General features: G+C 32.6%; 1 protein-coding gene across 2 annotated transcripts; it reads right to left on the bottom strand.

The window, feature by feature from the left end:
- Window positions 1-23404: 23404 nt before the first annotated feature.
- LOC126733807 (sideroflexin-2) lies at window positions 23405-57589 on the bottom strand. Of its 2 annotated transcripts, none has more exons than XM_050437214.1 (8): window positions 57422-57589; window positions 56996-57134; window positions 56718-56934; window positions 46246-46444; window positions 46032-46184; window positions 24364-24503; window positions 24260-24307; window positions 23405-24210 (listed from the first exon to the last, which is right to left on the bottom strand). In XM_050437214.1, exons 2-8 carry the CDS (start codon window positions 57099-57101, stop codon window positions 24099-24101), a joined length of 975 nt encoding a protein of 324 aa, XP_050293171.1. In that variant the 5' UTR covers window positions 57102-57134; window positions 57422-57589; the 3' UTR covers window positions 23405-24098. The 2 variants fall into 2 exon arrangements, with proteins under 2 accessions (XP_050293171.1, XP_050293172.1); XM_050437215.1 differs by lacking the exon at window positions 57422-57589 and adding an exon at window positions 57269-57415.
- Window positions 57590-60724: the final 3135 nt, after the last annotated feature.

The raw sequence follows: 60724 nt of genomic DNA, 5'->3' as shown, positions 1-60724 counted from the left end.
TGACTTGAAATACTTTTACTCTTATTTTTTTTTAATTCTGATAGTTTGCTTTCGATTTAATTTAGTTAACGTTTACAAGGTAGTTCTTTCTATTTCATACAATGGCTAACTTTTAATGCTGATTAAGAATCTTTAAAAAAAAACAATTGAATGTCGCGATTTTAAAATATAGTATATAATTTAAATACCTTATTACCTAATATTTTAAAAAAACAAAATCAATGGGACACCCTTTATAATGTTTTTCCAATCAAAAGATAAATTCTTCCTGATTTCAAATATTTAGTGTTTATATACCAAAATTTTAAAAATAGGTTTAAAATTAAAAAGAAAAAAAACTATCGCGATGTTTAATTGTTTTTTTTTGGTTGCCACTTTATTAATCAACATAAAAAAAAATTAAAATTTAAACCTTATATTTTTAAACGAAAAAAATGGCATTGTATGAAATCATAGGCTAACGAGAGAATAGACGCGTAATCTTACCAAGGGACGTGGCGCACGCCGTACTTGGCGCTGTCGTCGGCCGGCCTTATTAAATTGGAAATTTTTAAAATCGGCCGGTTAGTTTCGACGGAGCGATGAAGCGGGTTGCCGGATTGTGCTAAATTTAACAAAATTAAACTACTGCTCCCAGTAAGATATTTTTATCTGTATTAGCGCGTATTTTTTTGTAGAGTAGATAATTTGATTAGTTTTATTTTTTATTGACGTTTATAGTGGAAATCATATAGTTTAGGTATTAAGGTTTTTAAGATATTTAGATACTAAATTTTATTAAATAAAATCTAAATTGTTGAGGCGAATTCATGTTTTACAAAAAATTATTTTATTGCGTAGTATTACGCCTTCTAAAAAATGGTTAATAAAAAATTATCAAATTCCTACAAATATCTCACAGTTTCAAAAAATGTTTAGAAAGAAGAAAGATGGAATGAGGAAGTTGCATCAATTTTTTTTATTTTCGATTTTGATAGAGAATGAAAAATAAATAAACACGTGTTTTTTCTTTTTTTCATAGTTCCAAATTTGATAGAGTTACAGCGGTTTGAAACGTGCCTGTGACGACATAAGACGATAGTTTAATGTCGTCACTCCATGCTTTGTATATCTATATATACAAAACTAAAAACTTGAATATCTTTTGAAATAATCGGATTTAAGCAAAATAAAAAAATACGTATTGATTATTTTACTTTGTTCTTCGGTTTTTAATACTAAAAAACCGATTTTGTTTTTCATGCAACTTCCTCATTGCACACTTATTCAAATATATGTACATATGTTTAGCAAACTTAAAACCTAAGTGATTTAAACCCTTGATTTTAGTAATTTTGCTATTATTATTGATACTTTTCATTGGCCATTAGGTAATTCTTGACTTTATGGGTAAAACGTATAAATAAAAAAAAGATAGAGTAAATTTTGAGCGGTTTTATATTGCAAAAAAAAACTATTAGAATATAAGAATATAAGAATAACATAATAGAACAGTTTAACCAATCGAATAATGTTTTATTAGGCATAGGTATGTGTCTACTAATAAACAAATAGACGCCAGTGGATAAACAATAATATTAAAGTCTAATAAACCATTCTGGGGGATTTAATCTTTAATAATGAAACCAAGGTTATGAAATTGTTTGGTGCCCTCATTATGACGTGTTGTAATCCTTCAGGGTGGTTGATCAGAGTCATGAAATTCTACCTCTGTTTTTACAATTTTGGTATACTCTTTTCCACACCACCCCTGAGGTAGAGTTCCCGGCGCGTTTTTTTTATTTAACCAGCAAGAAAAACCACCTGTTGATGCCGTGATTTATCAAAGATCTTTTAAAAATTATAATTCTAATCATCTACAGGAAAAGCTGCTTGCTATTGACTGTAACAAGGATAGCTCTGATGTAAATTTACTGGCAGATTCTATGATTGGGGATATTGAGACGATCTTACACCAAATAAAATCTTAAAGGGGTTAAAACCACCCTTTAAGATTTTTAACATCTTTTTTATCCTGAAATTGATTGCTTTTCGGAAAAAAAACTGTAAAACAGTTCAATTTAATTTCATTATAATGAACAACAGATTTTCGAAAATTCCGCCATCCTGGAGGGGTGAAAACTTCTTCGAAAATTCTTTCTTTTTAAACTTTTTTAGCGTCGAAAATTGATATTTTTACATATTACAAGAAGTCAAAACAAAAAATTTTGTTTACAAAGAAGTCCTTCAGTAGAACTTTTCTATTATTTTCAAATTCCACGCGAACAACGCCGCAGGCATTCAGCCAGTCTCTATATATAAAAAGACTTGTCCTGACTGATAATCAACGTACAGCCCAAACGGTAAAACCTACAAATATGAAATTTGGGGACAACATTCCTATGGTTATGTAGGCGTCCGCTAAGAAGGGATTTTTTGAAATTCCATCGGGAAGGGGTTGAAACCACCCCTTATGAATCATAGCTTCAAAACTATGTACTTTTTTAAAAAACGGTGAAACACGTCATTTTTATTTTTTTACCCAATTTCCATTTTTTTGTTTTTTTTTATAAAGGGGTTAAAACCACCCTTTAAGATTTTCTTTTTTTTTTATCCATAAATTGATTGCTTTTCGAAAAAAACCTGCAAAACACTTCAATTGTGAAAATTTCTTTTTAAACTTATAGCGTTGAAAATTGACATTTTTACATATTATTATGTATAGCTAAGTAGTGCATTTAAAATAAAAATTTTGATTTAAATTTTGTTAATGCCAGGGGTGTATTAAGGTAAACGAGGTTAAAAATAAGAAAAAACAACACTGGTATTTCATAATATTATTTTTATGTTACATACATATGACTTACCATATTTTTTATGTTGGCCAGAAAGAGGTAAGGTGAAAAAAAGGGGTGGAAATTATAAGGAAACTTTCTATATTTATTTTTAACTTTAAAAAGCGGTATTAAAATATCCATTTTGCATAAAAAAAGTACTAAAAAGTTTGAAAAAAGAAAATAACATAATGACGTAGTGCTTTGTCCAAGCGGTCACCACCCATCCAAGTAACTAATCACGTCCAACGCTGCTTAACTTCGGTGATCGGACGAGATCCCGTTGCATGGAAACAACAAATTTATTTTGCTGCAACACGTTTTTTTTCCAAAATTTATTTTTTTTAATTTACGTTGTAAACACGTTATGATATTGATGATCAATAAAAAAAAATATTTGGATTGTAGTATTTTTTATGATGGCAAGGTACACATTTTATCCTGACGCTGCGTTCACGAAATAAAAGGCGACACACGGGAAGCTTCTCATCTCTTTCTTTGAAGCATTTTTTGGTTTATTTATTACAAGTCGCAGGGCCAGACTCAAAGATAGCAGGAATTGATTTGAGACAGGATTGCTTTACGCATGGACAATTCTATGTAGCCTGTTCTAGAACAAGTTCACCAAAAAACTTAATAATTCTGGCATAAGAAGGCAAAACAAAAAATGTTGTTTACAAAGAAGTTTCTTCAGTACAACTTTTCTTTTATTTTCTTTTATATTTCAAAAAATTTCAATAAGCGAATCTTGAATTATTCAATTAAATATAATTGCAAAATTAGCAAATTTTCGGTTCAGGTAAAACCAAACGGGCACCAGTAAAATGAATATTGTCACTGACGTGAGGAAAAGTGTCAATAAATCAGTGACAGTCGATATTTGAAAACAAGTATGAATTACTCAATCGACGAAAAAATAGCCATAATTAAGTGGCATTATGCGGGAAACAGTTTTAGAGCAGTATCTCAAATGTTTTCAGTTTATTTCCCCACCGAGCCCATTCAGTCCATTTCCACTATTAAACGTATTGTCAATAAGTTCGAGTCCAAAGGTACCTTAATAAATAATTGTAAATGTTTAACTCAGGATATCGAAAATAGAGCCGAAGAAAGAGAGAACAGAGATCTTAATATTCTACTGAGTGTGGAGGAAAACAACATGGTTAGTACGGGGGTTTTTGGGCAAAAGGTAAATAAACATCATACAACGATAATGCGCACTTTAAAAAAACACAAATATTATTCGTATAAATTCGAAAAACATCAAGAGCTGCAGGAAGGAGATGAAGAGCGAAGAATGGCATTTTGTTTTGAAATGATGGAAAGAGCAAATAATGACGGGAATTTTTTAAGAAATATTTGTTTTACCGATGAATGTACTTTTACCCTCAACAATGAACCAAATGTTCAGAATTGTCGGTATTGGAGCCAAGAAAATGATCATCGCTTTGTTTATACTCGGACACAATATCCCCAAAAAACAAATGTATTCGTGGGAATTATCGGACACCATATCATTGGACCCTTTTTTATGGACTATAACCTATCAGCTAAAACCTATTTGGACTTATTTTAAAATCAAATTGGACCCGCCGTGGAAGAAGTTGTTCAGGAATGGTTGCCCGGCCCATAATGCCGGTATGGTTAGAGAGTGCTTGGAAAATACTTTTAACAGCAATATTATTGGTCCACGGTACCGGATACTTTGGCCAGCCAAGTCACCTGATTTTCACCGAATGACTTCTTTTTGTGAGGTCATTTAAAAAGTGTCATTTATAAAAGTGTAAAATTTGAGAATCTAAACTAGCTACAAAACGCTTTTTCATTAGAATGTAATAAAATTTCCCAATATTAACTTAGTAACGTTAGAAATTAATTTTATGATTCCTTAGGATATTGTTTATCTGTTAATAGGGGGTTGTTTGAACATTTGATTAATTGATGTTTTTATGTTATTCTCTATTATTTTTAAAAAAGTTATTGTATTTTATTTTATTTTTTCACACCTAGTAAAATATTAAGGGTTCTGTTCTCTCTTTTTTCGGATCTATTTTCGATCTTCTGAGTTAAACATTTACAATTATTTATTGCAATGTCTTTGGACTCGAATTTACTAACAATAGGTTTAATGGTTGAAATGGACCAGATAGGCTTGATGGGAAAATAATTTTCAGATACTGCTATTGGCTTAATTAAATTCTAAGTATGATAAAGTAATTTTTTTAATAACCGATAATAATAATTGTTATTGGTTTAACTTCATCATATTAAATAAAAGTTTAGATAAAAAAGTAATGTTAACGTGTCTTACTTTGAATGTATGGTTGTGAGATTGATGAAACGGAAAAAAAAACACTTCTTGTATTCGGCTGTACGTCAGATTTGACAAAGCCGAGATAAGTTGTGTTATACGAAACTTGCTTGGAATTTTGCCTATATTTCATAAATGCAATAATAAATATAGCATTCCATTAAAAAAAAATGACCGATGACGTCATATCTTTTTTTTGTTCCACCCTGTATACAAAAATTTATGTGAAATAATGCGCAACTTAAAATAAAAATCGACGGGTCCGAGTGTTTTCTCAAAAAATCATGTCTCTAATTTTTATCTATATAATATATATGTCGCAGCCTTCTACTGTAATCGGTCATTACATGAAAAGTCTAGCATTTTCATAAAACGCTGCCAAACACTGAAACAGATAACTGTTACGCCGAAAGACTATAAATTTTAGACGTTACGTGTAATGTCAGCGTGCTTCGGCCGCTTGATGAAAACGAGCAAAATTACTATAGGTGTCCGACTGTATTGGACGTTTCATGTAACGCTTCGAATCTACTTTGCACTTGCTGAATCAACATCAACGAAATAACACACATACTAACCTCAAAATAAATTTTATTACAAAAATAAATCAATAGAGGCTAGCTACAGTTCGAGAGCAAAAATATAAAAGAAAGTAAAACACGCATATATTAATTAAAGTAAACAAATGATGATACAAATGAAGTTACTTATTAAAACACGGCAAGCTATTATAGCACCGACTGTTACAAAGTACGCTATTTTTTTTACAGATACACTTATTTTTAGTACACTGTTGTTTGCTGGGCTTACATGAACATTTGAGAAAGCCTTGACCACCTGATCCTAATGACACAGCCTCTCTTAAGCTCAGTGATTTTTCCAAGGGGATTTCCTCTTTATTAAGAAATGCTGAACCCGCAACAGTGAGACTTTCAGCACCAAACTAATAACTATCCCTTTATAATACCGTATTTACCTGCAACCTGATTTACACCATTTCCTAATCTATTATTAAACAAATCATATTCCTGGAATCTCCTGGACCTCTGTCGACTTTAGGAATATTTAACAACACACAATCACCTACATTGAAAGTCGACAATTTTTTTGCCGAATTACTCAACATTTTTTTGGCTGCTTCTTCAGTTTTCTTTCTAGCTTCGTCGCGTTCCTCAGAGATGTTTTTGCTAGCGGAACATAAATTGCACAGTACTGAAGATCCTTGTTGACAAACTTCAGTAATATTAACAATACGTAAACAATTTTCGCAAATTGCTTCTTCAGATCTTTTTTCCAGCAATATTGGTAATGTCGGTATCTTTATCAGCGAGACTTTCATGTGCATCCGATATTTCGACAACTGAATCTTCTTCGTTATTTATAATATTCATAAGCTCTTCTTCGGAAGTTAATGTTTTTGCAAGCGCTGAGGGGATGTTACTAGAAGATATACCAACTTTAGGTCTACTTTAGGTCTGCACTTTTAGCTCACAGCCTAAAAGTGCTTTATACGAAGACCGACCTATTTATTGTTCTGTGAAATGAGATATTCTTTTGCCATTGCACAAACTGAAGCCCTACCGACCATCTTTTGCTATTCGTGTCAGACATCCAAGCTCGTATCATGTTTTCAACGTCTTGGTTTGAGCGTTCAATGCTGCCTTGACTCTGGGGGTGTCTAGGACGACAGTGTACTATAATGCATTCAGGCCATAACTCTTTCAAGTATAACCTTATTTACAAACTCGCGATCGTTGTCGCTCTGGAGAATTTTCGGGGCTCCTATTAACAGAAAAATACTTAATAAGTTGGAAGCAACTTCCTCGGCACGTTTGGTTTCCATTGGTCGTAAGAATACGAATTTTGTGGCATGATCTTGATAATTCATTATCCATTTGAATTGCTTGTCGGGAAGCAATTGGAAATCTATCACGTCCACCTGCCCTCTTTCGTTAAAATCTTTGCTTACAATGGGGACGTACTACAATTTTTTGTCTGCCATGTTTTTTTTCATTGCAGCATTGAACAAAACATTCTAAGGCCGGACGTGGGATACTCAATTTATTTTTGAGAGCTACTTCCATTTTAACGCGACCACCGTGCCCTGTTTTGTTGATATGATAATCGATAAACTCGATTTCATCCTCGCTTTTATGTTTGTTTCGTCATCACATGCTTGTAGTAATTATAATTATTAACTTTAATTTTCTCTTAATCAATACTTAGTGATACTTTAACTTTAATTTAATTCTTTACTTGTATTTAATATTTATGCATTCAAAAATACGCTTTTTGCCAATAACTTATTTAACTTTACATAATTTGCCTTACATCTTTTCCTTTTCCCACCTTTTGTATATTCCTGAACTATACATATCTTTCCTTATATTGAATACGAATGCGAAAAGAGTGGGAGAAAAGGAGAAGGTTGTGCTAAGCTGTGAATTGAGTAGCGGCAATTCTGGCTTTGACCGAAAACGGATTTGATCGATAAGTGTCGACACTGTTTTACGCGCGTATTTTTCGGTACGTGACCTACCACACCCATCCCCAAAATATCCAGGGTAAGTTACTTTATTTACTAAGTTACTCTCTCTTTACGTTTACGAATCTGCAGGTGAGAGGTTTAGATTACCGGTTAAATTCGAATACTGAGTCAGTGAAACCTATGACTTAAGGGTTTTACTTAATTCCCTCGGAATATACATATTTCGAAGGAGTTAGCCCAATGTTTCTTTATTAAATGTGATTGGTCAGAAATGGTCATAACATCATATGTCTGCAGCAAAAAGTATTCGCGCCTTTCTTTTCTTCCTCTAAAACAGAAACCTATTTTAGAAAAAGTAAAGAAACAAATTTCAAATAATTAAAATTTTCTTGTGCCTCGCTATTATAGAACCCCTTGTGTAGCTAAGAATAATTTCCTGCGAAAGTACAATGCTTCCCATAAAACTTTTCTAGGAAACATTTTTTCTAAAAAGCTAACTTTGCCATACTATTGGGCCATCCTGTATACCTAACATTATACAGGTTGCCCCAATAATCCGTGGACATTTGACTAATCAACAAAAAACGATTTTTTTATAAAAATTTTAACACCCTGTATCTCGAAAACTAAGCTCTAACAGACAAATGAAACACTTTTGTATAGAGGTAAATTGTCTCCAATCGACTTATTTTAATTTCAAAAATACGTGTTAGTTCGATGTCTACGGAATATTAGGACACCCTGTATATCGAAATATTGCTATCCAAACTACATAAGTGTATAAAATTTCAAAATTATAGGTTAGCAGGTAGTACCTACTAACAGTGGGGATATGTTTTTGTAATAGCATGAATTAATTCACAGTGTACACTGTACAAATCACGAGTCCACGAGAAACCCGGGAAATCCCGGATATAAACCTAATCTAAACAATCTATAAGAATAAGATAAGTACTTACGGTTTCTGCTTAGCTGCTACAAATTCCTGTATAACTGTTTTAATTTTGTGCTTCGTGTAAGGCTTTCGTAGAGGTTTCTGGGAATAAAACTCTTCTAATTTCTTGTAGAATTGCGTTTGTTGTGTCACAATAACACTCTCGGCCGTCGTCATTTTGAGGTTAGTATGTGTGTTATTTCGTTGATGTTGATTCAGCAAGTGCAAAGTAGATTCGAAGCGGTACATGAAACGTCCAATACAGTCGGACACCTAACGTAATTTTGCTCGTTTTCATCAAGCGGCTGAAGCACGCTGACGTTACACGTAACGTCTAAAATTTATAGTCTTTCGGCGTAACAGTTATTTGTTTTAGTGTTTGGCAGCGTTTCATGAAAAGGCCAGACTTTTCATGTAATGACCGATTACAGTAGAAGGCTGCGCACATATGTACATATGGCAACATATGACATATAGCAAGGGGTATCCATAGCTTGTTTAAAAGGTCTTTCGAAGTCTTTTATTTTAACGTTTGATTTTTTTAAATAGGTCGATTCGTTTTCGAGAAAATTAGAAAAATTTTTGTTTATCTTAATTTGTTCAGATAGAAAACAAATACATGAAAATATCAGTTTTTACTTCAATAAGTGTTTAAAATGTCGCCTGTTAGGGTTTGCCAAATCTTCAAATCGTTTATAATTTAAAACGGAAACTACAACATAAACAGAAATTCCGAAGATTAGACGTGGAAAAAACTAAATAACAACCTGAATTTTTTTTCCGCATTTTTTTCATCAACACAGATATCCTGGGAAATACGAACGTTGAACGACACGGAGACTTTTTAAAAAACAATTTTATTTATAAAGTACAAATTGACAACAAACAGCCAACCCCGCAAGTGGGTAGATTTACACTGGAGAGTCAGCTCTTCTTAGGCATATAACTCCTCCCTCCTTAAGAGGCAAACATAATGGAGTGTGTTTGCCCTTCTAGGTAGGAAGTCGCAGGTCCAGGTTTTGGCTTCTGGCATCTTGGAAGCAGCTTCTTCTGGGCAACCACTAGTAAAGTTCTGATTATAATAACAATAATCAGGGTACTGTTGATTATTGTTGAAGTCTGGATCGGTGAAACGTCGTCAATGGGATGTAGCTGGTTCGCTAGGCTCCTGAGTTCATATAAGTCTTGTATGTTGACGTGACTTATATTGGGCAACTTGTATGGTCTGGATACTTGAGGTTTGTATTTCTGGATTTCTAGTAGTACCAAAGGTTTCCCTTTTACTAGTTTGACGTCGTTGGAATATGTTTTTTCATCAAGCTTTATTCCGCAGTTTGCAGGAACTTTCGAAAGGGGTAAATTTGGTTACGCTATGAATGGAATTATTGTAACGTTTCATAAGTTGCTCAGTTGTGAGGCGATTTTGTTCCTCTTTAAGACAACGATAAGCTTCGATTATGGAAGAATGGAATCGTTCCACAGGAGTGTTAGAGTTGCTATTTTTAGCAGTAGTATAATGCAATTCTATTTTATATAATTGACAAGTCTTCGAAATCCTTGTTTTTGAATTCAGTTCCACGATCACATGTGATTTTAAGAGGTAAACCATGATGGGAGATGAAGTTTAGGAAACACTCTATGATGCTTAGGCCTGTTAGGCTTTTAAGATGATAAGCTTGTCCATATCTAGAAAAAGCGTCGATTACTGTCAAGAATGATTCGTTATCGATTTTGAACGAGTCGATGTGAATTTGTTGGAACGGTTTCGAGGTAGAAGGGGTCAGATTGAATTTTATGGCGGGTGGATTCCTGTCATATTTATTCTTTTAACATATCTCGCAAAGATTAATATATTGTTCGATATCTTCAACCATTTTGGGTCAATAAAATCTAGCAGTTAGAGCACACTTCATTCCTAAAATTCCTCTATGGCAAGTCTTAGTAGTGTGAGAGAGTCTAAATTTTTCTTGCTGATCGTCCTGAGTTTCGATGTATTCTAGGAATATCGTACTTTGAACAAACTTAGAAAAGGACTTTACAAAAAGTTTTTTTATGGTTCTTGTAAAGGTTTGAGCTAGAGTTTCCGTTCAAAAATAGAAACCGTATAAACGTTTTGGCTCAATAAATTCTTTGAGGAATCGAATTATATTGGGAATTAGGTTATTCCTAGGGATGACTACTAGAATCCTGGTAATTTGAATACCTGTGAGATTTGGCATTTGGGTGATTCTATATCACCTTCGGTAAGGAGAACTTGGTTTTTATACCCGTTGAGTATTCTTTCAGTAAGTGGAAAATTAAAAATTGGGTTTTCAAGAGATGTATGTACAGTCTCTAAGTCTGAATTGTCCAATTCAAAATTGGGGAGAATTGTCGTGATTGGGTCAAATCTTCGATAGTTCCTCTTGGTGAAACTCTTATAATATTTTTGAATGAATATATTTGAATGTCTTGTAATATTTTTATTTTACTCGTCTTTTTAGTGCCAAGGATGGATGCTAGTTCATCGTCGTCAAGTATAGGTAGGTCGTTTGATGCTCGTAAAAATCGGTTTATTGTTTCGTCTATATCGCCATGTTCGTTTGCAACAGAGGAGGTCTCTAGGGCATTCAAATCTATGGGTTTTTTAGTTTCTGGATTCCTTGAAAGAGCGTCGGAAGCTTGGTTTTGTTTGCCTTTTTGGTATTTAATGAAATAATCAAACTCTTCGAGTTTGAGTCGCCATCGAACTAATCGACTATTTGGTTCTTTAAGGGAGTAAACCCACACTAGGGGTTTATGATCACATAGTATGGTGAATTTATGACCGAATAAATATGGTAAGTATTTACAATATAAATATAGAAAGTATTTACAACTAAAGACTATGGCTAAAAGCTCTTTCTCGATGGTGGAATAATTTACTTCCGCTGGGTTTAAAATGCGGGAAGCATAACTAATTGGGTGTCCATTTTGAGATAATATGGCACCAGTGGCGTAATTAGAAGCATCTGTCGTAAGTTCGAATGGCTTTGTAAAGGCAGGGTAGGCTAATACCGGCTCTGAAATTAAAAGGGATTTGGAAAGTTTGAAACAATCGATAAATTCTTTATTGTGGATTACTTTTTCATTTTTCTTCAAGCATTGGGTAAGGGGTTTTGTAATTTTTGCAAAGTTTTCAATAAACTTGTGGTAATACCCAAGTAGGCCTAGAAATTGTTTAATTTCTTTTGGAGTTCGAGGGATTGGAAAGTTTTGGATTGCTGAAATCTTTCTGGTGTTAGGTTTAATTCCTTGAGGTGTCACCACATGACCTAGGAATTCAACTTCTTTTCTGAGGAACTCACATTTATCGATTTGGATTTTCAACCTGGCTTCTCTTAATCTAGAAAACACAAGTTTGAGGTTTTGAAGATGCTCTTGGAGGCTTGTACTGAAAAGGATGTCATCCATGTATACCATGCATACTTTATTTTGAAGATCCTTTAGAACTTCGTCCATTACACGTTGGAAAGTGCTAGGGGCATTCTTAAGTTATTAACTGTTCTCTTTTGTCTGCGTCACCCGGTATATACAGTCTGACCCATTTGTTTTCGGGTCACCCTGATAAAAAGTTTATTTTTGGTGCGATTTTGCTCGGGTTTTTTTTAAATGTTAGGTCCAGAAAAACTGCATCATTATAACAAAAAAAATTTTGCCATGCAAATTCCAAGGCCTACTAATGTCAGTTTTTAAGGGTCAAATTTTAAGAAACCATGCTAGGCATTTTTTAGCAAAAAATTGTGCACACGACTGAATTCGGCATACCCCAAAACGGCCTTATACCAAATTTCACCAAAAAATATTAAGTAATAACAATTTTATAACAAAAAATAAAAAGGGAAATTATGCATTTATTTACATTTAAAAATGTGTAGATAGCCATGAAAAAAACAAATTGAACAAAAATAATAGAAGCAAATAACAATTCCAAACTAAATACAAATAAAAACAACAAACAAAAAAATTAAAAATTAACCGCTACTAAATTTTTGAAATTTCTACTAATCCACCATTGTTTTCTATGCATTTTACATTCCTTTTGCCAACATTTAAAATAACTTTACGGACTTGCTCTGGAGTAATTTCTGAACAAACCTGGATTATTCTGACTTGTAGATCTTCTAAATTTTGAGGTCTTGATTTGTACACTTCTTCTTTAAGTAAGCCCCAGAGAAAAATATATATATATATATATATTGATTATATATTGATTTATATATATATAAATCAAATCTCATATATATACATAAATTTATCTCGCAAAATTCCTGAGACCCGTCGATTTTGTTTATTTTTAAATGGAAAGCCACTTTTTTTAAACTCTTATTGAAAAGAGCCATTTTTCCTGATTAAATTGCCCTATTTACTTTTATGATTATCTAAAGGAGAAATACGAAAGAAAAATTAAAACCATTAAGTTATTAAAAGTCTCGAAATATTTTGTGTTGGTAAATTTTTGGCGTGTTTGTTTATTTTATTAGTATCGAGACATTTCCTGACATTGTTTTAGTTTCACTGTTAAATTGAATTTCAACCAGTTGTTAAATAAGTTAACTTATTATGTAAGTAAACTTAATAAGTTAACTTATTTATAAATGCCTTATTTATCCGAATCCCACAAGATTGAAATCTTAATGATGATTGGTTATGGGGACAGAAGTCGTACTCAGCTAGAGGTTGTCCACTTATTCAGGCAGAAATATCCAGATTTGCCACCTATTAACCAAGGTACGGTTACTAAAATCGAAAGCAGATTTCGAGAAGTTGGGCACGTGAGGGATGTTTCAAGACAAAGGTCTTCTAAAATCGATGAAAATACCCAATTAAATGCATTGTTAGCGATGGAAGAAAATCTGACAACTGCAGCCAGAAGAGTAGCATAAACAAAAATCGACGGGTCTCAGGAATTTTGCGAGATAAAAGTTGATTAGTTTTATATATAATATATATATATATATATATATATATATATATATATATATATATATATAGCTGGTCTGGCTGGAGTGTACGCGCCGCGTCGAGAGGAAGTCGTAACTTCTCAAAAAGACCGCCTGATTGGGCCAAATAAAATCCTAGTCTATTGTGAAACTCTGTTCTAGAGTTTTCCAATATTTCGACTGGGATATTGTTTGTGGCATGAACTAATTTTGCATGCAGTTCTTCCAAGCACGTTCATGTTAATGGAGATATATAGTCTCTTTAAGGTATCCCCATAGAAAAAAATCATTAAGGGATAAATCTGGAGATCTAGGAGGCCATCGAATAAACCCTCGCCTGCTAATGACTTTATCTGAAAAGGTTTCTTGCAAAAAGTCGCAAACCACTCTTGTATTATGGACTGGGCAACCATCCTGTTGATACCAAATTCTATTGAGATTAATATTTAGCCTGCTAAGTGTAGGAATAATTTCGTCCCTCAGAAGGTTAAGGTATTTTCGGCATTTAGATTGCCATCAATATAAAAGGGCTCCTAATTTAATTTCCTAAAATACCAGTCCATACATAAACCTTCTGAGTGTACTGCGTACTTTTTGCGATACTCAAAAGTTTATTTTCTGTCGAGTAACCGACGGCAACAGATGGATTGTGACGACCATGAATAGGAAAAGACGACTCGTCAATGAATGAAATAATATCTATACATGTAGGATTTACGTTCGCCCTTTCCATCGCAAAATTCCATCTGTTTCACCTGATCCTCATCAAACATTTCTTGAGTATTCCACAATTTATAGCACTTAAATTTATTTTATACTATAAAATACCTCGCACAGTTCGCGACGGAATATCAAACTCATCAGAAATTTGGGTACTGTTACAGGGAAAGTTAACCTCAGCTACACTGCAAACAGCAATTTCTCGAAGTTCCCTCTCTGGCCTCAACTGTCAAATAGGTGGCTTGTCGACATTATCATGGTGTTTACTGCAATCTTGCACATAGTCATCCCTATCAAATTTTGCAATGATTGCCATGATCGTAAAACACACCGGCACGGGTTCGTTTGGATATTCAAAGGCAAATCTACCGACAATATCCGCGGCTGAATTACCTGAGTAAGGCCAGGATCGCACATGCGATTTTCGGTCGCACGATTATTTAGTCGCAAAAATAAAAAACACTTTTTTTAATACAAATGCTCCCATATGCGATTAAATAATGGCCGCGATTAAAAAGATGCGACCAGTTCTATTTTTTCCGCGATCACGATTTTTCAGTCGTGCGACGGAAAATCGCATGTGCCAGCCTGGCCTAATACCATAATTTGTGTTTTTTGCTCAACGGTATAAGTAGACATGTTTTGTTTATTGTACATTAACATGCAACAGAATTAACCAGTACCTAACTTACGCTCAGTCAGCGGTCGAAAGTAAAATGATCCCGACTCCGACTCAACAAAGCCAAAATCAAGCCGCCGCGTTTTGCCGGCGTAAATTGTTTTTGTCGGACCAATCAGTCGTTCGTGCCCGATAGTTATGTCACAGCATAAAGAAACCAGCAGTCGCACTTCAATAAAAATACATTGGCTTGAATAAGCGAGTTCGGTGCATGTGTACTAACGCAGGCGAGGCATTTTTGCTTATAGTAGGGATGCCGCTGAGACTCGCTACGGTCCACGCGGCTTTTGCCTTGGCTAGAGCCGGACTTAAACATTTTTTTAGATGTTATTATCTTGTAAAATAAAAATACCCACATAGTACAAATATTGATTTTTTAATATAAATAAAGTTCATACATTAACAAAATATTTAAACAAAAATAAACATCGCATTTCTACATCTAACAACGACGATATAGAAGAATACGTGCAGGAAGTTAATTAGGTATGAACCATAACTTTAAGAGACCATTCTTTGAGTAATTTTAAAACAGTACATTTAAAACAAAGTTCATATAAACATATGTCCAGAAATTCTTCGTTCTCAATATACAGGGTGTTAAAATTTAACAACAACTAAAATATATGCCACTGACTTTTGTGCAATTTTTATTATGTTCTGTGGATTATACAAATACAACTTTTCTGTCTCTTGAATTTTTTTCGTATCTTGCTTAGTTAATAATAAATTCCAAATGAAACTTTTCCCCAAATTCCTTGTGTGATCCAGGGATATGCAATTAAGTGGATTTTTTTTCCTCGAAAAATAAGCGAGATACGAAAAAGTTGTATTTGTATTTGAGTAAATCAAATAAGATATTAAAAATGGCACAAAATTCAGGTGCCCCAATTTTTTTGCCACAAATATTTCTTCAGGTCCCGTTTGAGATTACACTGAACCTAATAAATTTAATCATGTTAGGGGTAAATTAGCTCCTTAATGTTATAAATAACACCGCCAGAGAACTTGCAGACCTATGTTCATATGAACTTTTTGTCTTAAAATTACTCAAACAATCGCCTGTTAAATAATTTATGGTACATACTTAATTAATACCCTGTATAGTAACGCTTTTAGATTAACATCTGACTACATAGTAGTTTAAAGATAACTAATTATACAAATAAAGTAATATTTCAAAACAAATAGAAACTCTTAGGCCAATAAATAAAGACAAATGGTTGGCAACAATTCAAAACAATTCTAACATCTGCGAATTTTTGTTATATTATTAAGTACCAACTAAAGTAAAAGTATACAATTTTGCAACTCTTTTAAATATGGCAACACTGTTAAAATGGCAGAAATATAAATAATGTCCTTAAAAATCCAAAAAAAAAATATTACATTGCTGCAACTTTAACTGATGCTTAATTATATTATTTAAGCCATACAGCCAAATTTGCAGCTATTAAAAACTTTGGCAAAGTCAATTATTTTGCTTCATTAATAATTTTTGACATACCCCTCTTTTAATACAAAAGTTTTTATAAAAAACGCTACGCTTTGTAAAAACGCTATCAAAATAGTCACTAAGTACGGCGCTGAACTAGGCGATACACCTATGAACACAGTTCGATAAACAGTGAGCTCGGCATCCGGAGAACATGGCTGCGGCATGGCTAAGGATGCTATTAGTTCGCTTACATTTTCGAGCGGAGTGAGACTGCTGGTTTCTTTATGCTGTGGTTATGTGAAGGGGCGCAACTACATGTAAATCCTATGACCGGTCGTTGCTAAGCCAGTACTGTATACCATATCAGCTCGTTTGCAGGGGCTAGTAGATGGAGGAAGAATTAGAAATTCTAAAAATTATCCCGGTAGAACAGTGTGGTTTTATAAAAGGCCTATCTACTGAAATACAGCTGGCGAGATTACAACAGAGCATAATAAACACTTTCCAAAATAAAGTGTTGAGGCTGATCACCAATGCGTCGTTTTACAATAGAGATATAGATATCCGCACGGATTGTAGCCTAGAAACGATAGAGGAGTTTATTATCAGGAAACACATCAAATTCAAAGAACATGTACGGGCTCTTGATCCTTCAGAAATCCGCCATTTCCTACTAAAGTGGCGTAAAAATAGACCCTGGAAGGGTATTTTCTGAACAAATAGAAAATACGGGTAAAATAGGGTATTTTCTATTTGTTCAGAAAATACCCTTCCAGGGTCCAACCTAACCCAACCCATAATAGCTCTTTCAGGTTCGCCGTGTGCCATTTAATGTATGGTTTTTCTTCACTCAAAAAGTCTTCTTTTAAATTTCATAAGAAAAAAATTAAATAACAAATAAACCTCCATAAAACAACAAATCTAAGAATAACAAGCCATGTAAACACCAAAGCTAATCGTTAATTCCTCCGTCCGACCGATTCGAACGGGTGTTACAAATTTCATTTTGAGGAGGCGTGGTTTATGCCTAGGCCATGCGCCCAATAGCAGCCTGATACCGATATAAATATACCATCCTTTTCGATCCTGCTTAGTCAAGTCCCGTTTCTCCGAGGCATCTAAAACTCCGTAGCACTCCTATGCGACCAAAAACAAAAAGATAGGCGCCTAAATTAGCAAAATAGCGTTCCAAAGACCGGCAAGCGCCATGCGACGCTCGTCCGGATTAATCAGTGCCAAGACGACGTAGTAGATGGAGAAACCAAAGTTTTATCCACCCAAAAGGAATCTACTGTTTTGGTTCGAATAGTAAACTTGAAAGAATATGAACACCTGAAACAAAAAGAGGACATCGGCGTTTGCTCTAAAGTATAAAATCTACAGCGATTTAAGACGAATATCCACCAACATTTCCTGGCACTTGCAGCCCCTCGGGAGCGATAAGTTTTCCTTGCAAGTGTGTCCAACTAAAAAAAAGTAGTGTCAGTCATTTGTCATTCAAGAGATCAATGCAGTTTTTCCTAAATATTCATAAAAGCTTTTTGAAGAATCTCCTGCCTATTTGACGATGGACCAGAGTATTAAATTGAAACGTCTTATTGAAGAAAATAAAGACCCGTTCTCCTTGCACTATAATAACCTGGGCAGTACTGATTTATCATATAGTATGTATCATTATCTTATAGTATCAAATTAATGCTGCTGACAATACTTCAATGAAACAAGCACTTTGAAGGATTCCCATAGCTGTGTGTATAAACAAGGTGAAGTTTCCTCAGTGCTCTAAGAGGTATTGAGGTGTGTTTGAGAATGCTCGATGAATACAGACGAAGTAATAGAAACACCGCAAAGTCTTTGCACATCTAGTTCTACCAGTAGAGAAGACGGACACATGTCACAGGCTTTGCATGGACTATTGCCAACTGAATGGTATTATTAAAAAAAACAGTAAGCCTCTACCAAGAATTGACGATACTCTGGACATGCTTCATTTACTGCACAGTAAAATTGTATCCAAGGAGAATACTGTTTTTTCTACTGGAGCAGGACTTTTGTATGCCCTTTGGACTTTGTAATGCTCTATCGACCTTTCTTGGAACTTATGCTTAGTTTATCTTGAGGTCATCATTAAACTAAGAAAAAAAATTTGGGTAAAACAATATATTTGTTAGGCTGCGAGAAGCCAAGTTGGTGTTGATGATTGAATGGTCAAGATCTTTATTTTTTTTGCAAAAAGAAGTTCCTATACGTCATCCATGTAATACATATCAGAAATTTGGGTTGCAGATACCAGCAAAGGAATGGAATGCAGCCGTCCTGTCACAAAAATATGAAGATGGTAAGCAAGTGATATCTTATTTCAGTAAAACGCTATCAAAGTCAGAAGGAAGCTATTGTGTGACCAGAGCTATAGTATTAGTAAAAGTATTTCCATAACTATTTGTAAGGTCAATGAATCATTCTTACCATGCTTCTCTAAAATGGCTGTTTGAGTTCAAAAACCTTTAAGAACAAATGGTGAACGTTATCAAAATGCCGGTACTCCAAAACGACTTTATTTCATTGCCTTATAAAGAAATTAAAACAGCTTGAGATTTCTGCTTGTCATTGTTTTGGCACTATTGTAACAGTCCTTAAGAGTGAAACGTGGGGAGTGAAGTATATAATTCAGGATGTGATGACCCTGTATTTGGCCTCGTTTCTGAACTAAAGTTTCAAAACCAGAATAGAAAAATATTCCTAACAAATCTCCAGAAATAAATACTTACTAGACTCAATGGAATTCGTTGGTTATACAATGTGGATTGTTAATAAGAGCCTGAAAAAGCGTAGACTGAAAAGAAAAGACATATTCCATAGTCCTTTCTCAAAAACGTATGTAAGAAATTCCTGAAGCTGCTTTCCAGAAGCATGCTGGTGTTAAAAGAAGACATTTTGGAGTAAGACGTTGGCAAAAGTTAGAGATAAGTTTTGCCGTTTAACCAGTCATAAAGATAATAAACGCTGGTGTCGACACTATATGCAATGTTCATCAATCAAGAGCCTAAAAATCCGGACCAGAGGGAAATTGATGTAGTATGTTGTTGGTGCACCCTTTGAATGAACAGCAATAGACAGATGAACAGTCAAGAACCGACATAGAGTATCTTCCGATTAGACGTTATCCTACTAGCAGCTCCGGAAATCGATATGCTGCTGTTACTATAGATTGAGCTGAGGTGCTGTTTCTGAACTGAATATGCCCATTAAGTGCCCTAGAGAGAAACATTCAGATTAAGCAAGGATTAACAGATTAACTTTGGCTTTTGTCATAATTATTCCAACAAATATACCAGTTGCTAGGAATTAATAGTGTACGTATAACCTCCCTACACCCTCGGTTCGATAGAATGGTTGGGTTGAGTTTAATAATTGCACTTTTCAAACCTATTTGAAAATTGTAGTAAACTCTAGATAAACATACTGCTATTCTGTATACAATAATTTCTATTGGCATCTTCTATCCACGAGTCTATTGGAAAAAGCCTGGCAAAAGTTGCCTTCGGTGATAAACTTCGTTTACCATTGGACATAATTACTGGAAGACCGGGGTCTACGGAACTCTAACAAAAAGCTACTATCTTATTTTTTTACTCAGCGTACAATCAAAACAAAGGCTCTAAAAATATTATGTAATAATTAAATTGAAGATCTAAAGGCAATTGGTGTAAAGGTTTTTGCAACAGTGTGACTAAACTGGCCCGAACAGAGCAGCTCTAAGGGAATTGACCAGTAAGTATACTCACGGCATACCTACTCCATATCACTTTATTATATATTATATAATTTATTATATTTATATAGTTTGCCACTATGGAGTACATGAAGTAGCTTTCCAATACGTTAACTTTAAAAGAGCATATAATTGCTCTAATAAATTTAAGGATCACTTTACCTTCAGTGACATTTTTTAGCAATGAAAGTTATTTTTGCAACGCAACAACTTAGCCACTCAATGGCAGCTGCCATAGAAACCTTCTGTTCCCCAAAAGATTTAAAAGCGGAGGGTATTTACACACAATGCCATTTAAATTACAATTTGTTTGATTTACTTAATAATTCACAATATATTAATAGTGATGCCAAACAGAATCTATGAACTTTTTCACTTGATGCCCCTCACCGAAAATTATGGTCAGATATGTTGTTGCCTAAATTAAGTGGAAAAGTATTGATGCTGAGGGAAAAATAAAAAACAAATATAAGTCAATTTATTCAGGGATGGCAAATTACTATAAAAGCAGTGATGGCAAAATCTCAAAGATATAGGACTTAAATATTTAAATCTTAGAAATCGTAATCAAGGCCCCATTGAAAATTTGTTTGGGCAAATTGGGCAACATAGAATTACGAGCTCCACTCCAAACTGTTTACTGTTTGGCTGACAAAATTTAGATTATAAATAATCATAGATCTCCAATTTCAAAAGTTTTTAATTGTGAAGATGATTTCTGTATGATGATTGGTTACTTGATTCTTCTTGTAAATAACTGATAACAATTTGAACTGGATTTTTACCAGAAAATAACTACACCACGTCACATTTTGTCGCTGGTTATATTCTAAAAAAAATTAATTTTGATAATTGCACAACATGCCAAACTCATTTGTATTGAGTAAAAAGTGAAGTACTATTTATTCACTAATAAATTATCCTTCAAGGCAATTATCACTTTCAGTAGATACTGTCCATGATAAATTGTATAGCTTTTTGGATAAGTATGACATTTTACAGATTAAGAAGATAATTTTTGGTCTTTTCATCGGGAAAAATTTAATGACTTTAGTTTTTTTGACACATATGACATTGTTAAACCCACTGTTAGAAGTATTGCTCAATTAACAATCTATAAATACTTAAAAGATATAGGAGAACAAAAATAGGAAACCCTTAAACAGTGTTTTGTGATTTTTCATGTCAGGAACTGGAGCGTCACTAATCAAGCACAAGCTTTCTCGCTTGGAAGACATTTGACAGCCTTTCAAGTGGAAGTGTTTGCCATTCTGGAGGTGGCCACCAGGGAAGAAGTCAAAGAGGGCCTGGAAGCTGAAAGAAATACTCATTTACACCGACAGTCAGGCGTGTAAATGATTAAAAGCCATCCAAGCACCCAGAACTAGCTCCAAACTGGTCCAAGAGTGTAGGGATGCGCTGGACACATTGTGTAGGAGGAAGACGGTTCGACGAGTTCACAAGGCTCGGATCAGCTCTCCCACCATTTTTCATATCCTAGCCAAGTGGGCATGGGAAAAGACTAGTAAAAATTGAAGTTGTAACATCGGTTATTGAAAAGCCAAGGAACTGCTATCAATCCAACTAGCTAGTTAGGATAGCGTGCCTGCTATGCCTGCCGGAATAGCAGGCACGCTATATTGTTAATATATAGCTAATATATAGCTGAGGGATTATAGCAAATCTGACCGGAGTCCTAACAGGTCACTGCAGACCATATCTTAGGCCTAGTATCCAGTCCGCTGTGCCCTAGATGTGGCGTGGCGGAGGCATATCATTTTATAGGTAGGATCAGGAGAGAAACCAGGGTGCTCCCTTCCTGCCACGAGAGGAACTTAATTGGGAAGGTTTGCTCTCCTTCATTAAGATGGGTCACCTGTTTACGGATACTAAAGAGAATGGTCAGCAGTAATGGCGGGTTTCAGAGGTTGGCGGAAAGGGACTTTGAGGCTTACCCGCCGATCACTATCCTCCCATTACTACTACTACTACTATTTTTCTTATAAATCATTCAGTGAATTTATTTATAAGGTTTGCACTGCCAGAATGGATCAGAATGAATGTTTTTGTCATATTTTTTTTTCCATTTTATGTGCTTTCAGTTCAGTTTTTTTTATTATTATAGTTCCAAGTTGTTAATATTATGAGAGACCAGCAAATAGATACTATATTAGTGATGTATGTACTACGTTGTTTTCATTTTCAAAAAGTTTAATTTGTTGCTATTTGTTCCGTTTGTATTTGTTGCTATTTGTCTGTCGAATTTTTAATTCGTTTAAATATATGTTTTTCTTGAGGGAATAAATACAAAAACATATTAAATAAAGATAATTCATCCTCTTTTGAATCGATGTTTGTGTTATAGTGAAACAGGGATATTATTAACCTAATAATAATATCCCTGTGTAATTAATAAATAATTAATTTAATGGTAATGTCTTTAGGTGTATGAAAAGAAAATAGCACGCTTTTCTAATCTGTTTCAGTTGGGGTAGTTCAGTAATAAAAAAATATATTTTTTAATTAATTATAATTTATATATGTTATTATAAATTATTGTTATATATTAAAAAATATTTTATGTATATAATTTTAAGAGATTATTTCCCAGGAAAATTAAATAAGACATGTATTAAAAAAATTATTTCCATTTTAAAGTTGGCGGCATGTAGTACACTATTGTTAACTGATTATGGCATATATTAACTTGTTTAGATATGTAAAATAAAGCTGAAAAGTTTTATTTTATCCTGATTAACCCCTAATCAAAAAGGCCCTGTTTTCTATCAATAAGGCTTTTGATTAGGCGTTTGCTTCAGATATTCCGATTAAATAATAAAATACGAGATTTTTAATTAAATTACATTTGATTTTCCCACCTTAATTTGGCCACCCCTTTCTACCATTAGGCACGTCAAACTGTAAAATGAGTTACAACAGTTAACAGTATGGATAAAGAAAAATTGAAGGTTTGGTATTTGTACGGGACACAATTTGGGATAAAAAACATCAAAATAACCATAATTGTTAAGTATTAAAAAAATGGGGTTCGAATCAAATAGAATTTCATCTTTATCAGGCGGTGACGAACACTTCTTTCTTTTTTATACAGACCGACAAAATAAAACTGACCTACAACAGGAAAAGGGAAGGAGATCAGATGATGGCGAGGGTACGATGCTATGCTCTAGGCGCTATGGTCGGAGCGATGATCGGCGCTCCGTTCTGAGCACACCCTACGTTTCATTTACAAGGACAAACTACCAAAGGTTTAATAAAGCAAACCAATTCAAGTTTTTCAACCAAGTATATTTTAAAAAAAACAACAAATAACAGAACAATACAATTAATCAACAAAATCAGAGTGGCACGTATCCGAGAATAGAATAATAATACAGTACAATGTATAAATATTGCTGAAAAAGTTATTAAGATGAATTTTTATAATATTGCTAAAATATTTTGGTACTTATCTATTAACCAACAATAGTTACAAAATACCGTGTAGGTAGTAAAATTAAAAAAAAAGTTCAGCTTCAAAAACACTCTAAATGACTTTAGTTTTGTTAATATTCTATATTGTTAATATATTATGTAATGTGTCATTTTAAAAAGTATTTTGTTTCAAACAGTCATATAGGCATCAAATTTATTAAAAACTCAAAATATGTATTATATAGTATATATATGTAAACTCAAATAATGTTTGGCTTCAGAGAGCTTTTGACCGGTTCATTTATATCAGAACGCTGTCTAAACAATTTTTTTCTAAAAAAAAATGCAATAAAAGTGTTCCTTTGAAAAAATTATTTAATAAAAACTATGTGAGCCCACCTCCCCGAAATTCTGCTTGAAACAATATACAATTTCGATTTTTCTCGCGTTTATTACGTATACTTCAAAACGAAAGTACGTGACCGGATTTATCTAAACATTACTAAGCAAAGACCCATTTATTGTCTAAATAGAGATAACCCCAAACTTAAAGCCCTTTATTGAAATACACTCTTTCGGGGACCTTATCTCCGCAATTGCTTTTTATTTCTTCGTAAGCTTTCGGCTCAAGCCTCGCCAAAGTCGTAGTTTTTATAGAACTAAAATGCATTAATTTAAGCGAAAAAAATCAAAATTTATTAAACTTACCATTTTTGAGGAAATATGGCACAAGCAGTAGGTACCATAAAGGACAAGCTAAAAGGTTAAAATAAAATATACTATAAATTCTAATCCAGTTTTTTTAAACTTACAAGCATCCGACTCCCAAAACTTGAATAGGACCGTGTAAATAAGTGATTCTTTTCATAAATGGCAACTTTTCGGCTCTTTCCATTATTATTGGTAAAATTAACATACCAGGAGCACACATTATGATTCGAGAAATGATCACCTGAAATTGTCTTTTTTTAGGATCCTAATTATTTCACTATTGATATGTAATAGGTGAGTGTGAGTGAACCACCCAAAAAAATAGCTCTAATGCGGGTGCCAACGATAATAGGTGCAATTTTATTGATATTTCAACAGTATATTTTATTCTCGCAAATGCTGAATTTTGACGTATTTTATCAGGGATCGTTTGGACCACATATTAGAATCTGTTTTTTCGACTGTACTATTTAGACTTAACAATAAATTTTCTTATTAACATTTTTAGAGTGTAAAAAAATTTATTTTGGCTGTATAAGAGCAAGATTTCAGCACAATTTTTCTTTTCGATGGATTATTAGATATTTGGCAAACCACATGCCAAAAGTAGTAGAATATTCACTACTAAGTCAAAGCACAATAAAAGCTTTGTATACGCAGTTTTCTCAAAGAGCAGTGTATCATCGTTCTTCGACAGCTGGCAGACTCTTTTCTCTGTTGTTTATTCTTTTTTTTAAATGTAACATTCGGATTATATCATTTTTCTAAAAAGTCATTTATGTCCTGTGAATGTAATGACAATATTTTATTTTAAAAAAATAGGCAATACATATTCATTATACACGATAATTAAACATTATATCTAAAAGAAAATTACGTTCATTTAAAATAAATAAAACTAAAAGAAATGAGATATAATGTATTATTTTGGGTGATACGCGACCCACTGTACATACTTATGTAGAATATAAGGCGTGCCTGGAGGCCTAACGAAATGGATATTTAAATTGATCAATTCGGCTTTATTACCAACATACAGGCTGATTTTCGTATTTTGGTAAAAACTTGTTTATCCGGCTAAAGTTAGTTCCTAAACGGCTTAGTCAATTTTGTAGAATTTGTATTGAAAAAAAATTTCAGAGTCGGATTCAGTCAATTCACAAAAGGGGCCTTTTAATTGTGAGATACTTTGTCTATCGGAGTTGAGTTTTTTTCCTAAGAATTACATTTCTGAAGTAAAATATGCCACTATATCGAGTGACACAAGAAAGTTTATGTACAAATAAAATCTCTACATGGTACACATGCCTTTTTAGCGATGATTGCATTAAAGCTATACGTAAGAATAAACATTTTTATAGTTTAGGTGAAATTACTTGGACAAGTATAGATAAAGGGTAAAAACACACGAGGCTGTTTGCAAGCGGTTTGCGCCGTGGTCGAGCTTGGCGCCTCGTTTATGGGACTTGTGAGCTTTGAAACAGACGGCGCCACCTAATTCCATAAAACGCGGCGTCCGACGCGCGTACCCTGCTCGATACCATGGGCCGCCGGCACGCCGCTTGGTTTTTATTGCTTTAGCGGCACTACCGGGGCACATCTTTTACTTATCTTCTGTGTTGCAAACCACACGTAGGGTTTTTTGGTGTGTTTTTTTTTGTGCAGTGTTGAAAATTGTTCATTTATTATGGAAACCAGGAAATTCAACATAGAAAAATTAATTACTGAGGTTCAATTGAGGCCAGCGATTTGGGATATGCGTGATGATAATTATTCAAACAGAATAAAAAAAAACAGGCATGGGAAGAAGTTTGGATACTCTTGGATCAATAAAAGTAACTCCTGGTATGATTACTTTAACATTCTGGTGAAATTTAAAAAAATTTTCGATCTTCACAAATCTCCTTATAGATGGTATTGAAATATCCCTTCTTGTTTCTTTCCATAACTATGAGATGTATCCATAGCTTACGTTTCGTTCTATTTTTTTTGGTTTTTTGCGTAATGCCAGTGCCGATGCCGCCAACAAAAATAAAAAATCATCTTCACTGTCGGAGTCCATTTTGCTCACGATAAATAAAAAACTGTGAACTGTACGCAAAGCTTGGCAACATCAAACTGATCTCGTAATTTTTCGTGCCGTTCGTAGTTGCGAAAGCCGTCGCGTGTGTTTTAAGTCGAGCGGCTGTCCACCAGCCGTCGTCGCGGCGTAAACCGCTTGCAAACAGCCTCGTGTGTTTTTACCCTAAAAACTAGCTTTAGCACGCGGCGTTTTCTTTATAAGGCATTGGCGTGCATATAATTTTTGTTTCTCTGGATTAATATAGTAAATATGTTATTTTACAACCAACAAAAACATTTATTAAGTTACGCAAAACTCATGGTTAGATTTAATGACACATCTTTTACATAGTTTTTTTTAAATTATTACAAAAATTGTCAAAAAAATAAAATTTAATTGAGTAAAAATGCACATAAATTTGAAAAAATAGTAGGTGGTTTATTGTAACACAGGTATAAAATAATGTCGTGGCGGTGCTGCAATAGAATACTGTTATACTTGCCTCTGCTGATATTTGTTTCGATAACCCCAAAAAGTCCCGCTGTGAAATTTTATTGTTAAGCGGAATTTCTTGATCTTATCGAAATCAAATATAAGTGAAATTAGCTACATATTCATAATTTGGCACCCAAATTTTTTTACGTTTGTTACGCTTACCTATTCAGCATCACTAGCCATCTCTTCAGAGCTGGATTCGTCATTGACATGAATTATAATTGGATAAATTCGCGGTATCTATTATACCTCAATTAAATTATTGTATTTAAGACTTATTGAACTATACATTACTATACATTAAAGTAAATATAACGAAAGGTTTCATTAAAAATTCAAGTTCAAATATCTTTTACATGTGTGAATAAGTTAATAATAAACTATTTTCTTCTTCTTTTCAATATGTGAGCGTATAACGTAGTATTTGCTAAATTGATATTTAATATAAGTGACATAATACCCAAAATAAGTGACTTATTAATTTTAATGTCACAAATTCAATTTAACCTTGAACTTTTATCTTAAAAAACGGTACTGTATTTTTTATTAAGCAAATATTAACGATATCTTTTAACGTATATTGTATTTATAAATTATAATTCAGGTTTAAAATATATTCAGGTCAAAAATGACACGTGTTAAGAAATTGATACTCTCTTAAAATTTGATCAGTAAAACGATCATAAACTAGGTGGTAACACATTATAAAATGCCTAAAAATATTTACCACAACTATTTCATTATCACTAGTATCAAAAGGCCGCCAAAATGACATTTTTATTGTTCAAAAGTTGAGACGAAAGTAAATAAAATAAAACATCAACAGTACATAACAAATAGAATAACAACAAGAACTACAGTATAATATAAGCGCGAAACCGATTTTAGGGTGAACCAAGTCTGCACCATGCTAATTTTAACACACTGACAAAATTCAAAATTGTTTTAATTATTACCATTTACAGACCTATATATTATGACACGCATCTTAAGAAATGGTTGATTTTTCGAAATATTATTTCCACGTATAAAAGCGGTGGTCCAATAACGCCCCAACAAGAAATATAAATTTAAATATTTTTTATACAAATTTTCAAATGGCACATTTTTAGGCTTAAAAATGCGAAACTTTGCCCTAAACTTAACCATCTTCGTATCTCTTATGCCGAGTCCACATCAAAGCAACAAAACAAAAACAAGGAACAAAACAGAAAAGCAACAAATGATCAACTTTCTGGAAACAAAACAAAATGAAAACTTATGTCCACATTGCCAAGCGCAAAGATTTCATAATGTCTGCTGGTTATGTGTTTCTTCAGAGTTGTGACCGGGAAAATAAAAAACGCTTTTTGGTGAAACCCTCGTTAAGGGAAAGAAATGATTGTGGTATTAAAAAATTATTGTCCGATTTGCGTAAAGATGATATTGGATTGCGAGGAGAAATGCGTTCTAGTTTTCAAAATTTTTTAAGAATGTTCAGTGAAAATTATACAGCTGATCGGTCCTGAAATTTATAAAAAAATACCAGAAAAAAATTTCAGAAATGCTATAAATGTTGTGGAACGTTTGGCCCTAACAATAAGGTTTTTGGCGACTGGGGATCATATCTTATCATAGCTTGATGTATCAATCAAAAATATCAAAACAAGCAATATCAATAATAATAATAATAATAATAATAATAATAATAATAATAATAATAATAATAATAATAATAATAATAATAATAATATACATATGTTAACAAAGCTGTAAAAAAAAATCATTGTAACAAAAAATGTCAAAATCAATATTCATATTTATAATTGAAATCTCCAAAGCACACTATGTTATCAAAAGATGAATGCAAATCTGGCAAAGGAACATTCAGTATAGTTCTTTTTGGAGTTGTGTATGCAAGATACAATTTTTTGTACGCAAATGTCGGTTGTCGGAGTATTTCAAAGTACCGCGTTCCAAAAAATAATGTCACAAGGACAATTAAATTTGCCCAAAAAGAGTACTCTTCCGAGAAGGGAAAAAGAAAGCCCGTATGTTTTTGTTGCAGATGATGCCTTTCCGCTAACTGCATGTATTATGAAGCCCTACAGCGGTCATCAAGAAAAAGGGTCTGGAAAACGTGTGTTCACTATCGTACTAGAAGAATTGTAGAAAACGTATTTGGCATTTTAGCAGCCACTTTTCACGTGTTTCGCAAACCTATGCTTTTACAGCCAGAAAAAGTAGAAAAAGTAACATTATCTTGCATACATCTGCATAACTACTTACGAAAAAAGATGCCACTGAAATATACTCCTCCAGGGAGTTTTGATATAGAGCATCTTGATAGTGGTATAATAGAAAACGATACGTGGAGAAACGAGGTCCAAACTTTAAATTCATTTTGTAATATTTAATGTACTCTCGTAAACCTGCCGTGGAACCAGCAGAGATAAGAGATGAATTCTGTGAATATTTTATATCAGAGCAAGGTCAAGTTCCTTGGCAATTAAAATATATATAATGTTCAATGGATACTGTCAAAACAAAATGTTTTATTATTAGTATAATATTATAACTAGCCTCTTTAATTTATTTTTTTACCTGATCATGTAGTAATCCTGCTTCCCGTGCTTTTCGAGGTTTATTTTTATTTCTCAAAAAAACTCATTAGATCGTAACCGAACCACTTAGAAGGATAATTTTCACCAGCTCCAGACTTCTTTTTTGATTTATAAATTCTTCTTTCCCTTTGATACTGCGAATTAATATTTTTAATTTTTCTCTCTACTTCTTCGGATGGCACATTCATACATTTTTCAATTTCCTTTATTGCATCTGCTTTTTTATAGCGGTTTTTGTAATCCATGTGTCCAGCATCTTATAACAAAGGATACTCCCTATATAGTTTAATTAATTTACTCGTGTTATCTACATTCCACTTTAATTTTTCACCCGACATAATGCGGATTTATTTGTAAACACCCTACAAAAAAACAAAACAGAAACCCTTTCATCTTTACCGCGACGGGAATGTCAAAAGTTGCCAGAAACATGAACAAAACACAAATTGTTGACGAAATGTTGCGGATTTGTTGCTTAATTGTTGGAAAACATTGAGTTACTGTTTTGTTGGTTTGGTGTGGACCCAGCATTATATTTACCGAGATCCCAATAGTGAGCTAGGAATTTGTAACACGTCGTATAATATAATATCTAGTAAGAAATGACGTTTATAAATAATAAAACGCAATACAAGCTAATATTTTACTTATATTCGTTTATTTAAAGAAAAATGTAAAATAACAATAATAAAACGTATAAAATGATTGCATTTCCTATTTTTGACCGCGCGACAGTTTGAAGTAGACAGTAGGCGACTCAAAAGATGTAAGTCATTGTTAAGGTTTACTTTAATTAAACACCTCAATCGTTTTGACAGCATCGAAGTCAAAAGCTCATGGCGGAGAGAAAAGGTGAACGTGGCACGTTGCTGTCAACCGAATAACGCCGTCAAATAAGCCCTCCACCTTCTTTACATATTAAGTGCATTTCTTAAATAAAGAAGTGGTTCACGATGGACTTGTTTGTTTAATTCACCTATGAAAATACAGTCCGCAAATAACCCTTGCTGTTCCCAGCAGCAGAGACACAACACAATTTGGTCATCCAGCAGCGGAGCAGCAACAAAACATTTTTTGGTCGCATCGAGCGGATTTCAAGATTTTCCGGCGATACAAGTACAATTTGGGAGGTCAGTAGCGACAACAGGTGAAGACAAATACCAAGGCCGCCTCTACAACGTCAACAACCAATTTGCAAGACAAAGGGACGATTTACCCATAAGTCTCCTTTTTAAACAAAACCAGGGATTGGAGGTAAGCCTTTATTCATCACTTTGCATGTCATTATTGGTCAATCACAGGAAAAGAAGTGCTGCTCTAATATCGGATTGCAGTTCAAGCTGAGTGGCTTCGCCCGCATTAATGTATTGAACAATAGTCAGTAATTAGTATTAAAAGAGGCGTTAATACTTATTAATCGCATTTCAATTCACATATTACGTAATCAAGTGTCGTCATAGTCGTCGTCGTTCATACCCACTACTGCATTCCAGAATTCACATGTATTCATAATGAAGTGTTATTTTAGAATTTAGTGTACATAATTACAATCAGCTACATTCATATTTACATTATATTTATCTTATCGCATATAGGCTAAATCTTAGCAAATACAATTAGAATTTGTAAAGAAGTTCTAATAGTACAATTCTGTCAAATTGCAAATTTCTGTCACAGTAGAAAATACATACCTTTGTAATTCATTTGGATCCTCAAGGGCTGCACATTTTTCACACCTCTTATATTTCTTTGGGAAATTGAGCACATTTTTAAACTAAAACAAACCTTGTCGAGTTTTTCATAATGGCACCAAGAAAAGGAGCAAAGGGTAAAAACGACTTAGATGAAGATGAAACACTACCCCGAATTCAAAATCTAGTAAGAAAGAGGGGTATGATTAATTCAAAATTATCACGTTTATTAAACTATTTTAATTCTTCAATGGAAAGTGCTAATCCATCAACAATTCTTGAAATTGAATTGAGGTTGAAAGAAATAGAAACAAAATTGCTCACAGAGTTTTCAGAGATTCATTTTGAACTCGAAGGTTTAGATCCTGATAATTTCACTGAACAGGACCTAAATGATTTTGAAACTTTATATTTTAAAACAATTGCTGATATTAAACAATTTCTTTCAATTAAAACAACTTCAAGTGATCAGCAAGTCATACACGATGAATCCATTCATTCTTTACCACCCCATATTACATCCTTACAGCGTCAGGTCTCTGTTAAAAGGCAAAACACAAAATTGCCTGTCATAGAATTGCCTCAGTTTTCTGGCCAATATGATAAGTGGCTAGAATTTAGGGATTTATACACTTCTCTAGTTCACAAAAAATAATTGTCTTGAGCCAATCGAGAAATTTCAATATTTAAAGGCTACACTAGAGGGTGCGGCAGCACAATCAATTCAGGCTATTAACATCACAAATAAAAACTATGATTTAGCATGGGACATTCTTTGTCAAAGATTTGAAAACAAAAGATTAATGGTGCATAATCACATTAAATCCTTATTCAATATTTATGATATAAGACCGGATTCTGCCAATTCAATTCGCAATGTAGTAATTTAGGTGTTATAACGAACTCTTGGGATCCATTGATCATACATTTAGTAAACCAGTAAGCTAGATGTTGAGTCAATCCGGGAATGGGAACAATCAGGTTTCGCTGAAGAACTGCCCTCTTTGGCAGAATTATATGATTTCCTGTCATCTCGTGCAGATTTCTTAGATAAGGTAGCAATGCATAAGGGTAAACCACGCAAAACCTTCATTGTCAATCAACCGTCAACTTATCAGAGTTCTAACTTATGTTGTTTTTATTGTAAACAACAGCATGCAATCTATCATTGTCCTAAATTTTCTGCTCTTTCAGTAGATCAGAGATGGTCTACAATTAAATCACAAAAATTATGTGTTGTTTGCGCAGTGGCCACAAACTAGATAAATGTCGGTACGGTCATTGTAGACATTGTAAACAACGGAATTTAATTAATATTTAATTCATTACTTCATAAACAGCAACCTTTAACTCTAGTTGAAGATGGCTCCACCTTGTTTCAAGTGAAGAAACTACTCAAGGTCAAGTTGCCTTATATAATTCAACTAAGAGTCAAATCTTACTAGCCACAGCAGTGGTGCAAGTTTTCGATATTCATGGTAAAGGGCATTCATGCAGAGCCCTCCTAGACAATGCTTTAATGTCTAATTTTGTATCCCAAGATTTTGTGAATAAATTAGGCATCACACAATACAAAATTAATTCCTCAATCCTAGGAATTGGGCATTCAGTGTCTATTATTAACAAATCATGTCGAGTCAAATTCAAGTCTTGTTATAACAACTTCAATGTTTCATTAGATTGTTTAGTCATTCCAGAAATCACAGGTGATTTACCTAACACATATTTCAATCCAGAATATCTAGATATTCCAACTAACTATCGTTAAGCTGATCCAGCATTCTTTGAGCCCAATCACGTTGACTTACTTATTGGAGCTCAAGTATATTGGGATATTATTTCTGCGGAACGCATTACTTTAGGCCCCAATAAGCCTATTCTGTAGAATAGCAAATGGATTGGTTGGTGTCAGGTCCCATAGGCATTCCTAACTCATCAAAGAATACCCTTTGTCATTTCTCAAAAACCTTAGATATTCAAAATCAGTTGCAAAAGTTTTGGGAAATTGAAGAGGTTTCAACCTTATCGCCAATCCTTTCAGAAGAAGAACTCTTAGCAGAGAAACATTTCATCGAAAATGTTGAGAAAGATGGCAAATTCATTGTAGGGATTCCGCTGAAGAAGTCTTTAGAAGTCTTGGGAGATACAAAGGTTCAAGCAACAGAACAATGTTTATCCTTAGAGAAAAAATTACATAAAAATTCCAAGTTGAAGCAAATGTATCAGGAATGTATGTGCGAGTATCAAAGTTTTAATCATATGTCACTATTTATACCTTCTAATGATCAAATTTGTTATTTTTCTCCACATCACGGTGTGCTACGTGAGAAAAGTCAAACTACCAAGCTCAGAGTCGTCTTCAATAGTTCGTTTCCAAGCACTACTGGTTTATCATACAATTCAATTTAAATGGTTGGGCCAGTAGTTCAGGACGATTTAGTTTTTATAATCTTAAGATCTCGACAGCATCAAGTCGTCTTTTCAGCAGATGTTTGCAAGATGTATAGGCAAATACAGGTAAAGCAAGAGTTCGCCCTTAATTATTCACCCTTTCAATTAATTTTCTTCGCCCTTTACAATTAATTTTATGGCGAAGCGATCCAAAGGATGATCTAAAGGTTTTCGCTTTAAACACTGTCACATATGGTACGGCTAGCGCCCCTTTCTTAGCCACACGGTGTCTTAAGCAGTTAGCATTAGATCACATCTCATCACACCCTCAGGCGTCAAAAATCATAAGTAAGAATTTCTACGTTAATTAATGATTTGCTCGCAGGAGCCGACTCAGTGGAAGATGCAACTCGGTTATGTCTCGAAATTTCCTCAATTTTAAAGTCAGCATGTTTTGACTTACGAAAATGAAAGTCCAACAGCAAAGATCTTTTATCAAACATTGCACATGGAAGTTGTACTACTCATTTCTCATCATTTCTTCGGGTCTTCAGAAACCCGAACACAAAACCTTGGGCATGTTTTGGTCTTGTGAAACCGATAACCTTTCATTTCATATCGATATTCCTCCAAAAGTTGGGCAATTCTCAAAACGACTTATTTTGTCTGAAGTGGCAAAGATTTTTGATCCCCTTGGTCTTCTAAATCCAGTTGTCATTAAAGCGAAAATACTTCTACAGATTTTATGGACACTAAAAGTTTAATGGGACGAACCAGTTGACATAGCCAAGAAGTGGTTACATTTCAGATCGCAACTGTTTAATTTAAATAAATTACAAATTTCAAGATGTATTTCAGTAAAAAATCCAGTCACTGTTCAACTGCATGGATTTTCGGATGCATCAAATAGTGCATATGGAGCATGTATCTATGTTCGAACTGTGGACGAATATAATAAAGTTCATGTCGAACTTCTTACATCCAAAACTAAGGTAGCGCCACTCAAGTCTTTAAGCATTCCAAGATTGGAATTATGTGGCACTTTACTTTTGGCACAATTGTATATCAAGTTCAAATCTTCTTTAACTTCACAATTCAGTGAAGTCTATTTTTGGTGTGACTCGACTGTAGCCCTTGCGTGGTTAAGATGTTCACCCAACACTCTACAGGTTTTTGTGGGAAATCGCGTTTCCACTATACAACAAATTACTCCAATTGACTCATGGAGATATGTTATGCTACCCAACGATATTATTAATTCAGACATGTGGTTTGATGGTCCATTGTGGCTTCGTGAGCCATCTATCAATTGGCCCTTAGATATTCACATGCACAAACCAATAGCTGTTACAGAATTGCCGGATCTTCGCAAAACAACCCAAACATTTGTGGAAATCGAAAATCAAAATTTATTTCCTTTCCACAAATTTTCAACTTTCACTCGTATTACTCGGATTATGGCATTCTGCCTTAGGTTCATTTTTAATTTTCGAATTAAAAAATTCGATAGGCATTTTAGCCATTTGACAATATCTGAACTTCGCAATGCTAAAGACATGTTAGTGAAACTATCACAGCGTGAGTCATTTTTTGATGACTATCAACAACTGTTAAAATTTGGGGTAGTGTCAAATAAAAGTAGGCTACTCAGTCTCACTCCTTTTATTAAAGAAGGAATTATCCGAGTTGGTGGAAGACTAAAAAACTCATTGTACTCATTTCATAAGAGACATCCAGCAGTGTTGTGTCCCAAGCATCACCTAACCAAGTTGATTCTTCAGCATGAACCCAAAGTGCTTATACATTGCGGCTCTCAATTATTGCTTGCACACATCAGAGGTAATTACTGGCCTATATCTGGTAAGAATTTAGCAAAGCGAATTATCAAAGAGTCCCTATCATGGGTAATATTCCAAGTTCCCGAGTCAGTCCTCGAATTCCGTTCTCTGATGTTGGCATTGACTATGCTGGACTTTTTCAAATAAAGGATCGAAAGGGACGTGGTTGCAAGATAAGCAAATGTTATTTAGCACTCTTCATTTGTTTAACAACAAAAGCGATCCATTTGGAGCTGGTCACTGAGTTAACCACGTGGGCCTTTCTTGAAGCTTTTCAGAGATTTATTGCAAGACGTGATAAACCATTGAATGTTTATTCTGACAATGGTACTAATTTTGTAGGCGCATGCAACTATTTGAAGCAACTAGGTACCTTCCTAAAATGCAATTCACCAACACTTCACAACATTCAATTCACAAGGAAAATCTAGAATCATCTTTTGAAGTTTCATGGCATTTTATTGCAGCATATTCTCATCATGGTGGTTTGTGGGAAGCTGGTGTTAAAGCGGCAAAAAATCACTTAAGAAGGATTTTACTTAACACAATATTGACTTTCGAAGGTCTTTACACAGTAATTACCCAGATAGAAGCTATTCTAAATTCACGACCTTTAACGCCACTCTCGACAGATCCAAATGATTTGCAAGTGCTCACCCCAGTACATTTGTTAATTGGGCGATCACTTCAATCTGTTATTCACCCGGATTTACAGAATACCGCTATCAATAGATTATCTAATTTTGAGCAATTGGAACTTCTAAGACAACAATTCTGGTCGCGCTGGACCAAAGAGTATATTTATAATTTGCAAACTAGACTTAAATGGAAGAAGAACCAACCGAACATTCAATTAGGAACTATGGTTCTTATCAAAGACAATCACTTGCCACCTTTTAAGTGGAAATTAGGTCACGTTAATACCCTCTGTCCAGGGAATGATGGTGTTGTGCGCGTTGTATCCGTGAAAACTATATCGGGTAACATTAGATGCACTGTTACCAAACTGTGTCCGCTTCCAATTAGTGACAATTGACATTTAGCAAAGTTGACATTGTTTAGAATAGTTCCAATTTAGTAAGTCTCCGTTATTAATAATTATTAAGTTCATTTTCATTTCTACTTCATCTATTTCAACTAACCTGCGTATTTTCATTTTTTACTTAGGTTAAGTCATGTTTTTTATGTTTAGTGATTTGTATTCCTCTCGTTTTCATTGAAAGTATTGTCATTCTTTCAAGGTGAGGGGCATGTTGAGGTTTACTTTAATTAAACACCTCAATCGTTTTAACAGCGTCGAAGTCAGAAGCTCATGGCGAGGAGAAAAGGTGAACGTGGCACGTTGTTGTCAACCGAATAACGCCGTCAAATAAGCCCTCCACCTTCTTTACATATTAAGTGCATTTCTTAAATAAAGAAGTGGTTCACGATGGACTTGTTTGTTTAATTCACCTATGAAAATACAGTCCATATGGACCCACTGCGACACACCAAAGTCCAACGAATAGTCGATAGAGTGCACTTCACCCAGGAAATATGCTCCGAAAAACGCGAAGACTTCGGTCGCAAAGGTGATTTGGCCACCGAAAAGATGTAATCTACATCGACTATCTGGAGAAGGTAAAAACGAGCATAGAGCTCTATTAAGCCAGAATGTTGCCAAGAAAACTGGCACATCTGGCGACAAAAAAAAGTTCTATTCCACCATGGCTTTTTATCCACCATATTCCTCAGATTTGGCCCGTTATCGCCGTTGTCGCTTCAGAAATTATATTTTTCAGATGAGCCGCCCTCGTTTATTTTATTTCTGTTACTCCTATAGGTAAAAAGTTTACATATTTTTCAGATTTCAAGTTACCTATAAACCTCAAAAATAATTAAGTAGAAATTATCCGTAGACTAGGAGAAATCAATAAAATATGAAGTAAAATATATAAGCTTTTGCATATTATCGAAATTTAATAAAGAGATTGAACCAACTTAAGGACAACTTTTTGTGTTGAACATACTCGTTCTCAAATGTTTTCGTGTAGAAGGCCTTAGATTGCTTAAAATTTATACTCCTAACAACTGTCTTAATTTGCAACATAATTTAATTTTAAAGTATTACAAAGCAGTCAATAAAATTTTAAAATCTCTATACATCGATTTTCGAATTTAAGGTTTGTTTGAATTTTAAATTCGTTTACATAGTTTAAATTTTAAAGCCATTATATCAAAATTGATTTTTTTTTACTATCGTGCATAAAGTATTTACTTTAACTGTTTCTGTTTATATAACCCCTCCACAGTTTACAAACTTCTTACGCAGTAGTGTAAAAAGTAAATCTGACATCTGACACTGACATTTAATTTAGAATTTGTCAAGATCATCAGTGACAGAAATTAGTTCAATTTCATTATGGACGAAAACATTACACGCAGTAGGGGCCTTACCAAATATCATTAAATTGCGTGTTTATAGAGGGTGAATGTCCAGTAATCACATCGATCGATTGTGGGGAAACTTTAGTTCGGAAAAATCCGTATGCAATATCAAAGTCGATGGGATTAACTCGACTAAAATATTTTCAAGATGGCATCATTTCCGGGGTATTTCTGGATTCTAGATTAGAATAAAAATACTTTTTGTATATAATGTTCTATATCTAATTCTAACCGTTTTTGACATAATAATTTAGGTTTTCATATCAAAAATTACGTTTATAGATCATACAATAATTTGCAGTTTTTCCTATAAGGAAACTTTTATCATTATGTTTTGTTAGGGTTCCTTGTGAAGGAGAACCAATTTTAGTAGTAAAAAAATAATAATATAAATAAAATTTAATAACACTAATTCAAATGTAAACTCTCTGTTTTTAAAATTTAATCCTTTTAAGCATTAAAAATACGAATTTATCTGCAGATACCTATTTCGAAAATTTGAAGTTTATGAAATATTTGCATTTTCGTATTTTCCATCGTAAGAATACTATATGGTTTCTAAATTGTATCAGTTGACGGCGCGACATTAGTCTATATCTGGTCCGCGGGTACCAGTTTTTAAACGTTTAGGTCTCGTCAGTAAACAGCTTTAAAGCATTCTTAAAAAATCCACAAATTATCAGCTGTAGTTAGGCTTGGTTAGTCAAGAAGCCAAAGTTTTTATGCGAAGGCAAGAGATAATTAGTTCGTGGGTATTATGCTTCTTTGAATCATTATAAGCATAATTCCTCTGTGCTCTCTTTATTGACTTATATGGCCGCTCTAAGTAGTTATGTAGTAAAAAAGATTTGCAAAAATATTTTTCAAAGGTAACATATATTTAAAAATAAATTAATAATAAAGTTTTATATATTACATACATCTCAAATACAATACTTTAAGCAGTTCCAGTCAATATTAGAAAAGTTATATCGGTCACGTGACCAAGAATTCATTGTTAAAAATATGTCAGAAGCAATTAACGTTATTTAAATAAAACCCAAATAGAACTAATAGCAAAAAAGTTATGGTAGTCACGTGATCTGAAACTCAAATGTGACTTATCGGTCAAAATTTATTAATTGCATCCTAATACCAAATGCCAAATACCAAATTCCTCTTAAGATTTTGCAACTATACATTAGTTAAATGTTACACTTGCATAGTTCTATCAGTAATATGTTTAGAATGAATTTTTGTTGGTTATGTTCTCTCGACAAAAAAAAACACGTGAATTTAAAAATGTATTATTTGCTTCCTAAATAAATCCCAAATTTCAACCCTAAAGTCCATATTTTTCAAAATTAATTTAATAATTATTATATCCTAAACAAATCCCAAATCCGTAAATGCATAATTTCAAATAATTTTTTTTAATATCATAAAACTTACTTAATACCTAAATCCATATTTGAAATTAAATAGATCAATACGATTTTCACCGTGTATAAATCAGATTATTTTTAAATGAATAAACACTGCCTATTTGATTTTGACCCTGAGGAAAAAAGAGACATTTTTCGAAGAAGTCAAAACTTCAGGACGTCAAATTTTCCTGAACACAATACACCAATTAATATTCACATATTCGGAAAATTTGGCATATCGTCGTTTCCATTTTCCCAGCCCAACGCAGCAATTCCCGCGATTTATTGATGCATTTACATTGGGTGCTGGACCACTATAGCCTATTTCAAAAAGGTAGAAGAGTAATAAAACCTTATTAAGTATGCAAAAGGGGTACAGGGTGACCGTTCAATAATGCAACTAGTCTCTCCATAGTTTGCATTGCGAAATTTTTACGGAGTGCAGGTTACCACCCGGGATTGCAGGGATTATATTATACCTTAATTGAAATTTTAAAAAATATATAAATAATAATAAATATTATGTTTTAAATGATAAAAAATTGCATTTCTCGTCATCTAATTTAAATAAACATTAATAAAATAACATAATTAATTTTAAAAAATATAAAGATTACATTATTCAATTATAAAAAATATAATCTTCGCCATTTGATAAAGAGCTGTCATCATCCCGTGAAATAATAATTAGAGGGTCAACCGTCTGATGGATCAGGTTCTCCAGATCCCACATTTTCTCTCCTCCTCTTTACTGATATGCTCGACTGCTCGTCTGCCAGTTTTTTGGAGTCACTTCCTTAATGGCTTCGTCAAATAGTAGTTTAAGGTCTTTTATTTTAAAAGTCATATTCCCTCTTGCGACAAATCCTTTCACTTGCCCCTAAATAATTAATTTAATTCGCAATGGTAGGGCAGTAATCGTAGCACAGTAATTTTATGTTCTGCTATATCTTCCACAGCCTATTTTTGACAGCGAGATTTGATAGTGCTAGTAGCTCTTTTTTTATCATATTAAGTTCAAACTCAATATTTTTGTCAGTTAGTGAATGGTAGCTAGCGTTGTCCAAGACGACCACCGAATAAGCTGGAAGAAATTGTATAATTTCTCCAAAAATAGATTTATAAAAATAGCTTTTGTGTATAGGACATAATACACAAAAGCTATTTTGATTCTGATGTAGAATTTAAATATTTATTAATATACATATAGGGCATTCTATTTAAAATAAGGGAGTTGACATCTATTTCTGGTATGACTAAAACTTGAAAATATTTTAGCCCAGTTGCTTCCTGATTTTTCCTAATTATAGTTTTCCCACAGAAGATTGATGCAGTTCCTGGAAACTTACCCTGTATATATAGTTTGGATCGTTAATGAAAAAAATGGCATTACCAAACAAAAAATAGCAATATAGTACAAATAGCTCTGCTCTAAAAATAAGCTTGTAAGGTGCCCTAATGAAGTTATTATATATCGGATTTCCGTATGCATCTCTAAAAGGTCCCGAGTTGAAATTCGCTCAATGTATGATATACTCTGTTTTTAATCCTAGTTGGGTCAAAAAGAAAATGTCGACTAATAAATTTCTATGATAGATTTGGGGGAATAGAAGGGGAAAATCTTGATAGAAATTCATATGTGAGAATTTCTACAATTGCTACTGCCTACAATTTCCTTAATATTTGCAAACGCAAGCCGCCAAGTAATTCAAGTCGTCTTGAGACATAGGCTAAACAGAAGAAAAATTTGAAAAAACCTACCGAAAGTTGATTGAAAATTTGTAATGCTTTAAATTATACAATTTTAAAATTGATATCTATATTTATTCTTTGTTAAAGATTAAACATTTGTTAAAATACATAGTAAATTTTCAAAACAGCCTTTAAATATCCTTTTAAAATCTATTAGGAGTTTTAGAGGTTTTGGTTGCTGCAACCAATCGAACGCTAGCTTCACACACACACATTCTTGGTCGGCTTTAGTCAAAACTAATCGAGTTTCACGGTTTGGAAGTGGTTTTTGACGAGCACACTAATATCTTTTCAATAGGGGCCATATTTGAGACATAGACAAATTCATTAGAAAGTAATAGTGTGTAGGATTGTTCTGCTTGTTGGCATATTAAAAGGGCTTATTCCTAGAACATTGAAAGACTAGAATCAGTACATAACTTTATTTGAGTTCAATATATGCTCAGGGGCTAGGAGGTGTTTTGTTTATAAAAATATTCACCGATTCTCTGTTGTCAAGTTTACACACATTTTCAAAAGAGGAAATTTTCAGCTATATATTTACACGTCTACACGTCACAAGTTCTGGGTTTTTGGTTGAAAAGGGAAAAACTCTCATTTGAGCGTTTTTCTGAAATGGTAAAAATTCGTTGTTTGTACTGCACCGTGGAAAAAAGGGATTCAAGCAGATCTTTTCACAAGAAAATGCCGATACTATAATAACGTCATATACTAAGGGAGAACCGTCATCATAAACGTAGAATAGGGGATCATAGAAATAAACCTAAATAAGAATTTAAACGTGAATTGTTTGTGAATTTTTATATTTTTAGTTAGTCTTGTCCATGGTTTTATTAATAGGACTGATTTCATGTTTTTTTGTTATCTTGGCAGAAAAATGGCATATTGAAATGTTAAACATTTGTATCTTATTTTAAGAAATGTATAATAATAAGTTAAGGAATAATTCAGATAAAAAATCATTCATAATTCGATTATGAAAATAAACGGTAGCATCCGATAATGGAAAAATAACACGAAATATAATCGTCATACGTCTCGTTCGCGATCACTCACAAGGCGGAAGTCAACGTTCGGGATTTCGGTTCGGACTTTCTTTTTGATCAATTGAGCTTTGTCATGGGAAAATGGACTAAAGCGGCAGAAGTGAGGTTTTCAGCTACATTGCCATTTCTTTTAATTTTCATATTTTTAATGATTAATAGTATAGATTTTTATTTATTTTATTTCCTATAAAATATTCAATGATATATAAAATAATTAATTCTTTTACTTCCATTTAAGTCTTCTTATCTATTTATCTAAGTCTTCTTATATATTTATAGACTAATATATTTATTAGTCTTCTTATGTCTATTTATTTTTTATGGAAATAAACATATTTTATTTGGCAATTAATAGTAATATAAAATCATTCATATAAAATACATAACATAAAAAAGTACTTCACAAAAAATTAAACAAAACATTTTTTTAAATTAAAAAAAAATAAGTAAATAGAATCTCTAACTACAAAAATAAAGATCTCTAACATATGTGTAAAGAAGAATATATTTTAATTCGTAATAAAACTAACTAAAGGTATGAATAGTGAAGAAATAGTCCATACTTGCAGTGGAGTCATAAAAGGCATGAATTTAGAAAAATATGTAATCTAAATGTTTGGGTAATAGTCTACTTCTTCTTTGAATGGCTATCTGTCATGCTTTTGAAAAAACTCTCTCAGGGTACAGACGTGTACCGGAAAGATAAATATTTCATCACCATGGTATACAATTCTAGCATTATTAACATATTTCTTTTCCAAAAATCCAAGGCATTTTTATTCCTTTCTAATAACGACATCTCTAAATATTGCCTAACCATTAGAGTAGCAATTGAATATGGCGTAGTAGAAGATTTCACTGATGTCAATTTTTTATCAAAATGAGACGAAATGCTTTCCACCTGTTCTTTCCGTTGCGTAGGAACTTCTGCTTTAATTTCTTTTATTAAATTTTTTCTCATTTTGGATACTAAAATTTGCGTCACTTCGTCTATCACTAATTTAATTTTTGAGCTCTGCATTTTCGTAAACACCTTCAATTTTAATTCCTCATCAATGCTTCAATTTGCGTTAAGATTCCTTAAGGTAAATTGAAATCCACGTAAAAGAGGAATACTTAAGATAGTGTAATCCTACATTCGCACCTGACAGAACAGTTTTCAATTCATTTGAAGGTTTTAAACCTTAACACAATCTTCAAGTGCCTTCCATTCTTCCGCGTCTAAAAATTCAGGACCCCTTGGTATATTTGCTACCGCTAAACTTAATGGATTCTTAATAAATAAAAGCTTTTTAAGCGTAATAAACGAGCTGTTCCAACAAGTTGCGATTTTCAGTTTGACTTTCAAAATTGGTAAGTTCATTTGTTTGTGAACGCTTTTTTCGAAGTTTATCATTATTTGCAACAACACTAAAATGTTTAAAATAATCAACGATAGAGTTTGTCTAGCTAAGGAAAGGTACACCATCTGTTTCAAAGCTGCGCCCAGTTTTGTCCTCTAATAACGCGCGATTAGCGACAGTAGCGCGCCCTTTTTTAATTTTAATTTTTATAAAAGTTAATTTATATTATTTTAAATAATAGTGTATTGTGTTTTGTTTACATTCGTTAAGTGCGCTGCTTAGTCTGGAATATGAGACAAATTAATATTTAAATTTTCCTAACTAAAATTTAAAACAGCTTGTTGGCTGCCTCTCTGATTTTGTGCAAAGCATAGAATAAATAATTAACAAAATTAGAAAAATTATAATTATCTTATTATCAGGATTAGGATATAGAAACCCAAAAATCGATTTCGAAAATAAGACCATAAGAAAAGACTTTATATAATTTTATACGATATTATTATTTAAATATACATAACTACATAATTCGGATAAGTGCTAAATTATGCATCGCACATGATGGTAAATAATAATAAATTGGGTCGGCCAAAGCACCTGTGAGAAAAATATTATAAATAATTCTTAAAAGTTATAAAAGATAATTCGTCTACCTGTTTTCAAAAAATGACCGGACTGAAGGATATAGGTTAGATCCAGAGCCAGGTCCAATTTCTTTTTAAAAATAGCAGGTTATAGAAAATCCTTATTAACAGGTCAAATTTCCTTGTATTTGTTTTTAAAATTGTATAATAAGTAGGTATATTATTTTACCTACTTATTTGCTAATTTAAATTTTCATGTTAGACTAAAAATTACTTCTAAGAATACAAAAACAAATTTCTTTCACACCAATCCTTTTTGGAGCCATAATCACAAACAAAAATAACTATGAAAAAATAATATAAAAATTATTCACTTTAAAAAGACATAAAATCTAAAAGGCACAGAACACAAATATAAGAATTAACGCAACGGCACTGTTTATATGCAAATCGGGGCGATCGATACCGTTGCTTTGGCAGCGGCGTAAACAAATTTACTGCGCAACCGAGCAGAACAACACGTGCTGTACCTTTCCTTAGCTAGACAAGTCTAGCTCTACATTTTTCTAGAAGAGTGCTGAATTTCTCTTTCTCTATTAGGATATAGCTTCAGTAATGCATAAGTGCAGCGTACGGATGGTGATATTTTTGAAAAAACTCGTTTACTGCTTTTTTAGAATTAGCGCCATTATCAGATACTACAGTTACAATTTTATTTCCTATATCCCACTCCTTTTAATTCTATGGCAATTATCTCGGCAGTATGGGATCTACACAATTCCTTGCGCTTCACATTTATCTTCATGAATAAAATAGCAAGTGACAGTTAGGCGTTGTTGCTGTCCGAGCTATAGATATCCGTCGTTAAAGCAACACTTGATTTAGAACTTTAATGATGAGGCAGCTTTTACTATTTACAGTAATACTGATTTCTCGCAGTTAAAATTAAAAATATGATTTTTTTAAGAAACAGCAACAAATACAAAACTAATTATTTTTCTCGAATTAAGCAGGTTAAAAAGGTGTTATATGTCTTGTGATTTGCAATATATACACGAGTGATTTTTAATTCGAATTATTCTCCAATTATTGAAATAATTCATAACCTAATAATCCGATTATCGAAATAATGAGATCTTTCCCATTACTAATAATAATTATAAAATATTTAATTTCCATAAAAATGCTTTTTATTAGGAAGATTCCTTTACTCTATAAAGTACGTTAAAAAAGCGCCTAAAGAGTTTATAAATGGTAATATTGTTTATATTTACAGCCCATTATTAATAAATATTTATTATGTAAAAAATATTTGTTGACAACGTGACTGGTAAAGAATCCTTGTGACGGCAGCATTAGCAATGGGATCGAGAGGCGTCACAATGTTGTTGCCCTTTCCTTAAATATACGCCACCCACATTCATTTAACTTCTTATAACTGAATATTCACTTCTTTAAATAAGATTTTAAATAATAAGATAAATATATGTAACACGTGACGCCCTCTATTACTGACATCAAAACTATCAAAAAAATAATAATTTCGCCCCTCAGCAAACCTCCCTAGACCTAATTTTATATAATTAATCTCGTTTACTTTTAAATTATTAAAAAAAATTAAAATAAAATTAACATTTCAACGCCCTGTATCTCCACACGGCAGCTTTTTCGGACATTGGTTTATAGGGAATTTTTTCAATATTTTGACCCTAGGAATATGCCTTTAAATTGTCGTGCAATATTAATGATTCACCCAGTATTACGCTGGTATAAAATCCTCTTTTTTTCAAGAGAATTGTCGCATTCATTAAAAAAAATCATTCGTTTCTACTCTTCTCTATTTTAGAATCTAATAATAGCTCTTAATATTGCTAAAAAGCATTTTGCTTTTAAAAGAAAGCATATACGCATTTTATTTTGACGAAAGCGTACGTTTTTTAAAACCTTTATATATAACCTAATTCTGTTTAATTAGAATATGTTGTTTATTTTTAGGGTCACAATTATTAACAACTGGTAAACAAGTTAAAAGTCAATAAATTAGCAATTTTGCACTTTCAAATAACATTGAATTAGTCTTTGTCTTACAACTAAAGATGTTATTAAATAAATAAAAGGCTTATGAGCTCACTTGACTAAATGCTTTTCCAGCTGCCAGTTTTGACTGGCCCACGATTTTGCCTTGCTCATCTGAGCAATCAACTCCATGAAGAAACTCATTTTGCCTCATAAGAGGAATATTAACACAATTTGCCGCAGCTACAGCAGCAAAAGGAACATACCTCTAAAAAATTATAAAAATGTCAGAAGTTTTATCAAAATAAATAAAATAAAGTTAAACATACTTGCATAAATGGACTAGCTTTTTTTGACCAATAATATTTACAGCCCAAAGCAGTTATCATGGCAGAAGAGGTGGCCGAAACGTAGGCAACTACTAACTGAGTAGTGGTGGTGGGAGATTTTGCATTTCTATTAGTGTAATTTACCAAGGCGTTGAATGACTGGTTAACCCACTGCCAGAATACCACTGCAAATGGTGTGCTAAAAAAGAAATTATATGATATAGCTTATTGCTGAATAGAGTCCCACGCCTCATATGCCTAAGCATTACAGGATCTCTGCGAACGTCTTTAACTAGAACCCTTAAGACTCTGTTGTTAAATCCTCCGCGCCTGGACCCTGCAATATAATTTAAAGACATGAAAACCGCGAAAAGGTACATATCTTTAAACTATGGCCACCACATTGGTCAATTTCAAATTTTAAGCCAATCAGGTACGAGGTGCGAAATCCGTGTACGGAATGAAATTGGTGCCAAAAACGCGTACAGAATGTAACACAGTAATGCCAGTTCAATATTGAGACAACAAACGCAAATATACCTACCAATTATTTAATTTAGTTACTCTCATTTCCAGGGAAGACAAAAAGAAACAAACAAAAAGCGTAAGTGGAAATATATGTTATGTTTAAAACGTAAAATGAAAGCCTAAAAACGGACAAAATATACTTTTAAGAACAATAAATGATACATAAATACCAATAACACTAAAAATAAGAAAATTAGTGCAATGAGCCATGCTTAGTTGCATTTGGTAGGTTAGTTGTTACATTTTGTGATAAACTAAGCTTCTTCTTAGGTCTTTTTTTGACAGATTTCCCACTTGCTGGACGACCCAATGACCTTTTCTGGCTTCCCAATTTTCCTTCGGTTTAATAAACGTTTTAAAAACTACTTTTAAATGCCAACCGTGGTCAATACACACATAGAGTTAACTACCTAATTAAAGAACTGAGGTTTTTGGACGCATACGATATTTGCCGGATAATTCTATTGATTTCCATTTAAACTTTCAGTTAAAAAGTGACAATGTTGCAAGAAGTATGCAGCTGCACTTTCGATATTATTGTTAAATGAAAAGCAGAAAAAAAAGGGTGATAATAAATAAATAATAAAAAAATCGATAGTGGTTGCAAATTAAAATAGCTTAAAAATGATTAGTGTAAACCATATTTCTAGTTTTTGCTTAATTTACTTAAATCGCATATTACCAAAAAGATACAGTAATGAGAAAAGTCATTATAGAGGAATGAATGTATGAATCATTGAAGTGAAATGAACATTAATGCTTCGCAACTGATTCTCTTTGTATGTGCTATGTCTTAAATTCTTGTAATATGCAGAGTCTTTGATTTTCCATAAACGATCATGTGTAAATGTTAATAAATTATTTAATAATCGTGGCAGTATATTAGACATTATTCAACATCAATTAACGACTAACAGTTCGCGGCCTGTCCTTGTCCTTGCCGGACCGTGTTTAGTACAAATGATCCGACCGGCTACTTTCTGGCTATCTTTCCTGCAATTTTTTAACATACATTATAACATGCAATAGTTACTTGAGCCCAAGTAATTATTGCATAATAGATAACAGAAAGGTATATGCGTATACAATAATTACTTTAAAGGCATTAGACTATGCCATATAAAGTAACTTAAAAAGCAGATTTTTAAAAGAATCTTTTGTTAAAAACTTTTTAGGTATAAAAAATCTCATAATATAATTATAAAGAATATAACATTTCTTTTATTTAAGAAATGATAGGAATAGTAGAGTTGGTAGACCTTTAACGGCGGCAAAACAATACATTTTTTTTGCACTGATCATTTCAAATTATTTCATTTACGAGATAATAAAATTCGACGTTTATTTGACACTTAATTTATAATTTCAAAAAAAAAACGGTTTTTTACGCACTTGTGAGTAAAGTAATTTGTTATTTTTGATATTTTTTTCGAATCTTTTCTTCGGTAGCAGAAAATGTATGTTTCACATCTGTAAAACATCCTTTTCTTATTCCTGGGAATTGCCGACAAATTTCCCATTCATAAAAAAAGGATCATTTTACACACTTGTTATATAACTATTTTACACCCATGTGCTTTTCGAATTATTCAGTTCAGAAAAATGTAGGCAGATCTTAAAGTATCCCAGAAGATTTAGTTGGAGAGATTTCTTAGAAGATAAATAACTTATTAAATCACTATAGTTTTGTGCATAAAACAATTATGACTATTGATAATCGTTGCATCCTAAATAACATTGAACAAATACAATTACACAATACAAAACGAATATTTGTATAAATGAACAAACACTTTTGAATTTTGGTAACTTTCATCATGATTTTATGTGTAGGTAAATTTATTATATTTTTGAAGCTCTCTGCAGAGGATTATTAAAACTCTTCTTCGTTCTGATAGCTTTATAGTAAATATGGCAATGGTTTCTTGTAAAATGATTTTGAAATTGATAAATTTCTAAATTTGATTTTTGTTTATTGTTTATTTACGTTGTTAATAATATTCCCCAGAATGCCTTAGTTTTAAAGTACCGGGTTGTCTTTTATATTTAGACAAAGCCTAGCTCGGTTATAATACGAGGTGGAAAAAAAAGTTTTATATAAAAGTTGTAGGGTTTACCTTAAATCGCCAGGAAATGTTATAAAATATAATACAGGGGTATCGCAAAGTTAATAAAAAATACACAGTTCATTTTTTTTAAATGGAACCCCTTGTATATTTTTACATTACATAAAAGACATTTTTTTTCTGATTTCAAAAATATATAATATGTTAATATTTAGTTTAGCCCTTTTCCCAATATTTATCTTTAAAAAATTAAAAAATAAAACAACTGTTTACCCGAATCCCCGTTGCTATGGTGTTTATCGGTAACAATAAAATAAATAATGTTATTTGTTGGGCTGTCACTGTCAATGTTTCTGCTATTTCTTTTGAATAAGGGTTATACCGAAGAAGAAAAGTTTGAAATTATGAGGTTGTTTTACAAAAACAACAATAATGTTGCTCGAGCGCAAGCTGAATATCAGCGTATTCATCCCGAAATGAGAGTTCCTGCTAGGTCCACTTTTTATTACACTGAAAGGAGTATGAGAAACCACAAAAATCTACAAAGAAAAAAACGAACAGTTTTAGCTAACGCGGATGAAGAACTACAAATTTTATTATATTTTCAAGGTAAAAAGTTATTTTATATTTAAGAGCCTTATAAGAATTATAATTTATGCTTTGATTTTTGTAGAAAAACCATATTTATCAACCGTAGATGCTAGTAGACACTTTCAATGCTCTAGATCTAAGATTCAAAGAGTTCTTCAGAAATATGGATATCATCCTTACAAATTGATGCCAGTACAAAAATTAACAAAAATAATCATGAAATAAGAAGGCTAACATACGTAGATAACGATATCTTTAATAAAATCTTGTGGACGGATGAAGCTGTATTTACAACAGCAGGGATGTATAATAGAAAAAATACTCACATGTGGGCACCAGCAAATCCTCACGCATACGTCGAAATAAAAAAAAAGAACAGAATGTCATTAAATGTGTGGTGTGGTATCCTTAGAAACCAAATAATTGGACCCATTATATTTCAAGGATCTTTGACTGGAAATAGGTATTTGCGGTTTCTAGAAAATGAGATTGAAGCTTTATTAGAAGAAATACCTTTAAGAGTATTATTACAATATTATATGGCATCAAGATCGCGCCCCGCCTCATAACTTTAGGCCAGTAAGGATTTTTTTAAATAATCGTTTTATTCAGTGGATTGGAACCCATGGTACCATTAACTGGCCACCAAACAGCCCTGATTTGACTCCTCTAGATAGTTTTTTATGGGGGTATCTTAAAAATGAAGTTTATAAGGAAAGAAGACCCTGAATATATTTCAAATGCTCTGTTAAAACTGGACAAAGATTATAGAAACTGCGTTGAAAATAATGGCGGCTATATACAACATTTGTAAATATTTAAAGAAACAAGGCTCAAAGGTTTTTTTTTTCAAAAAACCAAATTTTTTTAAAAATGATGAATTAAATATTAACATTTTATATATTTTTGAAATTAGAAAAAAAATGTCTTTCATTTAAAGTAAAAATATACAAGGGGTTCCATTTAAAAAAAATTAACTTTGTGTTTTTTATTAACTTTGCGATACCCCTGTATTATATTTTATAACATTTCCTGGCGATTTAAGGTAAACCCTATAACTTTTATATCAAACTTTTTTTTCACCTCGTATAGTAACTGAGCCAGGCTCTGTCTAAATATAAAAGACAACCCTGTACATCTACATATAGCTGCGATCATTGGTATTAATTTATTATAAATATATGAGATGTGCTTCTTTCAATTAATATTTTCACATGCATTTAACTCTAATTACTTAATATAGGGAACTTGTTTTAGTGACACATTATTTAACGTAATAGTTTGGCTCTTTAACTACTGTTTTTCTTTGTTGAAATACGTTATATTTTAAGCTTATTATATATAAGCCAATTTGAATATTTCAATAGATCAGAATTTATTTGCATTTCTAAAAGCTTTTCACATTCTTCTCTGTATAGCACAACCCTATCGTCAAGAAAATGTATAATGCGCTAACGGCACTTTCACTCATGTAACTTAAAACTAAGAGTTTGAAGGGAATAAATAGAAGAGGACCAAGTACTGAGACACTTAATATTTTAGTGCAAATATTTCTTTTTAATTTTAACAAATAAGACTAAAAAATGTAAACTTACTATCGACGACTTCTTATACGATGTATCAAATACATAAAATATATCGAAAATAAAACGACTGTTGCATAAATTTGCTAGATGTTAAAATACAATAACGAATTGTTTTAAACATGCCTGGCCATCCCTTTTTCAGTTCGATGAGGATGATGATTTGCTTCTTAAGCAGTGGCGTATTAAGCAAATCTGAGGAGGATGAGGATAACCTGTCTTTGGTGTCTGATTAGCTAAAAACTATGTTAATGTGGAGAAATGAAATCCTATTATAAATGCTTTCGTTAATGTAGTTAATCCGACCTTTCTAATGTTAATGATTTCTGCCCGGATATTAATTGATTGGAACTGATGTTAATGATGAGAAACAACAGCGGCATGAGGATTTTCATCAGCATATACATGCGAGTTATGCAAATTCACAATGCCATTTTTGATAAACCCTGCTTCATCGGTAAAAAGAATAATGCTAATGAATACTTCGTTGCTTATCTAATAGCCAGTTCGCGAACTGTATTCTACGAGAAAAATCTTCAGGAGTTAGTTCATGTACTTTTTGTAGATGATATGAGTATAACAGATGTCTTAAAGTACTTAATGTATTATTGTTTTTGGTGTATTAAGCTCAGCGGCTAATTTTCGAGTGCTCGTTGAAGAAGTATTAGCTACAGCATCCAAAATATTTTCCTCCAATTGTACCGTACGTACTGTTCTTCTCTTACCAGCATCAATACTTTTTTTTCGAAAATTATTAATATTACAATAAAGAAAGTCAATAATATCACCTTAATAAGCGCAATCGCCTATCAGTTTCCCTTAGACATTGGTCAATTCGTTGAAATGTCTTTTGATTTGGTATAGTGGGATTAGCAAAATCTTTCTTCACACAACCTTTTTTCTTCCAATGCATTGCAAGACGCAAGACCATATATAAGATGCATATCTGCATACTCAATAAACGTGAATTATAATAAACGAAGAAGATTAAGAAAATGTCGAAAATGAAAAATATGTTATAAGAACATATTTCGACTTAATTCAAATTAAATCCACCAAGAAATCCAAAAATTAATAAATTATTGTATTGTATTACCAACGTGAAAGATGGCAAGCTTTGAAAGAGAGGTATTTGTTTATTGTGTACCATAGAAACATTTGCAAGAACAGTGCGTTTAGAAAATATAAAAAATGCCGATGAAAAGGTGCAAAAACATTTTCGTTTAAATTGTTTTTTTGAGAACCACACCACTGCATTTTTAAAAACATGTACTTCTTCCCATTAAACAACTTAAAATGGAAATTCTTTGTTGTTTAAATAACTATCGCATCGTTGAAAAAAAAAGAAATGATATGTTCTTATGGTTATTTATAAAAATGTTTTATTTCAATTAAAATAAAACAGTGATCATTTTTTTATCCAAAACGGTTTATCGATAATAAACAGTGTCTTTTCTTTCATTTAAGGTTCAAGCTATCCATATTTATTATTTCAGAATCTTTGTCGTTCAAAATTTAAGTATTGTAATGTACAACCTAGTCCGCCCCTGGTTAACTAAACAAGGTGAATGTGTTTTTAAGGCTCAGTTTTGAGAGGTCCTTAGTAGTGTTGATCGCGTAAAATTTTTATTAAATTATACCAAGTATTTCAAAAATTATTCAAGAAAAACTGAGCGGCATCTTTAAGAGGCCGTGAAAGTTCCATATAATTTCTTTTATTCTCTACCTGGATCCGAGAGATTTCCCATATTTTCCGGGACACTCTGTATATTAGTGTCCCTACTTTCTTCTCTATCTAAAATTGTAAAGAGGAATGGTTAAGTTCTTAAAGGCCAAAAATATCGTAAAGCAGTGCCAATTTCACTCCCGGTTCTCCAAAAATACAGCTGATGCCATTTTTCACATGCTTGCGGAACTTAATCTTGAGCTCCATGATGTTTGCTCAATAATTGTCGCGGTCCTAGCCAAAGCCTTTCATTCTGCTCCATGAGATACTTACTGCTACAGCTTTGAAGTGTTTAACATGATTCTTTTCAAATAGATGACAGAGAATTTGTTTTGCAGACAAAGAAAAAAAGTATTACAGCAGGTCTTCTATGGAGTTCTGTTCTCTGTCCTCTCTGATTTACGTAAATGTCTTGCTGATGACACTACTCTTCTTTAGTATAGTACATATCATTTCTCAGGAGGATGGCGAATTAGGATTTGGCCAATGTCAAGAGAAGATGCAACTGTAATTCATTGCCATTTAATGTGTTGAAAGCAATTATTTCAAATTTTAGGCTAACTAATTAGGTTTTTTTGGGGAAAATCATTAGCCCATTTAACCAATTTGAAATTCATACTACATAATTCAAAAAAGTAGTCCATTTTTGGGACCTCAAAGAGACCTCTTAATAATAAAAATTCAGAGATTGGAGGGACACAACGTCAATGGTCTCAAATTGTGTTTATTTTTTTTTTAACGATTACACGTGTTTCGTGAACATAATTTGTGACCATTGACTTTGTGACCCTCCAATCTCTGAATTTTTTATACTACATAAGACAAATCTTATACTACAAATCTTATTTCATAACTTTGCAAACAGCAACTCCCATGAATGTTAATACTCGACACTGCTTATTTAAAGCATAAGAAGTATTCTGCAGTAAATTTAAATAATACCCGTTCATCTTTCGATATACAGTCGGTAAATTACAAAAACACCACTACACAAATTGTTGTGCTTAATAATTGAAAAAGGTATTTTGCTTATGTTTTCTCGCGATAAGGAATTTCTAGTTAGAAAAAAGTATGGAAACTATTTTGATCCTGTGTTTAAAATATTCAGTTTCAGTTCTTCAATGCAAATATATATGGAAAATATTAATTTATCATGCCAAAACACCGTTATTTTTCATGTGATCTCAGACAAAAATTGTGGATTAAAAGTCCTGTAACGAAAATAATACAAAAATTCGATAGCCGTGGCGATGTAAGAAATGCGCCGAAGTCGGGAAGACGTGGTAAAACTACTTCTCTAATGAATAAAACTATTTTAAGGATCTCAAAATTTGATCCTAGAGAAAGCTCCACACAAATTAGAAACGGAATCTAGGAGCAATGTGGTGTTAACATGACAAGTAGAACCGTAAGAAACCGTCTACTTGATGGAGGACTTTTTGGGAGAGTAGCTGTTAAAAAGCCACTTCTATCAAAGAAAAAAAGAAAGGCTCAGAAGAATTTTGCCAGAGCTCATCTCTTTTAGTTTAGAGAAAAATGGAATACCGTTCTCATGAAGCCATGAAAGCAAATTTTCTCTATTTGGATCTGAAGGCAGGAAATATACGTAAGGAGACCGGTGGGTGCAAGTGGAAACAAAGTACCAAATTCCAACTGTAGAGCATGGAGGTAGAAACATAATGGTCTGGGGAAGTTTTTCCTGATCTAGGACAGGGCCAATTATTCAAGTGAAGGGTAAAATGGACCCTTTACAATACAAAGAGATATTGGAAAATGCAATGCTACCATTTGCAGAAGAAGATATGCCATTGCAATAGGTATTTCAACAGGACAATGATCTGAAACATTCAGCCAAGTTAGTAAAAGATTAGTTTCATGAACAAAAGAACTATTCTTAAATGGCCATATCAATCCCCAGACTTAAACCCCATTGAACATCTATGGGACATCTTAGATCACTTTATTCAAATGCATTCCAATATAAAAAACCAGCAACAAATTTTTAATATTATTAAATGAGTGGTCAAAAATGTCTGCAGAAACTCGTCAAAAGTTGATTGACTTTATGCTTAGAAGATGTCCGGTAGTCTTAGATGCTGATGGGTATTTTACAAAATAGTAAAAAGTATTAATCATAATGTTTATGATACCATTTTTTTATAAAATACTAGAAGTTTCCATACTTATTTCCAACTGTTATACAAAAATTAGCTATAATTTAAAATTACTAATTTATTAGTATATGCTGCAGTAAATATTAGAATTAAAACTTAGATACTTCTAAAGACTGTATGCTATAAATTATTCAATAAACAGGTTTGTTTACATTTTGTTTTTATAGAATAAAGCTTATTTCATGTTGATTTTTTTCATTATAGAATACTGCTGTGTTATTTGGTCTCCTTGACATGTGTGATATCTCCAACAGATCAAGAGTGCAAAACAAATTTTTGAGTGTTGTTTTAAGGTGGGTTATCAGAAAAATAAATGTTAGTGGATCAGAAGCAGTGTTCTTCACTGTTCAGTGCCGTTGATTAGGTATTCCAAGCTGTTGGCCTTGGTTAGGTTGAGGATCTCCTCTGGAAGAGATCTCCTAAGTCAAATAGTTTCTTAGTTCTCTTCCATATAATTAATAATTAGTTATATCAATGAGCCTCTTTCTTATTAGTTTGTAAGGTTAAAGGTTTTGACAAACAAATCTTTTTCTTTGACTCTAAAATTGATAAAATTAAAAAGAAATTAAAGCATATCTTATGGTGGCTAACAAGAAATATTTGATTAGTTTTATTCTGATGTATGTATTTGTGCTTTAAACAAAGTGATTTTTTGGGATATATGTTATTTGTAAATAATCACCTGTAAATAAATAAATACATTTCTTTTTAATTTTCATCCAAAGTGTTTGGTGATTAGACAGAGGATTAGCATTTACATCCATTGTACATCAGTCTCTAAAGCTTTAGTTGGTTAACTTGATCTGTCAGGGAATTCAATGTATTCATTATTCTAGAAGCATATTTATTATGTATACCTCCCTAACAGAAATTAAAGAGTACCTATTTTAGATCTTTATTCCTCACACTCCTATATTAATCTGCACTTAAATAATCCCCCTACTGTTGACCGTTCCAATATAATATATTACCTTGTTATAAATTTACAAATATTATTAGCTGTTTATTATTGTGATACTTAGGATTTGTTCTTCTGCTTTGTAACTAGGATTTTCCATCTCCCCCTTTCTTTACAAGCAAGAACTTGTTGTAGGGCCTCTAATAGTCTGGATTTAGTTAGTAGACTAACATCATAATAGTAAGTATGCCCAACATTGCTAAGTAACCTCTATAAATTAGTGCAAGACTGTAGGCTATATTAAGATAATAGAGATAATTAAGATAACTCTGCTGTTATCCTGCTTCCTGAGAAATATGCTTCTATTATTAATCCAAAGATATTTATATTCTTTTCCCTTTTTTAATTAAAGCATTTAGTATGTGCTACAATTTTTTTGCTATTTTTTTTATTCAAATTAAAATAGTATGAAAACTAAAAAAAAGCATATCTACTCTATTTTAAGTACATACCTATCTATATTGTTGACTATATTCCAAAAATATTAAAAATTCAATATATACTGAAGAATTTTATTACATTAAAATGAAAATATTTTAGATTTAAGGTTTTAGTAGTTATTACATCCATGCTGAGTTTTTGGAGTAATATAAATTGATGTAATAAAGCCTATAAGCCCCAGATGTGTAAGGTGTTTTACTGCAAAATTTATATTTCACATGTTTGTATTGTTATTTTTATTATATGGTCAGCTATTTATTTGTATTTATTATACATAATTTAATTTGTTTTTATGGACAATTGTTTAAATTGCCAATTCAATGTTCAAACTAAATTTTATTTGGCCCTCAAAGTAATGGTATAGTAACCAGACAATATTAAAAATATTGGGATATTTATACTGACCGGTACCACTGCAACATAGCCCCAGTAATAGCCATTCCTCCGGGTACTTGAAAAGACATTCTACCAAAAACATTCTGTTTTTCTCCACTGTCTGGATGAAAGGCGCTTTCATATAATTTCTTAGCATAAATTACTTGTTCCAAAGTAGTGCCTGGAGGTTCAAGGCCTCTTCTATACTTTTCCACTAGATCTTTTGCCTTATCCAGAGCTTCATCACCTTAAAAGCGTTTTTAAATTACATTAATGTATTTTTAATACTATCCTATTAGAACCCTTACCGACAGTGCAGGTTCTAGGATCTGTAACCCATAAGAAATGCTTAAATCTGCCTACAAAAGTGCTTTGATCCCAAAGGGGGGCATCAATATTGATCCTCTCTGGCATTGCTTTAGAGAAAGTACTTTTATTGCTTTATGTCTAAAAATAAAATAAAATTTTGAGGGAACCAATATCTAATTTAAAAAAAAATGATTTTTGTCCTAGTAGCACAAATCAGAAATATGTGATAAATTAATTTTAGGCTAATATAATTTATTTTCAATTGTACAAACCATAAAACTATCCCTGGAGGTCAAAACAAAACTGGATTGTATAATATCAAAACTTTAGTGCATTTTATAGAATAATATGATCACAACTACTCCAAAGTCTAAAGTATGAAACCTACGATGCCAAAACTGCTGATAAAAGTAATAAAAACTTACGAATAAATAGCTGTTGTTCTTGTTTACGATTTTTGCGAATCAGTCCAAAATAAATTTTGAAAAAAAAAATTGTGATTTTTTTTGTTTCCGGCGACGAATCAATTGCTGCCCCCACTCCCGCATTAACCGACCAACAGATGACATTGACAGTAACGGACAAAACAGAAAAATTATTCCGTTAAAGGTGCTGTTACATGCATCCGATGTCCGATGATACGACGGTAGGAAATCGTTCTTATTGGTCGAAATCTTGCCTTCCTATTGGTCAACAAATATATGGCATTTATCTATTTTTTGTGTTTACATGTATGCATACGTATCCGATAGCACGTCCATAAGATATTCTCTCATTTTCTGTCATCTGTCAATCTGTCGTTTATGTTATTGTGTTTTTGTGTATTATTACTATTATTTTTTAATTTTTGATAATGTTTTCAAATCTTCTTAACTTGGAGACACAGTACACAGAGGAAAATAGTAGGGACACGCACGTATTGAATCATTAAAACTTTTCCGAGCGCCATCGAACGGCCGTTAATTAAACTAATGTATATCTTTTACCGGCGCCTCCAGCATTACTTACAATTTTTTATTACTTTTATTTTTTGACGATACACCTCACGAACTTATGAATATACCTGGACTGCCAATTCAATGAAAAGTAAATGACCACTACTAGGGGGCCGCCATTTCCCGCGATTGTGTCCTTTCGATGTTGGTCACTCTGACAAATTTTAGTTGTGCCAACTGTAGGGAAACAAAACAATTAAAGTTTTTGAGAGGTTATGTTTACAAAAATACAAAATAGAAAGTTACATATAGGTAAGAATTTAAGATAGTTGCGTTAGATCTGTGATTTTTCTGGTACTTCTTTAAGAATTTCGTTAAAATTTATGAAAGAAAGTAATCCTCACCTAAAATGAGACAAAGTTTTAATCAATTTGCAATAGATGCGTGCACTTTAAAAAATTTGTTTTATTACTCCAATAATCTTGCATCTTCAAATTCAGATAAAAACACCTATTTTCTTTCTATTTTTACTATTACGACTTCTACTTTCCTTCTATGCACAGTGTTTCTACATTAATAGAGGTTTATATAGTAAAAATAAACAACTTTATATATTATTCTATCATAAACAACACAGACAGACAATTCACAATTATTCGGTTTTGAGTGTGACTGAACCAAATACTTTTAAATAAGGATGGTGATACATTGTCCACGTATTAAATAAGGAGGAAGCTATATCGCCGGTTGCAGACGATATACACAAGCGTCGTTTACAAATCGTCAAAAACTAGGCAATCCGCTATAGTCACACGTCAAATGTCAACGTCGTCAACGTCATTACCGTTATTTAATATATTTTTTGTTGGCAAGACTAAAAATTTTCAGAGTGACCAACATCAAAAGGACACAACCACTATAAAAATGGCGGCCACCATGCAGTGGTCATTTTTGGGTATCGCGGCCATATGCATTAGCAGTCCAGGTATATTTATAAGTTCGTGATACCCCTACACACCGTATGCTAGGTACGATTCGTGATGTCATATTTTTAAATTTGCCATTATTTCATCAATTTATCTCTAATTAATATAATATTTGGTGAACAAAATTATTGTAATTATAATAATAATAAAAATAATAATCTCTCCTTGTATTTCAATGACAATTTAAACATTTGTGACATCACAAATCCTACTTGGCATACCGTATGTAGGTGTATTGTGATTTTCTTAAATAGTTTGAAACGAAACAAAATTTATCCTCTGAAGACAAGCACCAATTTATGGGTCAAAATTCTTGGTTTAATCTTTAAGACACTTTAACAGTTCTATTCTTTGTAAAAATATTTTTTAAGATTACTATACTGAAAAGTGAAAAAGCTAAATATTTAGCTTTTTTAATTGTAACTATTTAATATTTTTTATACAAGAATATATAAAAATCTAAAGTTATACCCATATTTTATTTACAAACTGTTTATTATCATGAAATTATAATTAGTCGTACATAAAATTATGGGATATTCAAGATAAAATGTAATTGTAATGTAGTGAAATATGAAAAGTACAGGGAAAAAAGGTGGGATGTCCATGTATTTTCTACATTTAGTCTACATTCGTTAAGTCTCATAGTGTAAGCATCAAAAGTGCTCTCCTGAAATTTTCATTTTACCACGAGTACTGGATAATTTTCTGTTGGGATGATTTTCTATTATTTTGAAATATTTGTGACTCAATGATAAGTCACTTAGATCCATCTTATTGCCCATACAACCTTCCAGGGGGACCTTGAGAGGGACCTCTATAAATAAATTAAAATTGGTGGATAAAATTAAAAATTAAATATTTCCTCGAGAAATTTAAGAATCCTTAAAGGATCTACAAAAAAAATATTATGTATGTATGTATACACGGACAGAGTGACCATTGGAATCTTGGTTATTATAAAACAAAGAAAATCAGTTAAATTAGGGCAAAGTTGCACATTACATGATCAAATATATGCCAGTAAAAAAATATCCTGCAAGATTCAGAAATATGGAAAAAAATAACAATATTTTCTTTGAAATAATACATCAAAAATTCTATACCTACATGCATTTATTTGCACGGTAGGTGCCTGTCAATTTTGTTTAAGAAATATTTTATAGTAAATGCACTTAAAATGATAAAATTTATTTACTATAAATAATTCACACTTTGTTCAACCATTCTGTGGTACTGTGAATCCCAATAATAAAATATACAGGGATTACAGGGCATCCTATTTGAGAGCCTATTTGTCAAGGGTGATGTAACTATCATAAGGCAGAAGAAAGCAGAAAGAATAAAAACAATCTTATGTAGGAAATTATTATGTATATTTTATGATATAATGGAACCCAGAATGGGACAATACTCCAGATAATATTACTAAAAGTATACAAATTTACTATAATACTTTACCTGGTAGATTAATAGTAGGGACTGCATTAATTCTAAGACCTCGAACTGTGCCTGGCACACAATCTTCTCTGGAGAATGTTTTGGTCTTACAGCTTTTATCCAAGCCCTTAGAAGCCTGCGATTGTTTTTCGGAAACCGATGCCGCTTACTAGAGAAATCTGTACATTCCTGAACACAACATGGTCTTTGTTTTATCCTTTTGGGAGGGTTATTCTGAAAACAGTGGTCCTCCTCCTCCATCCCACCTCTTGCCAATAATAATAGTCAAATTATAAATAGTACAGGGCACTATAGGGTCACTAGCACAGCTAGCACTAGCTATTATAGAAGTAGCACTATAATATAC

The sequence above is a fragment of the Anthonomus grandis genome, chromosome 3 (assembly GCF_022605725.1).
Source record: "Anthonomus grandis grandis chromosome 3, icAntGran1.3, whole genome shotgun sequence".
Lineage (NCBI taxonomy): Eukaryota > Metazoa > Arthropoda > Insecta > Coleoptera > Curculionidae > Anthonomus > Anthonomus grandis.
This window is presented reverse-complemented; position numbering and strand designations above follow the sequence as displayed.

Coding starts and splice junctions, on each gene's coding strand:
- LOC126733807 (XM_050437214.1), bottom strand. CDS start 57,101: ATGCCAGAGAGGATCAATATTGATGCCCCCCTTTGGGATCAAAGCACT. Junction 46,185..46,245: donor AAGCTAGTCCATTTATGCAA/GTATGTTTAACT, acceptor ATAATTTTTTAG/AGGTATGTTCCTTTTGCTGC. Junction 24,504..46,031: donor CTGGAAAAGCATTTAGTCAA/GTGAGCTCATAA, acceptor AGACAATTTCAG/GTGATCATTTCTCGAATCAT.